The sequence below is a fragment of the Anolis sagrei genome, chromosome X, assembly GCF_037176765.1.
Source record: "Anolis sagrei isolate rAnoSag1 chromosome X, rAnoSag1.mat, whole genome shotgun sequence".
Classification (NCBI taxonomy): Eukaryota; Metazoa; Chordata; class Lepidosauria; order Squamata; family Dactyloidae; genus Anolis; species Anolis sagrei.
In genome coordinates, this window is record NC_090034.1 from 72594208 (window position 1) to 72655155 (window position 60948).

At 42.4% G+C, this 60948-nt stretch overlaps 1 protein-coding gene across 6 annotated transcripts; it reads left to right on the top strand.

The window, feature by feature from the left end:
* The first annotated feature begins 6163 nt into the window (after window positions 1–6163).
* Window positions 6164–58949, top strand: KDF1 (keratinocyte differentiation factor 1). 6 transcript variants are annotated; one of them, XM_060784513.2, is made up of 6 exons: window positions 6164–6236; window positions 26283–26346; window positions 26453–26519; window positions 30884–31973; window positions 42704–42784; window positions 55778–58949. In XM_060784513.2, exons 4-6 carry the CDS (start codon window positions 30905–30907, stop codon window positions 55858–55860), a joined length of 1233 nt encoding a protein of 410 aa, XP_060640496.2. In that variant the 5' UTR covers window positions 6164–6236; window positions 26283–26346; window positions 26453–26519; window positions 30884–30904; the 3' UTR covers window positions 55861–58949. The 6 variants fall into 6 exon arrangements, with proteins under 6 accessions (XP_060640496.2, XP_060640497.2, XP_060640495.2 ...); XM_060784514.2 differs by having other exon boundaries at window positions 6170–6277; window positions 26448–26519; XM_060784512.2 differs by having other exon boundaries at window positions 6170–6277.
* Window positions 58950–60948: the final 1999 nt, after the last annotated feature.

The following is a 60948-nucleotide window of genomic DNA, read 5'->3' on the forward strand; positions in this document are numbered from 1 at the left end:
TCCCTAACAATGCAATGTATGTTCTCCACTCAAAAAAACAACGAAAACCAAAAGCAGAAAGGACTTCTAAACTGCATGTCCACAAAGGGGAAACTGCATGTCTACAGAGACCCATGGCCATGCCCCCCCTCCTCGCGGGGAAACAGCCGGCCGTTAAAGCCAGGCGCACGTGCACGGCCACACACACACAAGCGAGTGGAGGTGGAGGTGCGCCGCATGCAGCCCCTTCTCTTTCCCTCCTATGTCAGGAGAGCAGTCTCCTCCTCCTCCTTTCCCTGTTGGGAAAGCAGCAGCAACGGAGCATCCACGCAAGGAAGAAGGGGAGGAGGAGGGGGGAGGAGGAGGGGGAAGTGGAGGAGGCAAGGAAGGTCCACCCTGCTTGAATGAAGGACCTTCCTTCTCTCCCTCCCTTCCCTTCTTTCCTCCCTTCCTTTCTTTCCTTTCTTTCCTTCTCCTTCTTTTCCTTCTTTCCCTCCTTCCCTTCCTTCCTGTCCCTCCTTCCTTCTTCCTTTCCTTCTTTTCCTTCCTCCCTCCCTCCCTTTCCTTCTTTCCCTTTCTTCATTTCCTTCCCTCCCTCCTTTCTTCATCCCCCTCCTTTCTTTCCCTCCTTCCTTCCTTCTCCTTCCTCCCTCCCTCCCTTCCTGTCCCTCCTTCTTTTTCCTTCCTTCCCTTCTTTCCCTCCCTCCCTTCCTTTTTCCTTCATTCCTGTCCCTCCCTCCTTCCTTTCCTTCTTTTCCTCCCTCCCTCCCTTTCCTCCTTCTTTCCCTTTCTTCATTTCCTTCCCATTCATTTCCTTCCCTCCTCCTTTCTTCATCCTTCCTCCTTCCTTCCGTCTCCTTCCTCCCTCCCTTCCTGTCCCTCCTTCTTTTTTTTCCTACCTTCCCTTCTTTCCCTCCCTCCCTTCCTTTTTCCTTCTTTCCTGTCCCTCCTTCCTTCTTCCTTTCCTTCTTTTCCTTTCTCCCTCCCTCCCTTTCCTCCTTTCCCTTTCTTCATTTCCTTCCCCTTCATTTCCTTCCCTCCCGCCTTTCTTCATCCCCCTCCTTTCTTTCCCCCCTTCCTTCCTCCTTCCTTCCTGTCCCTCATTCCTTCCTTTCCTTCCTTCCTGTCCCTCCTTCCTTCCTTCTTCCTTTCCTTCTTTCTAAAATATAAATACAATATTAAATGGAAGGGACAGCCAAGAAGTAACAAGAGAAGGAGGGGAAAAGGGAAGGAAGGAAGGAGAGAAGCAGGGTGGGAGAAAGAACTCTTGTCTGTTGGAGGCAGGGGCGGCTCAACCCATTATGCAAAGTAAGCATTTGCAGTATAGTTGATTTTGCCCAGGTGCGCTCTTGAGGCACTCTTGGGGGGAAACAGACCTTGATATATGCGAGTTGTAGTTACTGGGATGTATAGTTTGCCTACAATCAAAGAGCATTCTGAACTCCACCAATGATGGAACTGAACCAAATATGGAAAGAAGTAAAGAAAGAAAGATAGAGAAGCAAGGGAAAGATAGAGAAGCAAGGGAAAGAAGGAAAGAAAGAAAGATAGAGAAGCAAGGGAAAGATAGAGAAGCAAGGGAAAGATAGAGAAGCAAGGGAAAGAAGGAAAGAAAGAAAGATAGAGAAGCAAGGAAGGAGAGAAGGAAATAAAAAAGTGAAAGGAAAAAGAGAGGGAAGGAAGGAGAGGAGGAAGAAAAGATAGGGAAGGAAGGAAGGATGTAAGCAAAGAGCAAAGAAAGGGAGGAAAGAAACAGGTAGAGATGGAAGAAAGATGAGAGATAGGGAAAGAAAAAGAGGAAAGGAAGGAAAGAGGGAAGAGTGGAGAGAAAAAGGGAGGGAAGGTTGGCCACAGCACCGCATGGCGGGTACAACTAGTGGTAAGATAAGAAGAGAAGCATCCCAGCATAGGCAAGCTAATTAACCTCTGTGTGAATTCAAAGGCGCATGCAGGTCCAGCCTGCCATCTGGCGGATGCAGATCTTCCACTCCAATTTCTTCTTCCCTGTTCATTTTGGATTTAGATTGTTTCTGGAGCTTTATTCATTCTAAAGATCTGAAAACTATTTATTGCCTGGGTTAATTGATTAGGTCAAACCAAAGATTAAAGGCTCTTTTTGATAGCAGGCGTTTTCTCAATCAGCCCACGTGAAAGTCATTTGCAGAGCCAAGTTTTTCAACTCCTCTGTGTGAGTGGTTTTAAGCACATTCACAGGGGAGCCTTCTACACAGCCGTATAACCCCCAATATCAAGGCAGATAATCCACAATATCAGCATTGAACTGGATGATCTGAGTCCACACTGCCATATATTCCAATTCAATATGGATTTTATACATATCGGAAGGGACCAGGATTGTTGCAAGAACAAAATGGGTGGATTCGGGGACTATTTTTTTCTGCCATAGCATTAAAGTGCATTAATTCCACAGTGTAGATACATCCTGAAAGTACCTGTCTCAAGTAGCAGAAAAGCTACTCTGCACTGATTGTGGTTTCAGCTATTCAAAATTCAGATACAGAACACAGACCTGTGCCATAACTTTAAATATGTTTGATGGGTTTTAACTGAATGATTTAATATCGTTTGTATTTAATTCTGTTTTAATGTTTGTTAAACCGCTGAGCTGCTGAACTAGCTGACCGAAAGGTTGGCAGGTTGAATCCGGGGAGTAGGATGAGCTCCCGCTGTCAGCCCCAGCTTCTGTCAACCTAGCAGTTCAAAAATATGCAAATGTGAGTAGATCAATAGGTTCCACTGTGGCGGAAAGGTAACAGTGCTCCTTGCAGTCATGCCGGCCACATGACCTTGGAGGTGTCTACGGACGTCGGTTCTTCGGCTTAGAAATGGAGATGAGCACCCCCCACCCCCACCCCCCAGAGTTGGACATGATTGGACTTAATTTCAGGGGAATACCTTTACCTTTACCTTTAACCTTTATGTAAAAGTTTCCCTTTAAGTCTAGTTGTGTCCAGCTCTGGGGGGTGGTGCTTATCTCCATTTCTAAGCCGAAGAGCAGGCGTTGCCCATAGGCGCCTCCTAAGTCATGTGGCTGGCATGACTGCAGGGAGCGCTGTTGCCTTCCCAAAGAAGCAGTACCTATTGATCTACTCACATTTGCATGTTTTCAAACTGCTAGGTTGGCAGAAGCTGGGGCTAACAGCAGGAGCTCACCCTGCTCCCTGGATTCAAATAGCCAACCTTTCGGTCAGCAAGTTTAGCAGCTCAACGGTTTAACCTGCTATGCAGGAACTCAAAGCCTCCCACAATAAAAAAAAAACATTACAACTTAAAATATGCAAATATACAATGATAAAACAGTACATCATTATATATTATTATATATTATCAGTAGTAATTATATTTAATATATTCATATTACTAAATTGCAATATTATTATATATTGCTATATTGTATTATTATTAGTATTATATTGTATTATATTATAATATTATTATCAATAAGTATAATAATATTATCAATATTATATGCATATATAATCTATTAGATTATTAGCATCTTCTTGTCCGAGTAGGATGGTCTTCCAAGATCAGTGTACTGGCGGTGGGTCCGTAGGTGACTGTGAAGCCCTATTCTTGATCTGCATCCTCTCCCGCAGTGAGGACATTGGTTTCCAGGTGGAAGGCTGTCCCTGTCGGGGTTGGCTTGGTGTGCCTTCCTCTTGGCATGTTTTTCTCTTTCACCCTCCATTCGTACCTCTTCAAATTCTACAGCACTGCTGGTCACAGCTGACCTCCAGCTGGAGCGCTCAAGGGCCAAGGCTTCCCAGTTCTCAGTGTCTATGCCAGAGTTTTTAAGGTTAACTTTGAGCCCATCTTTAAATCTTTAAATCAACTTTAAAATTAGCATAGCACAATTTTAGCATTATATATATGTTGAATTCGATGAAATATTCATTGAAATAATAGAGCAAAATATGCTGCAGGATTTTTATTTATTTTTTTATTTTTTGTCGTGTCAGAAGTCGGAGCCCCCGGTGGCGCAATGGGTTAAACCCCTGTGCCGGCAGGACTGAAGACCGACAGGTCGCAGGTTCGAATCCGGGGAGAGGCGGATGAGCTCCCTCTATCAGCTCCAACTCCTCATGCGGGGACATGAGAGAAGCCTCCCACAAGGATGATAAAAACATCAAAATCATCCGGGCGTCCCGTGGACAACGTCCTTGCAGACGGCCAATTCTCTCACACCAGAAGCGAAGAAGCGACTTCTGCTGCAGGATGTCCAGCTAAAACAAAAGTTGCTGTGAGTTTTCTGGGCTGTATGGCCATGTTCCAGAAGCATTCTCTCCTGACGTTTGGCCCACATCTATTACAGGCAGTCTCAGAGGTTGCAACGTCTTTTAGAAACTAGGCAAGTGAGGTTTATATTTGTGGAAGGCCCAGGGTGCAGGCCCGTAGCCAGGATTTCGATTCGGTGGGGGGGGGGGGGGGGGGCTGAGTCTGAGTGAAAGAGGGCCTACCCTAGCAAACCTTTCCTTCTTCTTTCCCTTTCCTTCTTCTTTCCCTTTCTTCATTTCCTAGGCATTTGCTAGGGTAGACCCTCTTTCACTCAGACTCAGCCCCCCCCCCCCCCCCGAATCGAAATCCTGCCTACAGGCCTGCACCCCGGGCCTTCCACAAATATATAAACCTCACTTGCCTAGGAAATGAAGAAAGGGAAAGAAGAAGGAAAGGGAAAGAAGAAGGAAATATCCCCAATATCCCCATGCATATGAGATATATTGAGCATGGTGATCAGATCATGATATGAATAAACATAACAGTTTAAATAATGCACCAGTAAGGCCTTATCGCGAACCACCATGAGAATTTCGGGGGGGGGGGGGGCTGAAGCCCCTCAAGCCCCCCCCCCCCCCCCCCCGGCTACATGCCTGCCAGAGTGGGAGAAAGAACTCTAGTCTGTTGAAGGGCAGTGTGAATGCTGAAACTGACCACCTTGATTAGCATTTAATGGCCTTGCAGCTTCAAAGCCTGCCTGGTTACTGCTTGGAAGAAAGACAAGAGTTGTTTGTGTTGTCAAAGGCTTTCATGGTCAGAATAACTGGGTTGCTGTGAGTTTTCCGGGCTGTATGGCCATGTTCCAGAAGCATTCTCTCCTGACATTTGGCCCACATCTATTACAGGCAGTCTCAGAGGTTGCAACGTCTTTTAGAAACTAGGCAAGTGAGGTTTATATTTGTGGAAGGCCCAGGGTGCAGGCCCGTAGCCAGGATTTCGATTCGGCGGGGGGCGGGGGGGGGCTGAGTCTGAGTGAAAGAGGGTCTACCCTAGCAAACCTTTTGTATCATTACCCGAATACCCCATGCATATGAGATATATTGAGTATGGTGATCAGATCATGATATGAATAAACATAACAGTTTAAATAATGCACCAGTGAGGCCTTTTCGTGAACCACCATGAGAATTTCGGGGGGGGGGGGTGAAGTCCCTCAAACCCCCCCCCCCCCCCCCCCCGCCTACATGCCTGCCAGAGTGGGAGAAAGAACTCTAGTCTGTTGGAGGGCAGTGTGAATGCTGAAACGGACCACCTTGATTAGCATTTAATGGCCTTGCAGTTTCAAAGCCTGCCTGGTTGCTGCTTGGGAGAAAGACAAGAGTTGGGTTGTTGTAGGTTTTTCCGGGCTATATGGCCATGTTCTGGAGGCAATTTTTCTCTTGACGTTTCGCCTGCATCTATGGCAAGCATCCTCAGAGGTAATGAGGTCTGTTGGAGAAAGACAAGAGTTGTTTGTGTTGTCAAAGGCTTTCATGGTGAGAATCACTGGATTACTGTGAGTTTTCCAGGCTGTATGGCCATGTTCCAGAAGCATTCTCTCCTGATGTTTGGCCCACATCTATGGCAGGTAGCCTCAGAGGTTGTGAGGTCTGTTGCAAACACAGTAACCCAGTGATTCCGGCCATGAAAGCCTTCCACAACACAAAAACAAAGTTTTTTTGCAGTTTAGTAAACTTTTGCCATGTTTTGATGAGAGAACCAATTAGGACATGGGATTTAGAAGAACCCAGGAACAAAAACGGTGCTACATTGTGTAATCTGCACTCAGAAACTGAATGCAGAAGGGGGCCCTAGGCGCACCTGTAAAAGGACTCCTGAAAATCGAGGCAAGGGGCGTGGCTAATCCTCCAGAGTGGGCGGGGCAACCTTCCCTGCTTTAGGAGGAATCCTTTCGCCTTCCAGAGGAGACTGTCCTTCCAGGCGACCCGTAGTGCTCACGTGGTTCCACCTGAGCTCAGGTGAGGGCGGGGCCTGAGACGCCGTTCACCTGGCTGGGCAGGTAATGCTAAGGCGGGGCAGAGGAGGAGGAGGAGGAAGGGGCAGCGGGGAGCCTTGGGCGGTGGTGAGAAGAGGAGGGTCTCCAGAGCGGCGAGACAGGTAAGCCTTTGGGGCTGGCTTGGAAGGAAGCCCCGGGGCCTGGCTCTTTGGCCCGGGCTGGAAACCCCTCGGAAAGCCACGGGGTGAGTCACACTCTCTCAGCCTCAGGAAGGCCGGCGCAAGCAACACCATCCAAGCAGAGGCGCGGAACAAAGTGTTGTTATTACTATCTGTTCTGTGTATTTTCATATACAGGCAGTCCCCAATACAGGCAAAATGACTCCTCCTCCTCTTCCTCTTCTTTTTCCTCATCTTCCTCCTCCTCCTCCTCTTCTTCTTCCACTTCTTCCTCTTCCATTTATTCTTCCTCCTCCTCCTCTTCGTCCTCCTCCTATTCTTCTTCTTCCTCTTCCGCATCTTTCTCCTCTGCCTCCTCCTTGTCGTCTTCCTCCTCTTTTTCTTCTTCCTCTTCTTCTTCCTCCTCTTTTACTTCCTTTTCCTCTTCTTATTCCTCTTCATCTTCTCCCTCCTTCGCTTCTTCTTCCACTTCTTTCTCTTCCATTTCTTCTTCCTCCTCCTCTTCTTCTTCCTCATCTTTCTCCTCTGCCTCCTCCTCTTTTTCTTCTTCCTCTTCCTTCTCTTCTACTTCCTCTTCTTATTCTTCTTCCTCCTCTTCTTCTTCACTTCTTCCTCTTTCTCCTCTGGCTCCTCTTTTTCTTCCTCCTCTTCTTCCTTTTCATCTTCCTCTTCATCCACTTCTTCCTCTTCTTCCTACTCTTTCTCTTCCTCGTATTCTTCCTCTTCTTTCTCTTTCTTTTCCTCTTCTTCCTCATCTTCCTCTTCTTCTTCCTCATCTTTCTCTCCTCCACTTCCTCCTTTTCTTCTTCTTCCTCTTCTTCCTCCTCCTCCTCTTCTTCTCATCATTCCTCTTCCTCCTTCTCTTCCTCTTTGTCCTCCTACACTTCTTCTTTCTCTTCTTTTTCTTCCTTTTCCTCTTCCTACTCTTCTTCCTCTTCTGCCACCTCATCTTCTTCCTCCTCTTCTTCTTCTTATCCTCCTCTTCTTCTTCCCCATCCTTCTCTTCTTCATCCTCTTCCCTTTCCTCTTCCTACTCTTCCTCATCTTCTTCCTCTTCTGCCACCTCATCTTCTTCCTCTTCTTCTTATCCTCCTCTTCTTCTTCCCCTTCCTTCTCTTCTTCATCCTCTTCCCTTTCCTCTTCCTACTCTTCCTCTTCCTCTTCTCCTTCGTCTTCTGCCACCTCATCTTCTTCTTATTATCCTCCTCTTCTTCTTATTCCCCTTCCTCTTCTTCTCCTCTTCTTCCTCTTCCTTTTCCTCTTCCTACTCTTCCTCTTCTTCTGCCTCTTCTACCTCCACCTCTTCTTCCTCTTCTTATCCTCATCTTTATCATCATCATTATCATCTTTTATATCCCGCCTTTCTCCACATAGGGACTCAAGGTGGCTAAGAACCACACGTTCTAATAACAAAGTTACAGTAAAACAAATACAAAAAATCCTCTCGCAATTAAATGTTAGTGAATAGATATAAAGTTAAAATCTAATTAAAATAAAATAAATATAATTAAAATTACGTTTAAAACTCCCCACCCACCCAAAATCCCAGCCTCAACCCCCCTCCCCCCAAATGGCCAATGGCAGAGAACTGTCTTGCGGTAAAGTTTTTAAAGAAGTGTGGAGTTGTGTTAAATCTATAATGTAGATGCAGCCTTCCACAATCAAAGGTTTTTGGAATAACACCACCCAGGTATAAAAAGGGAACCCAATTCACCCAAAGAGCAACGTCACTCAGGAACACAACGGACACTGGTTTGTGTTGTTGTGTGCGTTTGTGTGGTTTCAAACATAAAGAAACCCTATAGAACCTGTGTCCATTGTGTTCCTGGGTGACGTTGCTCTTTGAGTGAATTGGGTTCAAACTGCTGCCTTTTTATATGGGGGGCTATTCCAAAAACCTGAGATTGTGGAGTTAATGCAGGTTCACACTACTTTAACAACTTTACTGCAAGACATTTCTCCACCATTGGGCATTTAGGAGAGGGTGGGTAGGATTTTGGGTGGGTGGGGAATTTTAAACATAATTTTAATTGTTTTTATTTTGTTTTAATTGGATTTTAACTTTATATCTATGCCCTAATACAGTGTTTCTCAAACTTCCGAATGCCGTGACCCCTTAACACAGTTCCTCATGGTGTGGTGACCCCCAACCATAAAGTTATTTCTATTGCTACTTCACGACTGCAATTTTGCTACTGTTGTGTATCGTAATGTAAATATCTGATATGCAGGATGTACTTTCATTCACTGGACCAAATTTGACACAAATATCCAATACGCCCAAATTTTAATACTGGTGGGGTTGGGGAGGGGGGGAGGAATTGATTTTGTCATTTGGGAGTTGTAGCTGCTGGGATTTATAGTTCACCTACAATCAAAGGGCATTCTGAACTCTACCATCGATGGAATTGAACTAAACATGGCACACAGAACTCCTGTGACCAACAGAAAATACTGGAAGGGTTTGGTGGGCATTGACCTTGAGTTTTGGAGTTGTAGTTCATCTATATCCGGAGAGCACTGTGGACTCAAACAATGATGGATCTGGACCAAACTTGGCACAAATCCTCAATATGCCCAAATGTGAACACTGGCAGAGTTTGGGGAAAATAGACCTTGACATTTGGGAGTTGTAGTTGATTTATAGTTCACCCACAACCAGAGAACATTCTGAACCCCACAATGATAAAATTGGACCAAACTTCCCACACAGAACCCCCATGACCAATAGAAAATACTGTTTTCTGATAGTCTTTGGCGACCCCTCTTACACACCCCCACGACCCCCTCAGGGGTCCCAACCCCAGGTTGAGAAACACTGCCTTAATATTTAATTGTGAAGTTTTTTGTATTTGTTTTGCTGCAACTTATTATTAGGCCCCCTGGTGGCGCAGTGGGTTAAACCACTGAGCTGCTGAACTTGCTGACCGAAAGGTTGACAGTTTGAATGCAGGGAGCAGGGTGAGCTCCCACTGTTAGGCCCAGCTTCTGCCAACCTAGCAGTTCGAAAACATGCAAGTGAGAGTAGATCAATAGGTACCACTTCTGCGGGAAGGTAACGGCACTCCATGCAATCATGCTGGCCACATGACCTTGGAGGCATCTACAGACAACGCCGGCTCTTCGGCTGAGAAATGGAGATGAGCACCACCCCCCAGAGTCGGACACAACTGGACTTAATGTCAAGGGGGAAATCTTTTTATCTTTACTAACTTGTTATTAGGTTGTGTGGTTCTTAGCTGCCTTGAGAGTCCCTATGTGGAGAAAGGCGGAATATAAATAAAGATGATGATAGTAATAATAATAATAGTTTTCATTTTGCAAGGTAGACTTCTCTGACAAAGAGCGCAGATGGCTCATTAAACTACAACTCACAGGATTTCATAGCATTGAACCATGGAAATGAAAGTGGTGTCGAGCTGCATTAATTCGACAGCTTAGATGCACCCCTTAGATATGTCTCAATGGTAGAACTTGTCTGTATCACTACCTCTTTTTTCAAGCAGAATGGCTAGAAGTACTGTTGATTTCCCCTCTAATGTATATTTATATGTATTTTTAGGTATTTATTTGTATTTTGTTATCTGTTTATATTGTGTCGGCATCGAATTGTTGCCTGTTGGTAGCCATGTTCAATCCCTCCTTGGAGGTCGAGAATGGATGGGGTATAAATGTTCTAAATAAATAAATAAGCATTCAATACCATCTGATCTTGGAAGCTGAGCAGGGTCAATCCTGATTACTCCTTGGGACTGCCAATGAAGACTAAGTGCCTTAGATCAGGGTTTCGACTCCAAATGGAATCCCCTTCACTCAATGTTGGGGTCCCCAAAATTTTCCTGTTAACTGTGATAGACATTTACATGAATCTGTTATGTAGTTTTTTACATTGGACACTGCAGAAGATGCTTTGGCTGCACTTCATACAAAGGAACATCAGACTATTTGACGCGCTTTGCAAATAACTGTTTCGTTACCAGTAAATGATAGGAGCCCCCGGTGGCGCAGTGGGTTAAACCCCTGTGCCGGCAGGACTGAAGACCGACAGGTCGCAGGTTCTAATCCGGGGAGAGGCGGATGAGCTCCCTCTATCAGCTCCAGCTCTTCATGTGGGGACATGAGAGAAGCCTCCCACATCAAATCATCCAGGCGTCCCCTGGGCAATGTCCTTGCAGACGGCCAATTCTTTCACACCAGAAGCGACTTGCTCCTGACATGAACAAAAAAAAACCAAACCAGTAAATGATTAGTTTTGTACCTATTTTATTTACCGGTTTTATTTTATTGTAATTTGTTGTTTGGGCTTGGCCTCATGTAAATCGCTCCGAGTCCCCATTGGGGAGATGGTGGCAGGGTATAAATAAAGTTTATTATGATTATAATATTATTATTACCTGAGATAATATAAAAATTACTAGGGTGGAAAGGAATCGCGAGTGAAAAAGGTTTAAGAAGCCCTGGTCTAATGCATTACTGGTTCTGTATCTGTAGTGCTACAATCCAGTAAACATCGTTCTAAGTAAGCACTCTGTTCTTTCGGTGACCAACCACGTTTTATTTATTTATTTATTTCAGATATTTGTACCCCGCCCTTCTCAAACCCCCCCCCCTCAGGGCGGCTTCCAGCCTGCAACGTGCACATAAAAAAATACATAATAAAGTCCAATAATTACATACAGTTAAAAACATTAAATCAATTCAATTAAAAATCTGTTTAAAATATAACAGCCTGGTGGCCTTATCTAAGCCAAATTCTGTGGTTAGAGACTCCATCAAAAGTTTATCCATAGTCCATTTCCATAGCGATTGTCATCATTGTCAGCATGTTACCCGAAGGCCTGGTCCCACATCCATGTTTTCAACTTCTTTCTGAAGGAAAAGAGGGACTTAAGATAACTTAATTTTGCTGGGGAGCAAATTCCACAGGCGGAGGGCCACCACCAAGAAGGCCCTGTCCCTCGTCCCCGTCAAGCGCGTTTGCAACAGAGGCGGGGTCGAGAGCAGGGCCTCCCCAGAAGATCTTAAACTCTGAGGTGGGACGTAGATGGAGATACGTTCAGACAGGTACGCTGGACCGGAACCGTATAGGTTTTCCCACATGCCTTTGGGAACCCCCCAAATGAGACCTCTTTCCACCACAAGTTGCCCAGCATACTGCCTCCTACACTGAAGGTGACAGAGAGTTGCTGCAACTGATAACCATATCCTCATTTGTCATAAGTTCCTTTTAAGACTTTCAAAAACAATTTCATGCAGAGTATCTTCTCATTAAGGTATATATGCCTTCATGTCTCCTGTTGACGTACAGCAAGCCCTTGAATTCAGTATGGTTTTCTTAGAAATCATCAAAGATGGTTTTGCCATTTCCATCACCTGAAAAATAGCCCGGTATTTGTTGGTGATCTCCCATCCAAATACTAACCAGAGCTGACCCTCCATAGCTTTCAAGATCAGAGTGTATCTAGTGCCTTTAATATATTTAGGAGAACTCCTGCTACTTCGGACTATCCAATGTATATTACCAGTACCCTTTTAACATATGTACTAGGTTCCCCTTCGCATGCAACTTACTGTATGTGAAAATACAAGCAAACCCCTGAAATGTACAGATTGCTGTTCTCTTTGAAAGGCAAAGCACTCTTTAATTTGCATTTAATATACTTGTGAAGCTTCTAGTTCAGTGGTTTTCAACCTTCCTACTGCCATGACCCCTTAATACAATTCCTCATGTTGTGGTGATCCCCAACCATAAAATTATTTTCATTGCTACATCATAACTGTCATTTTGCTACTGTTATGAATTGTAATGTAAATGTCTGATATGCAGGATGTATTTTCATTCACTGGACCAAATTTGACACAAATACCCAATATGCACAAATTTGAATACTTGCTTGATTTGATTTTGTCATTTGGGAGTTGTAGTTGCTGGGATTTATAGTTCACCCACTATCAAAGAGCATTCTGAACTCCACCAATGATGGAACTGAACTGAATTTGGCACACAGAACTCCCATGACCAACAGAAAATCCTGAAAGGGATTGGTAGGCATTGACCTCGAGTTTTGGAGTTGTAGTTCAGCTACATTCAGAGAGCACTGTGGACTCAAACAATACTGGATCTGGACTAAACTTGGCACGAACATCAATATGCCCAAATGTGAACACTGGTGGATTTTGGGGGAAATAGACCTTGACAGGTAACTCATCTTCATTACCTGCAGGGGCGGCTCAACCCATTACGCAAAGTAAGCATTTGCATATAGTTGATTTTGCCCAGGGGCGCTCTTGAGGCGCTCTTGGGGAAAAATAGACCTTGACATATGCGAGTTGTAGTTACTGGGATGTATAGTTCACCTACAATCAAAGAGCATTCTGAACTCCACCAATGATGGAATTGAACCAAATATGGCACAGAAAATATATATCAGTGTATTGTCGAAGGCTTTCATGGCCAGAATCACTGGGTTGTCGGGCTATAAGGCCATGGTCTAGAGGCATTCTCTCGTGACGTTTCGCCTGCATCTATGGCAAGCATCCTCAGAAGTAGTGAGGTCTGTTGGAACTAGGCAAAAGGGTTTATATATTTAATTAATTAATTACTTTGCTTGTATACCGCAGTTTCTCAGCCCGTAGGCGACTCAACGCAGTTCACAACAAGAGCAAAAAGACAATCATAACACATACAATTTAAAAACCATTAACAGCATAGTATACAAACTGATGACACATCAATAACAACACATTAACGTCTCGCAACTAGAATCGTGATCCAATTCGTCGTCCATAATTCCGTTCCTATATTCATCGTATTCATTGCACTGCTTATCCGAATGCCTGTTCAAACAGCCAGGTTTTTAGTTTTCTTCGAAACACCATTAACGTAGGAGCTGATCTAATGTCCATGGGAAGGGCGTTCCCCAGCCGAGGGGCCACCACAGAGAAGGCCCTGTCCCTCGTCCCCGCCAGCCGTGCTTGTGATGCAGGCGGGATCGCGAGCAGGGCCTCCCCAGAAGATCTTAGATTCCTGGTGGGTTCATAGGCAGAGATACGTTCAGATAGGTAACTTGGGCCCGAACCGTTTAGGGCTTTATAGGCCAACGCCAGCACTTTGAATTGAGCCCGGTAGCAGATCGGCAGCCAGTGGAATATATCTGTGGAATGACCAGGGTGAGACACAGGACTCTTGTCTGCTGGAGTTAGGTGTGAATGTTTCAACTCTCACAGTCAGGAAGTTCTTCCTCATGTTCAGATGGAATCTCCTTTCTTGTAGTTTGAAGCCATTATTCCGCAGCCTAATCTCCAGGGAAGCAGAAAACAAGCTTGCTCTCTCCTCCCTGTGGCTTCCTGTCTTCCTGTCACATATTTATACATGGCTATCATATCTCCTCTCAGCCTTCTCTTCTTCAGGCTAAACATGCCCAGCTCCTTAAGCCAGCCTTGATTAGCATACAATGGCCTGACTGTGCCTGGGGCAAACTTTTGTTGAGAAGTAATTAGATGTCCGAAAAAACCTACAACAACCTAATATATATCAGTGATTAGTTGGGGGGGGGGCAAAATATTGTTTGCTTACCATTGAAAATTACCTAGGGCCGCCTCTGATTACCTGTCATTACTTCATCTCCATTAAGACAATGCAGAATGTGACCTGTGTAAATATATGTCTTAAACTCTACAAGGGATCCCTAGGACAGTCAGTATGCCCCCCAATAGCTTAATGCTGATTGTTTTATTTACAAAAGCTATCATGTTGGTGTCTTTTCTAAAGCATTTGAAGTGTCAGGTTATTGACTTTGGTGGTTGAGTGGTGGATTACCTTTAAAACTTGAGTGCATGCATTCTGGGTCGCCTGCGATAGGGATTTATGTATGTATGCTGATGCTGGGGTAATTCCCTCAAGGAATTTGTCTCTAAATAACAAAGAGCAGGGAAGGGTTGATCTGATAATTCCAGAACCATTTGCAAATGGGATCAAACAGTGAGGTCTTCTGTTTGTTCAATACATACTTGTCGGTCTCACCTCCACTTGTCCTGCATTTCTCAGTGGCCACATCCCTTCACTGTTATGGCTTTCAAGGACACCTTGACATGAGTTTAAATTAAGCCTCACCTAGTTCCCCTAGAAAAGCCCTTAATGTTTACAATGCAGTCATTTTTTTAGCATGAGTGCATCTGCAACTTAACTATAACTATCTTCTATCTATACATATGTATCTATACACATGTACAGGGGCGGCTCAACCCATTCCGCAAAGTAAGCATTTGCAGTATAGTTGGTTTTGCCCAGGGGCGCTCTTGGGGGAAAATAGATCTTGACATATGTGAGTTGTAGTTACTGGGATGTATAGTTTGCCTAAAATCAAAGAGCATTCTTAACTCCACCAATGATGGAATTGAACCAAATATGGCTCACAGAATTCCCATGATGAACAGAAAATATATATCAATGATGGGTTTGGGGGGGGGGGGGCAAAATACTGTTTGCTTACTGTTGAAAATTACCTAGGGCCACCTCTGCACATGTATGTGGCTGGAGTGTCATAGAATCATAGAATCAAAGAGTTGGAAGAGACCTCATGGGCCATCCAGTCCAACCCCCTGCCAAGAAGCAGGAATATTGCACTCAAATCATCCCTGACAAATGGCCATCCAGCCTCTGCTTAAAAGCTTCCAAAGAAGGAGCCTCCACCACACTCCGGGGCAGAGAGTTCCACTGCTGAACGGCTCTCACAGTCAGGAAGTTCTTCCTAATGTTCAGATGGAATCTCCTCTCTTGTAGTTTGAAGCCATTGTTCCGCGTCCTAGTCTCCAAGGAAGCAGAAAACAAGCTTGCTCTCTCCTCCCTGTGGCTTCCTCTCACATATTTATACATAGCTATCATATCTCCTCTCAGCCTTCTCTTCTTCAGGCTAAACATGCCCAGTTCCCTAAGCCGCTCCTCATAGGGCTTGTTCTCCAAACCCTTGATCATTTTAGTTGCCCTCCTCTGTCCACTTACACAGACAAGCTCCTGCCTCCACAAATAGCTATAGCTCCCACTACTTAGGAGTCACCAAAAGAACCCCCTCCAATGGCACTGCAGGTTATAGTGAGTGCCATAAACATATGCAAGAGTTCTGCCAATGTCCTTCACAAACGCCATACCAAATGAATGCTTTTATACGGGGACAATGTCACCCTACATTTTATGTGTTTCCTTCACCACAGACATCCCAGTGTTTCTTACTCTCTCCATTGGTGTGGAATTTGCATGACCCCGCCCACTACCTCTCCCATAACCCTTTTCTATACTTTTCTATGGCACTCAGCAAACAGGGGAATTTAGCAGCAACTGAACATACTAGAGAAATTTGGGGAGAATTCACCATGATTTATAGGATTTATAGGCTATATAGTTCACCTGCAATCTAAGAGCCCTCTGAACACCAAAGATGGAATTGGACTAAACTTGGCATAACCCTATGGCCCACAAAAATATTGGAGGTCTTTCGGGGAAAATTCACTTTGATTTGGGGGAATTGTAGTTCACCTACATCCAGAGAGCACTGTGGACCCAAGCTCTGATATGCCGAAATTTGATTACTGAAGGCGTTTGGAGGGAACTGACCTTCCTTTCTGGAAGTTATAGTTCACCCACAACTAGGGAAATTGTGACCTCCACCGATGATGGACCTGGACCAAACTTGGCACACAGAACCCCCATGACCAACTGAACCTACTGGAGGGGTTTGAGGGGACTGACTCACCATAGTGGGAGTTGTAGTTTACCCTACAGCCAAAGAGCACATTGAACCCTATCAATGATGCAGCTAGAGCAAACTTGCCCAACATAACAAACTTGGTTGTAGGAGTTCTGTGTGCCAAGTCTGGTTCAAAATAGCACTGGGTTTCCCCCTCTCTGCAGATGACCCTTGACTTGTCCATAGGTCATATTAAAATCCATTATTTTGGCCCCAAAAAGTCCCCTTGAGGTCTACTTATGCACAAGTGTATTCAGTATATATATGGATTCCAAGTAACAGTGTAGTATGTATGCCACCCAGGATAGTTACTTATACAACACCCCAAAAAAGCAGGGAAACCATTGCTACAAAGCAGCCCTTGGTTTGCATGAAATTTGTATAAGCACTTCTGTATGCAGATGAAGTTGGAATGCAGTCCTGTTTCCCATGGTAGGAAAGACTCTGATCAGTTCTTCATTGTTGCTGTGCAGCTTCCAGCCTTTATTTTGCCTTATCAGATTCTTTATTCTCCAATTTCACCTGGATTTGGATTGGATGTCCTTCAATTTAATAGGGGGACATCTTCTTCCAATGCAAGACTGTCACCTGTAAAGTAAGACACACAGCCAACTGTAGTACTGCAACTGCATCTGTTGAAAGTGCAGCAGTTTCTGTACTGAGCACCTTGACTCTTATGTTTTTAGCCCTGAAGGCTGTAAAAATAAGATTGAAGGTGTGTCAGTAATGCTGAAGAAACAGGAGAGCCTAATGAAGTGTCAGCTCTTCTTAAAAACTTTGGAAGGTCAAAAAGATCACAACTTCGGGTGATCCTTTCTCACAGCTACTCGACCTCTTTTCTTAACCTCCAATGCTATAGGAATATTGCCCAGAAGAAAGGGTCTATTTCGACATGTTTGTATTTAACTATTTGTAGTACTGAATATATGTTCATTTCATATAGAAGACAGGAGCAGAATTCAAAATGATCTTAACCAGGGGTCCTCAAACTTTTTAAACCGGGGGCCAGTTCACTGTCCCTCAGACCGTTGGAGGGCCGGACTATATTTTTTTTATTAAAAAATCAATTTTAAAATTCCTATGCACATATCTTATTTTGCTGTGTGGAAGGGCCCTTCGAGGGGGTTCTTTCTAGCCCTCTTTAGGCAGTAATTCCAGGAGCAGAGAATGGGAAATCTTCCTATTTCTAGTCTGAACAAAATCTGGCTACCAGTATTTAAAAAACTCTAAAATTATAACTGTAAATAAAGAACAACACTCAAACACAGGGGAACTCCAGACAAGAAACAATCAGGGCCAGCTAATCACCTCTCAACAAAGGATTCTCCCTAAAAACTGTCAGGCTATGAAATGGTAATCAATTGAAACATTCATACGTACCTCCAACAGACAAGAGTTCTTTCTCCCACCCTGGATCTTCCACAATTTTCCTAGTTAAAGGTTTTTCTCTGACATGAAGTCCAGTCGTGTCTGACTCTGGGGTGTGGTGCTCATCTGCATTTCTAAGTCGAAAAGCCGGCGTTGTCCGTAGACACCTCCAAGGTCATGTGGCCGGCATGACTGCATGGAGCGCCAGGGCAGCCTCCCTTGGCTGGCTCGCACTGCCCATCAGGGCTGATGGGCAGCGTGAACCTGCCAAGGGAGGAGCAGCCCCGCGCGGCCTACTCACGCGTAATGCACCTCGCGAGGTGCTTTACGCGTAAGTAGGCCACGCGGAGCAGTTGCCCTTGGCTGGCTCACGCTGCCCATCGGGCCTGACGGATAGCGTGAGCCAGCCAAGGGAAGGGCACTGTGGGGGGGGCACTCCTCCGCGGGCCGGATAAGTACCCTTGGTGGGCCGGAAGTGGCCCGCAGGCCGTAGTTTGAGGACCCCTGATCTTAACAGATAAAGAGCAAGGAACTCAAACTTTTTTAACAGAGGGCCAGATCACAGTCCTCCAAACTGTTGGAGGGCTGGATTATAATTTGAAAAAAACTTGAATGAATTCCTATACACTAGGGGTCCTCAAACTAAGGTCCGGGGGCCAGATACGGCCCTCCAAGGTCATTTACCCGGCCCTCACTTTCAAGTCTGAAATGACTTGAAAGCACACAACAACAACAATAATCCTATCTCATCAGCCAAAAGCAGGCCCACACTTCCCTTTGATATACTAATAAGTTTATATTTGTTAAAATTGTTCTTCATCTTAATTATTGTATTGTTTTTAAGTGTTTTTTGCACTACAAATAAGATATGTGCAGTGTGCATAGGAATTCATTCATGTTTTTTTTTTTCAAATTACTGTATATACTCAAGTATAAGCCTAGTTTTTCAACCCTTGTTTTAGGTTGAAAAAGTCCCCCTCGGCTTATACTCGAGTCAAGGTTATTTATTATTTTACTCTGTTGTTATTATTATTATTATTATTATTGCATTTATTATTTTACTCTATTATTATTATTATAGTTACTTTACTTTATTATTACATTTACTATTTTATTTTATCAGTGTTATCATTAAATTTATTATTTTACTCTATGATTGTTATTCCATTTATTATTTCACTCTATTATTCCATTACTTCTTGGGAGGAGAGCAATGTCCAATCTCGATAAAACAGTAAAGAGTAGAGACATCACACTGGCAACAAAGATCCGCCTAGTCGAAGCCATGGTATTCCCTGTAGTAACCTACGGATGTGAGAGCTGGACCTTAGGGAAGGCTGAGCGAAGGAAGATAGATGCTTTTGAGCTGTGGTGCTGGAGGAAAGTGCTGAGAGTGCCTTGGACTGCGAGAAGATCCAACCAGTCCATCCTCCAGGAAATAAAGCCCGAGTATTGGAGGGAAGGATACTAGAGACAGAGTTGAAGTACTTTGGCCACATCATGAGGAGACAGCAAAGCCTAGAGAAGACAATGATGCTGGGGAAAGTGGAAGGCAAAAGGAAGAGGGGCCGACTAAGGGCAAGATGGATGGATGGCATCCTTGAAGTGACTGGACTGACCTTGAAGGAGCTGGGGGTGGTGACGGCTGACAGGGAGCTCTGGCGTGGACTGGTCCATGGGGTCACGAAGAGTCGGAGACGACTGAACGAATGAACAACAAATTATTCCATTTATTAGTTTACTGTCTTTATTATTATTGGAAGGATACATAAGCACATTTACATTGAAGAAGGTTAGGTCAGTCTTATCTTAAATTACAATTTTATATAAATATTCATAAACATTTAACCTGCTGATGCCTCAATTAGATGCCTCAATTAATGTAATTTTATTGGTACCAGTAGCTTCTGAATTTCTCACCCTCGGCTTATACGCTAGTCAGTCCATTTTCCCAGCTTATACTCAAGTATATACGGTATAATCCAGCCCTCCAACCATTTGAGGGACTGTGACTTGGCCCTCTGTTTAAAAAGATTGAGGACCCCTGCTATACACAGTGCACATATCTTATTTGTAGTGCAAAAAAACACTTAAAAACAATACAATAATTAAAATGAAAAACAATTTGAACAAATCTAAACTTATTAGTATTTCAATTGGAAGTGTGGGCCTGCTTTTGGCTGATGAGATAGGATTGTTGATGTTGTGTGCTTTCAAGTCGTTTCAGACTTAGCTTGATGCTGAGCGAGGGCCGGGTAAATGACCTTGGAGGGCCATATCTGGCTCCCAGGCCTTAGTCTGTGGACCCCTGGATTAGAGAGATGATTGGCCAAAACTAACCAAATGATGTTCAACAGGGACAAATGCAAGATACTTCACTTAGGCAGAAAAAAATGAAATGCAAAGATACAGAATGGGGGACGATGCCTGGCCCGACAGCAGTACTTGCGGAAAAAAATATTGGAGTCCTTGTGGACAGGAAGGTGAACATGAGCCAGTGATGTCATGCAGCAGCTTAAAAAGGCAATGGTATTTGGGCCTGCATCAATAGGAGTCTAGTGTCTAGATCCAAGAAAGTCATGCTACCCTTCTATTCTGCCTTGGTCAGACGACACCTGGAATATTGTGTCCAATTCTAAGCACTGCAATTGAAGGGAGATGTTGACAAACTGCAATGTGTCCAGAGGAGGGGGACTCAAAGGATCAAGGGTCTGGAGGACAAGCCCTATGAGGAGCGGCTTAAAGAGCTGGGCATGTTTAACCTACAGAAGAGAATTATTATTATTTACATTATTTAAAAGTTTTATATCCCGATCTTCTCTACCTCCTTAAAGGGACTCAGACCGAATCAGAGAACGCTGAGAAGAGACATGGTGGGGGCCATGGATCAAGATGTGAGGGGAAGTCCTAGGGAGGAGGGTGCAGGCTTGTTTTCTGCTACTCTGGAGACTAGGATGCAATGGAGCAATGGCTTCAAACTACAGGAAAGGAGATTCCACCTGAACATGAGGAAGAACTTCCTGACTGTGAGAGCTGTTCAGCAGTGGAACTCTCTGCCCCGGAGTGTGGTGGAGGCTCCATCTTTGGAGGTTGGACTTTTAAGATTTTGCCAGAACTTTCATAGAACCATAGAATTCGAAGAGACTTCATGGGCCATCCAGTCCAACCCCCTGCCAAGAAGCAGGAAAATCACATTCAAAGCACTCCCAACAGAAAATCGCATTCAAAGCACTAGACAGTTTGATTGTTCAGTGTTAAAGCCTTCTGTTATTGGAGACAAAGACCTTCAGCTCCTTGAACAGAAGTTTGCATTCCATTTGAGTCTTGATGTGTCCTTTTTTGCTGTCAAAAGTGAGTGACAATACAGTTTGTGGTTTTCTTGGCATTAAAATACCTCACTCACTTCTCCCAAGAACTTCTTACTGTTCTGGCCTTCAAGTGGAAATGATACCCGGTGGCGCAATGTGTTAAACCCTTGTGCCGGCAGGTCTGCTGACCGAAAGGGTCATGGTTCGAATTCGGGGAGCGGGGTGAGCTCCTGTCTGTCAGCTCAAGCTTCTCATGCGCGGACTTGAGAGAAGCCTCCCACAAGGATCCGGGCATCCCCTGGGCAACGTCCTTGCATATGGCCAATTCTCTCACACCAGAAACAACTTGTAGTTTCTCAAGTCACTCTTGACATGGAAAAAAAAAGCCAAAATATTGGTATTGTTTGGAGTGGGCAAGCTGAGCGTGCCAGGACATTACTTCCACTGTTTGTATGATTTGCATCAGGAGTGCAAAGCTGCTGGAAGATTACCTTTGTTGTTTTTGTTAATGTGCTTTTTAGCAGTGGGTCTTTTGCTTTCCATTGTCTAGGTGGCTCGAGATGTCCAAATGATATAAACATCTTCACATTCCCCTTTTGTGCTGGCCGTCTGTGCCTCTAAATCAGGTTCTGCCACCCTTTTGCATAGTCCTGGAAGCATGATTTATGGGGAAAAGAAACTTTGCAACATTTGGTGACCTTTGGAGGAACAGAAGTATCTGTGGTCTGAGATGGTTAAAAAAAGAAGCAAATCAGGTCTGCTCTCAGTTCACGAGGAAGGTCTTCTGCGTGTGCCTGTTCTCTCTTCTACCCATTTCAGTGAAATCTGTGCCTAATCCCATAGAATATAATTTTTATTAATAAACTAGCTCTCCCTTGCCACGCGTTACTGTGGCCCAGTCTAGTGATCTGGAAAATAAAGTAATGCTTGTGGGTAAACAGTATTTCTTGCTGTTTCTTTGTCAGTGTTGACATGGAGAGTGTCTGGTTTGCCTACTCTGGAATATGCAACATTTCATAGTCCTTCTTTAGGAGTCCTTTTCAAATCTATGGTACTATATCTGTGTGTGAGAGAATCTATCTATCTATCTATCTATCTATCTATCTATCTATCTATATTTATGACTGGATGGCTCTTTGTCAGGAGGGCTCTGATCACATTTTCTTGCCCTGGTGAAGAGAGTTGGACTGAGTGGCCTTAAGTATTTTCTATTGGTCATGGGGGTTCTGTGTGGGAAGTTTGCCCCAATTCTGTCGTCCATGGGGTTCAGAATGCTTTGATTGTAGGTGAACTGTGAATCCCAGTCACTACAACTCCCAAATGTCAAGGTCTATTTTCCCCAAACTCCCTCTGTGTTCATATTTGGGCATATTGAGTGCTTGTACCAAGTTTGGTCCAGATCCATCATTGTTTGAGTCCACAGTGCTCTCTGGATGTAGGCGAACTACAACTCCCAAACTCAAGGTCAATGCTCACCAAACCCTTCTAGTGTTTTCTCTTGGTCATGGGAGTCCTGTATGCCACTTTTGGTTCACTTCCATTATTGGTGGAGTTCAGAATGCTCTTTGATTGTAGGTGAACTATAAATCCAAGCAACTGCAACACCCAAATGACAAAATCATTTTTTTAATTTTAATTTTATTTTATTTAAGTAAACATACATTTGCAAGTATTTGTTGCATATAGTGCAATACTTTCTATCTATTAATGTTCTATAATCATTTATCTCATAATATATTTCTATTAAGGGGTCACAGTCGACTATCTAAATAATACATAGAAAGATATCATAGATTCTTACTTTACATCCACTTCTTGTCTAGAGTCTTATAGGATCCTCTATATACATTTTTAATTTAACTTTACATTAAGGTATTGAATCATTGGTTGCCATTTATTAACGAAGTTGTCTACTATTTCTTCTCTTAATAATACAGTTATTTTGTCCATTATCAACATATCTATAATATATTTTTCCCATTCCTCTAAAGGAGGTGTATCTGGGGTTTTCCAATATCTAGCATATACTATTCTAGCTGCCACTGTTGTGTAAAACAATTTTTTCCAAATTTTCTTTCTAATTCTTCCTTGGGCATATTCAGAAGGTACATTTGAGGTGTCATTTTGAAATGTATATTAACATTTTTTCAAGATATACATGGATCTGTTTCCAGTAATTTTTTACTTTGCTACAAGTCCACCATGTGTGGTAGAATGTACCTTTTCTTTCCCACATTTCCAACATTTGTTGGAACAATTATACATCTTAGCTAGTCTCTCTGGAGAGAGATACCATCGCAGATGCAAAATCATTTTTTAAGTGATGGTCACTCCTTGGGTTAGTAGGTGTCTTGTGGCCAAATTTGGCGGCAATTTATCCAGTGGTTTTTGAGTTATTTTAATCCCACAAACGAACATTACATTTTTATTTATATAGATGGATTATATGTTATCTATGTAGCTAAAAATTGTCTTCAGTAATATGTAAGCCTCATGACTTTGCCATTGCCTTGCTGAGTGATTGTATGAAACAAGGGTGAATAGCAGCATGAAACCTTGCACTTGTTGCCCTGAAACTCCCATCGTCCCTCATCCTAGACTAGAACTGACAAGGGCTGCATACAGATGGCTGTGGTTGTCCGATCTGGACTCAGGAAAACAATGTTATTTCTTCCAGTAGGCTTTTTATGTCAGTAAGGGCCTCTGACAGACCACTCTGGAATTCCTCATGAATGCTGGAACAACCGGTTATTTTATGGTATCCTTTCAGCCTTTTTCTTAAACAAGCTTTGACACCTCACTGAATGCTATGCACAAATATTAAGGCCAGCCTCATCATTGGGCAGCGTCCAGCATTTACCTTGAGCAGTTAATTTGGGTTTCATAAAAGAAGAGTAAATTGCTAATTTTGTTATATCTTCACAGCTAGAAAATAATTTTATGGCATTTGCTGACTCGAGTTCCAAAATAAACTAACAAGCCTTTGGTGCTATTCCAAGCTTTAAGATTTAGAACAAGGTCCATTTGCTGTTCTAGTTCCTACAGCAAAATATTGCCTTTCTTTGTGATGCAACCTTTTTTCTCTCCTTTAGATGCTTCCTAAAGAAATTATTATCTCTTTTCACTTATGATTTCTCCTGTCTCCAGTGTGGGCATTGATACATTGCCTCTAGTCCAGTGTTTCTCAACCTGGGGGGGGGGGGGGGTGATCAGGACCTCTGAGTGGGTCGCAAGGGGGGTTTCAGAGAGGTCATAGAACAGTGTTTCTCAACCTGGGGGTCGGGATCTCTGAGGTGTCGGAGGGGTCGCCAAAGACCATCAGGATACACAGTATTTTATGCTGGTCATGGGAGTTCTGTGTGGGAAGTCTGGCCCAATTCTGTAGTCGGTGGGGTTCAGAATGCTCTCTGATTATAGGTGAACTATAAATCCCAGCAACTACAACTTCCAAATGTCAAGGTCTATTTTCCCCAAACTCCATCAGTGTTCACATTTGGGCATATTGAGTATTCGTGCCAAGTTTAGTCCAGATCTATCATTGTTTGAGTTCACTGTGCTTCCTGGAGATAGGTGAACTACAACTCCCAAGCTCAAGGCCAATGCTCACCTAACCCTTTCATTATTTTGTGCTGGTCATGGGCATTCTGTGTGCCAAGTTTGGGTCAATTCCATTGTTGGTGGAGTTCAGAATGCTCTTTGATTGTAGGTGAAGGATAAATCCCTGCAATTACAACTCCCAAATGACAAAATCAACACCCAACCCTCCAGTGTTCAAATTTGGGAGTATCGGGTGTTTGTGCCAAATTTGGTCCAGTGAATGAAAATGCATCCTGAATATCAGATATTTACATTATGATTCATAACAGTAGCAAAATTCCAGTTATGAAGTAGCAATGAACATAATTTTAGGGTTGGGGGTCACCACAACATGAGGAACTGTATTAAAGGGTCGCGGCGTTAAGAAGGTTGTGGAACCACTGTCATAGAATCATAGAGACCTCATGGGCCATCCAGTCCTGCCAAGAAGCAGGGAAATTGCATTCAAAGCACCCCCGAAAGATGACAATCCAGCCTCTGTTTAAAAGCTTCCAAAAAAAGAGCCTCCGCCGCACTCCGGGGCAGAGAGTTCCACTGCTGAACAGCTCTCACAGTCAGGAAGTTCTTCCTCATGTTCAGATGGAATCTCCTTTCTTGTATTTTGAAGGCATTGTTCTGCAACCTAGTCTTGAGGGCAGCAGAAAACAAACTTGTTCCCTCCTCCCTGTGGCTTCCTCTCACATATTTATACATGGCTATCATGTCTCCTCTCAGCCTTCTCTTCTTCAGGCTAAACATGCCAAAGACCATCAGAAAACACATATTTCTGATGGTTATAGCAACCCCTTTGGCACAGATGGCTGAAGATCTCTGTCTGTCCTCTTCTTTTTGGTGTTGGTGAACAACTCCCAGAATTCAAAAACACCCCCCCCCCCAAACCCAACCAGTATTCAATGTTGGCCATGTAGGTAGTGTGCCAAGTTTGGTGCAGATCCATTGTGGACTGGGTTCAAAGTGCTCTTTGATTGTAGCTTAACTATAAATCCCAACAGTTATAACTTCCAAATGTCAAGGTCTAGTTCCCCCAAACTCCACCAGTGTTCACATCTGGCCATATTGAATATTCGTGCCAAGTTTGGTCCAGATCCATCATTGTTTGAGTCCACAATGCTCTCTGGATGTAGGTGAACTGCAACTCCAAAACTCAAGGTCAATGCCCACCAAACCCTTCAAGTGTTTTCTGTTGGTCATGGGGGTTCTGTCTGCCAAGATTGGTTCAATTCCATTGTCGGTGGAGTTCAGAATGCTCTTTGAGTGTACATGAACTATAAATCCCAGCAACTACAACTCTCAAATGACTAAATCAACCCCCCCCCCCCCGCCCCAACCCCACCAGTATTCATATGTCAATATTATATCGGTTATTTGTGCCAAATTTGGTGCAGTGAATGAAAATACATCCTGCATATCAGATTCATAACGATTCATAACAGTAGCAAAATTACAGTTACGAAGTAGCAACAAAAGTAATTTTGTGGTTGGAGGTCACCACAACATGAGGAACTGTATGAAGGGGTCACGGCATTAGGAAGGTTGAGAAACACTGAAAGAAATTAGAGGTTGTCCTGTCTTTCATTCTCACCTGTAACTGCATCTGTCCAACACTAACTTTTGCCTGGTATTGTGAGATTTTTTCTTAAAATATAGGAAAAAATGAGTGCATTGTGGTGATCATGGTTTGGAATTAGACTTGGGAGAGCCAGTTCTAAGATCTCCAATTGTCCATGAACCTCATGGCTACCTCTGTGAGAAAGTGAGCTTCCTGGAGGAAAGAAAAGACAATAGCTCGATATCAAACGGATATGAAGGATGGTATCTTACTTTTCTAATTAAATACCTTTGTTTCATATCTCTCTTGTTTTCCCTGTTTTAGATTTTAAGCTCCTAGAAAACTGAGACCTGCTTCTTTGGACCCATGTAACTCTGTTAAGTGCCAGGTAAGCTGGTGACTCCCTCTAAATAGCATTCCTGCTTGCTTCAATTTCTGCCTCCGAATCAATTTACTGTTAAACCATCACTCTTTTTCTAAACCTCTAAGTACAGGATCTTCTGAAATGGATGAAGCAGCTGTTTAGGGTCTCACGTAACCCCAAAGAAGGCAAAACAAAAGGTAAATAATTCAAAATACAGGACTTTTGTGGAGGAGGGTTTTTTTGTAATTCGTATCAGAGCGACTTGAGAAACTGCAAGTCGCTTCTGGTGTGAGAAAATTGGCCGTCTGCAAGGACGTTGCCCAGAGGATGCCCAGATGTTTTGTTTTACCATCCTTGTGGGAGGCTTCTCTCATGTACTCGCATGAGGAGCTGGAGCTGACAGAGGAAGGTCATCCGCACTCTCTCCGGATTCGAACCTCCAACCTGTCGGTCTTCAGTCCTGCCCGACAAGGGCACAGAACTTTTATGGAGGAGATGAAATAAGATAAGAGGGTGGAGTGGAGCGGAGCTCAGTGAAGTTGTATGTCAGCAATGGGGTTTTGAGACCTTACTCAGGAATTGGAGTGGGTTATCATCCTGGGACCACATGCCAGCATGAAGCAGCCCCTATCTACCATGTAACACTGGCACATTTCCACTGGCATTTTCGCCAAGGCCAATTTGATTCTCAGGCTGAAAAAATTATTAATTAATTACTTATTCCATGTATTTATACCCCGCCCTTCTCCCCCCAAGGGGGGACTCAAGGTGGCCTTACAATAAGCACCATACAATGCTATTACACTCATAAACTATCAGCAATACATTAAAACAATTAATTAACACAGTAGAATTAAAACATGCCAGTTAAAAATCAAATTCAAGTCTGGGTTAAATCATTGTCGTGGGTTTCCAAAGTCTTCTTTCCACATTGCCATTGTTCACTAGTTGAACGCCTGGTCCCAAAGCCAAGTCTTCAATTGTCTTCTAAAAGACAAGAGGGAGGTGGCCAATCTGAGTCCCTGGGGAGAGAGTTCCACAGACGGGGTCCACTACCAAGAAGGCCTTGTCTCTCGTCCCCACCAACCACGTTTGCGATGATGGTGGGATCAAGAGCAGGGCTTCTGCTGATGATCTTAAACTTCGTGATGGTTCGTAACAGGAGATACGTTCGGACAGATAGTCTGGGCCAGAACTGTTTAGGGCTGTAAAGGTTAAAACCAGCACTTTGAATTGTGCTCGGAAGCTGATCGGCAGCCAGTGAAGCTGGCACAACAGAGGAGTTGTATGCTCCCTGTACACGGCTCCGGTGAGCAACCTGGCTGCCTACCGTTGGACTAATTGAAGCTTCCGGGCAGTCTTCAGAGGCAACCCCATGTAGAGTGCATTGCAGTACTCTATTCGGGATGTAACAAGAGCGTGGACCACTGTGGAAAAAGTTACTTCTCCTACTGCAGAAGTGGCAATTTTGAGCTTTCCAAACACTTTGTTTATGAGGTGATATTGGGGGAGCACTTCTGAGTAGTTTTGGCCCATTTCAATCTCTTTCTAGGTTAGAAAACCAAATTGGCAAGATATTATTTGTGGGGGATCACTGCAGTTGTTTCTGAGGCTGCAAAACCGAAGGTCAAGGAGTTAACTTTCTCATCCCTTCTCTCATGTGTATAATGAAGGCTAAAGATTCATTGGTTAGAGCTAAAAATTCAGAAGCAGAAATATTTCTCTTCTGAATTTTTAGCTCTAACCAATGAGCCCAAAGGAGCTATTTACTTTTTCAGTTTCTATAATTCTTCTGTAGTTGTTTTTCATAATTATATTCTAATTTTCTCACTGATTGGAGAGGGACAAGAAATAGAACTTGACAGAGCAACTGCAGTAGAGTCTCGCTTATCCGACATTCCACCTTATCCGATGCCCCCTTTCCCTTCAGCATTTCCCCTTCAATTAAAGGAGCACTACCCAACTCTCTCTCCATTCCCAATAAGTGAAGAGGAGGAAGGAAAGGGGGAAAAGAGGCAGGACCAGAAGCGGAAGCGTCCTCCCTCCTTCCCTCTGTGCTTTCTATGTTTCTCTTCCTCATCCGGGCATTTCCTGCTGGGCATCTCTAGCCCCAAGGTGTAATAATAATAATAATAATAACAACAACAACACTTTATTTATATTCCGCCCTTCTCACCCCGAAGAGGACTCAGGGTGGATCACAGTACACATACGGCAAACATTCATTGCTGCTTTGTATAGACAATACACAGACAGACAGAACAGAAAGAGGTGCCATGGAAGGTTGGGCTTGAGTCCAGGAGGTGCTGTTGCTCCATCCTCTATGACGAAGAGCCGTCAGAATTTCCTCCTTCCTTTTGGTCACTGAGCATTTTCTGATCTTTTTTTATGATGTCATAAAATACCTCCCCCGCTTTTTTAGTAGTACCTAATTTCTCTAATCACAACTAAAGCTGTTTTCGAATTGCTTAGGTAAACAATGAGCTGAGACTGACAGTTGGCAGCTCATGCCAACCGGGGCTTTGAACTTGCAACCTTTTGGTTGATTGATCTTACAATTGCTGATGATTTACCAGCTGTGCTAAACCTCTGGCCTTAAACCTTTAAGTCTCTGTTGTTAGTATTCTAGGTGTCTAGGGCTGCATCAGATGGCTAACAGTAGGAGACTCCATATTATCTGACATTTTTGTTTATCCGATGTTCTGCCACCCTGTATATGTTGGATAAGTGAGACTCTACTGTATAAACTACAATTTCCAGAATCCCATCTCACAAAACCAGTGGCCATGCTGTCCAAGGCAGCTGCTTTTTCAAATTCTTGGAAAGATCTCTCTGAGATATTTAATCTCGATCCATAATCATAGCTGTTCTTCAATCTTCAGAGCTTCCCACTGTCTCTGCACACACAAAAGAGCACTCCTCATGAACCTTCCAACTGTTTTGGGTTGTAATTTCTTAACATTCCTCACCTTTGACCATTCAGACTGGGTTTGGTGGGAGTTTTAAAAAATGCCAAACAGCTAGAGGGCATTAGGTTGGGTGAGACTTCACTATGACACTTTCTGCACAATTCCAGGAAGCTGTTTGTAAAAGTTAGGAACGGAAATTCAATATGATACAAAGGGTTGCAGTTGGAAAGTTCAGTCTGTCAACATTCCTCATCTCCTTCCCACAAAGCAGAAACATTTGAATGCTGGGATGTGGATGTCTGCATCTCATCTCAACCGTATTTTTGAAGTCACAAAGGCTAGAAACTTGGTCTTTTTTTAAAAAAAAATGAAGCTGTAGTTCCCCAAGACATTGACTCTGCACCTGATGGATGTACAGAGTTGCAGAACTTCACAGTCCTCTCTTTATGCTCTCATTTTTAAACATTTCTTCCATCAAATCCAGACTCTAGTCCATGATAATTTGCTTCTTAATATTTATTTGTTTGTTTGTTTGTTTGTTTATTTATTTAGTGCATTTGTACCCTGTTCTTCTCACCCCCGGGGAGGGGGAACAAGTCTCAGGGTGGCTTCACAGCAAGCACTCATACACACATACACACACACACGTTGCATATTTATACCAAAAGGGTTCAGGGCAGTATAAAAGGTAAAGGTTTTCCCCTGACATTAAGTCTAGTCGTGTCAGACTCTGGTGTGGTGCTCATCTCTATTTCTAAGCTGAAGAACCGGCATTCTCCATAGACATCTCCTAGCTCATGTGGCCAGCATGACTGCATGGATCGCCATTACCTTCCTGCAGAAGTGGTACCTATTGAACTACTCACATTTGCATATTTTCGAACTGCTAGTTTGGCAGAAGCTGGGCCTAACAGCAGAAGCTCACCCCGCTGCCCGGATTCAAACTGCCGACCTAATCAGCCTGTTCATTAGCCCTGAGAGTCCATATCTTTCCAAATGTCACAAAAAAGGAAGAGAGGATATTGTGTGTCAAAGAGATGCCAACATTTTGTAATATAGTAGCGGGTATTTGTCAGACCCCCTGGTGGCGTGGCAGATTTAAATCACTGAGCTGCTGAACTTGCTGACCGAAAGGTTGACAGTTCAAATCCAGGGAACTGGGTGAGCTCCAGCTGTTAGACCCAGCTTCTGACAAACTAGCAGTTCGAAAACATGCAAATGCGAGTAGATCAATAGGTACCGCTTCTGCAGGAAGGTAATGGTGCTCCATACAGTCATGCTGGCCACATGATCTAGGAAGTGTCTATGGACAATGCCAGCTCTTCAGCTTAGAAATGGAAATGAGCACTAACCCCCAGATTTGGACTTAATGTCAGGGGAAACCTTTACCTTTTATTTGTCAATATTTCCCAAGCCTTGGTGGGAGTTAAATTATTGATCCCTCCACATCCTGGTCTACATGGGGTTCTATTTTGCATGAATTTGTGTTCTATTGCTAAAGTACAGCACAAATAATGAAGAACAAAGAGATCTTTGATTGTAAATGAAAACCTTGGCTCACCAGAGGGGGTCGTGAATATTATTATCTCTTCCCAGCTTATCCGGTTCTAATGTGGAGGGAATGTGTGTCTTCTCTGTGTTTCTGACATTAGGTATTTCAAGGGTGGCAAGTCATGCTTGGAAGGAGACAAGGCCTTCACCAAAATCTAAGTGACCACCACCAGCCTCATGAAGATGTGGCTGTCTCTCCAAGGATCATTACTCCCAGGGCAAACAATATTAATCTGGAGGTGTTCAGTGGCTCCACCCCAGAGCTCAAGCCGACCCGCAAGCCAGCCCGGGATAGGAGACACTGCAAAGCTGATCCCAAAGACACCAACGGGAGGGAGGGAGAAACAGTCACCTTTATCTCTGGCCCTTCAGAGCCTCCCCAGTCTACATGCTGCCCCAGCTTCTCTCAGGCCTGGAGTGCATACAAAGCAATCTTCTGCTGCATCGTGACTTGTGGGGGCTGCTTCAGGGATTGCAAGCCCAAAATCCCATACCCATATATTGAGACATTGACAGAGGATGTCAAGAGCCAAGAGTGCAATGGACGTTCACCAAGCAGCCCGGCCAGTAGCTCCCCCACTGAAAAGAATGGGAGCCAAACCAAAAAGAGCACTGTAGGCAGCAGTTTCAGCTACCCAGATGTGAAACTGAAAGGGATCCCAGTTTTTCCAAACCGGAGTACTAGCTCTCACCCAGACACAGATTCCTGTTACAAAGAGCCTCTGCAAGAAAAAAGCCCCTGGACCTACCCGAAGCAGCATCCTCCCAGTAGCCCGCGGAGTTCTGAAGAACATTATTCCTTCCATGAGTCGGATTTTGAGTTTGGGGAGCTGAATAGTTCCATGTCCAGCAGGGAGATTGACGTCCTGATCTTCAGGAAGCTGACTGAGCTCTTCAGCGTCCACCAGATTGACGAGTTGGCCAAGTGTACCTCAGACACGGTCTTCCTGGAGAAGACCAACAAGATCTCAGACCTCATCAACAGCATCACCCAGGACTATCACTTGGATGAGCAGGATGCCGAATGTAGACTGGTCCGGGGGATTATTCGCATCAGCACACGGAAAAGCCGGGTTCGGCCCCGCGTCTGTGTCCCCACCCTCCCAAGCCAGGAAGAGACCAGCAACCGGGGCAACCCGCCGGACAGTGGCAACGAAACCATGTTGGCTTCTGTGCTCACTAGCGAAGAAGGTATGTATGCATGTCCACTCCATGTGGGACAAAGACACTGGTATAGGAGACAGTTCGGCCAGTATGCTGAAGGGTCACACCTCTGGGGAAACTCAATACCTTTGGGGGGGTTTTCAGTTAAGTACAGGAACATAAGTCAAAAGGACAAGGAAAAGAGAAGACAGCTAAAGACTTTCTAAAATCCTGAATGGCACATAGAGGAATGCTTTCTTTTGTGTGTGAGAGAGAGACAGAGAAAGAGAGACAGAGAGTGGCCTGGCCAAATGGCTTGGCAGAACGTCTAGACCAGGCATGGACAAACCGGCCCTCCAGGTGTTTTGGACTTCAGCTCCTACCATTCCTAACAGCCTCAGCCCTTTCCTTTTCCCCCTTAGTCACTTAAGCAGAAAAGGAAAATGAAGGAATAGTGGGAGTTGAAGTCCAAAACACCTGGAGGGCCCAAGTTGGCTCATGCTTGGTCTAGACTGAGGCATCAAGGGAAGTACTACTCTCCAAAACTAGCTGCTGGAATTCACTGCATTAGATGTAACTATGGTCACTAGTTCAGCACTCTTGCAGACGAACTTACCCATATATACTTATTAGGGCTGGGCAACCACGGAAAAATTTGTTTCTAAAATCGATTCGTTTTTTGGGGGTTTTTGCGTTTCGATTTTTAAAAGAATTCCGAAATTTTTCTTTTAAAAAGTTCGATATTTACGAAATTTCGTAAATTACAAAACAATACGAAACAATTACAAAACAATTACGAATCGATTTGTTAATGGCGGACGCGACCGCGCAATATGCTAAAAAACCTCCAAATGGGACAGGGGGAACTTCTGAAGCTTCCCTCTCCCTCTGTTGTTGACTGTTGGTGTGATATTTATAATTTTTTTTCACTGATTAAACAAACAACAACTATAAAACTTGCCCCAGACATGCGGAAATAATAACGAAACGATTTCAAAACGACAACGAAACGAATACAAAACGAATTCGAAACAATTACGAAACGAATTTAAACATTCGTTTCGTTTTTTAGTTGCTCCTGAATGGTTCGTTATCGCTTCGTTATAAAAAAAAATAACGAATTTTTAACGAATTACGAAATTACGAAACGAAACCGCCCAGCCCTAATACTTATGTATAAGTCAACCCCATGTATAAGATGAGGGCATTGTTTTGAAGCCAAGATTATGGATTTTGATGTGATAAGCTGAGGGTCATTCTGCTGAGAGGGGAACCTGTCAGCCGCCCCTTGTCACCTTTGCAATCAAAAAAGGCCAGAAGGAATTCCAAGAAAGTAAAAGGGGTTGCTGTTTCTTGTAAGTTCTGGGATGTGTGGTGGAATGCATATCACACGTAGTTCATGTCTTTACCAATCCACACGCTGTCTTGCTAGAGAAAAGATATGCCACGCAGATGATCAGTAAAGAATGAGGTGTTTACTCTTTGTTATGCAGAGCAACATATATACAGTCACGTGAACGGTGCATTGACTCATACAATGTCCTTTGAGAGAGATTCAAATGGTCCTTAAGTGTCCATGCGAAAGAAGCAAAAATACAAACTGTTTTGATAAGCTGCTGCACAGAAAACCTAAAAATATAACTGTTGCCAAAACTCCCAGGCTCAGCTAGCATCTCGGTCATAGCCCAACCAATCAGCTTCGTCCTTTGCATTTTCCAGTTAACACACTCTCCAACTGATTTTTACAGGCTCCAGCAGGATGGACTAAGTTCTTGCCTTTCACCAATCTACTGAGAGGTGATAAAAAAATTAAGCTGCAGTACATACATAGACCCGTGGATAAGTCGATCCAGATTTTTAGACTTGATTTTAAATATTTCTTTTAGATTTGTACAAGTATATAGAGTGCATAATAGAGGTCTTACAAGTTGCTGGATAAAGTCCATTTCACATCTGTTTTTCTCAATGTGCAACCTATTGTTCAAAAGCACATAATGTGTTACACAATTTGTTGTACCTTGTCAATATATGACATATTTAAACGCTCCAGCATCAGCCTGGCATGTTATTTTGCATCTCTTTTGTTTGTTTAAAGAGGAATCCCTAGGCTCCTCTTAGAACAAAATGTTTGTCAACAACAACAACAATAACTTTATTCTTATATCCCGCCACCATCTCCCCGGAGGGACTTGGGGCAGTTTACAGATGGCACAAAGTGCCTAAAAGCAAACATAAAAGTGAACACAATATAAAATGCAATAAAATAAAACACATGCAAATAGATTTTTTCCAGACCCTTCTGAAAGAGAAAAGTTGACAATAACAAAGTAAGATGTATGCACAGTCAGTTTTCTTATTTATTAATTTTGTTTGTATGTAGAGAGGCAAGCAATAGCCAGAAAAGGATATACTCCCCCCTACAAGTGCAGTTGTTTTAAACCTTAACACCAAAGTTAGTAGGCAAATTATGTTTATAGAATAAGCCTGCATACCTCCCCTGTTGAAGTAAGCTTTGTAAATACAAAAACAATAGCTATTGTTGCCCAGGGATCAGGCTAGAGATCTGTCATCTGTGGTTCTTTATTTAAAAATGAATAGCTATAGTATGAAGGAATGGGATTCAGATAATACCTGCAAATAGCAGTTCTGGAATAGGTATTTGTCAGCAGGAATACTGCATGTGTGAATTGCATAATCTCCTCGATTTTGTTGGAATTCAACCCCACACTGATCAAGTCTCAAGTCCTCAATGAGGAGCAGTTAGTTCGTTTAGTATAGACCAGTGATTCCCAACCTGTGGTCCATGAACCACAGTGGTCCACAAGAATGAAAATATAGTCCACAGCCTAACCATTACTACACCGTTGCCTCGAAATCACATGGCAACAAGACTGACTGGTCTCTCGAAACCCTCTTATAGTGCCAAGGCAACAGGGATGTCAGGAGGAGAGAGGCTGACTACCCACAAAAAATTACTACTGCCACATCAGGTCTAGATTATTAAATATGGTTTTCTGTGGATGAGTAGATGGTGACTACTGGGTGGCATATGTTCTGGATCAGAAACTAGAGCTGATGAGGTCTATCCAATGTAGTTTTCTGAATCGGCACCCCAAATAACCAAACCAAATCTAAAGTTGACCAAAAATTGTAACCCTTTTGGTACTAATGTTGGAGAGTGGTTCCTGGTCAAGTGGTCCCTGGTCAAAAAAAAGGTTGGGAAGCACTGGTATAGACTAAGGCAGTGGTACTCAACCTGGGGTCCCCAGATGTTTTTGGCCTTCAACTCCCAGAAATCCTAACAGCTGGTAAACTGGTTGGGATTTCTGGGAGTTGTAGGCCAAAACATCTGGGGGTCAGGACCCCTGGAGAAGATACGAGGGGGTTTCAGAGGGGTCACCAAAGACTATCAGAAAACACATATTTTTGATGGTCTTAGGAACCCCTTTGACAGAGGAAGCTGAAGATTTCTCTGCCTGTCCTTGTCTTCCATTTTGGAAGCAGATGGCGAATCCTCCCACCAAAAGCCCTTCTCCTGCTGTGATTGTAGGTGAACTATAAATCCCAGCAACTACAACTCCCAAATGTCAAGGTCTATTTTCCCCAAACTACACCAGTGTTCACACTTGGACATATTGAGGATTCGTGCCAAGTTTGGTCCAGAACCATCATTGTTTGAGTCCACAGTGCTCTCTGGATATAGGTGAACTACAGCTCCAAAACTGAAGGTCAATGCCCACCAAACTTTTCCAGTATTTCTGTTGGTCATGGGAGTTCTGTGTGCCAAGTTTGGTTTGATTCTATCATTGGTGGAGTTCAGAATGCTCTTTGAATTGTAAGTGAACTATCAAATCAAATCATTTATTTCGGTCATAAACCAGCACAGGAAATAAAAGTCACAGCTTAGTACAGGGATCCTCAAACTTTTTAAACAGAGGGCCAGGTCACAGTCCCTCAAACTGTTGGAGGGCCAGATTATAATTTGAAAAAAAATGAATGAATTCCTCTACACACTGCACATATTGTATTTGTAGTGCAAAAAAACACTTCAAAACAATACAATAACTAAAATGAAGAACAATTTTAACAAATATAAACTTATTAATATTTCAATGGGAAGTGTGGGCCTGCTTTTGGCTGATGAGATAGGATTGTTGTTGTTGTTGTGTGCTTTCAAGTCATTTCAGACTTAAGTTGACCCTGAGTGAGGGCCGGGTAAATGACCTTGGAGGACCGTATCCGGCCCCCGGGCCATAGTTTGAGGACCACTGGTTTAGTACATTTGAAACGTAAATATAAATACTGAAGCACAATTGAGGGGAGGGGGAAGGGAAAACGGTAAAAACATACAATGCACAGGTCTATCAGCAAATTATAGAATCAAGGATGATCATTACTGGATACACAGTTAACTTTTGGGACCAGTTATCCCTGATGGATTTTGTATGCTGCTGCACAAAACTTTGCAACACTGTAGGTTGTAGCTGAATTAGTATCTACAAGTAGCAGGAAGGTATAAAATTGGCCTGAGCGGTCTGGGTGCTTGTATATCAGAAGTAAGATAAGCGTGGCATGGATATCCCTGTAGAACGGGCACTTGGAGGAACACATGTTCTGTTGTTTCTATATGACCCGAGTCACAGGGGCAGAGTCTCTCTGGGAAAGGAATCTTCTGATAGCAGCCTTCGAGTACAGCTGATGGGAGAGCGTGGCATCGAGCCAGGGTGAAAGCCCTTCGATGAATGGGAACCTCTAAGTTTGTTAAATATGCCTTGTCAAATCAAGTAATTCCAGAATCTTGGAACCAGGCCGAAATAGTGATGATACATAAAGAAGGGTTATCATCGGAAGATATCAAAAATTATAGGCCTATTTCTTTGCTGAATGTGGATTACAAAATATTTGCGAATATCTTGGCTACAAGGTTAAAAGAATTTTTGACTGATTGGATAGGGGAGGACCAAGCAGGATTCCTCCCAGGAAGATATATGAAAGATAATATTCGAACTGTAGTAGATTTGATAGAATATTTTGAAGTGAATCATCAAAAGGAAGCGGCCATTCTGTCAATTGATGCAGAGAAAGCATTCGACAATTTAAATTGGGACTTTTTTAAGATGTTGATTCAGGAAATGGACATGGGGATGCAATTTATAAACGCAGTTAATGCAATTTATGATGTCCAAAGAGCGAAAATACGAATAAATGGTCAACAAACTGATGAGTTTGTAATTACGAAAGGTACAAGACAAGGCTGCCCGCTATCTCCCTTGATTTTTATTATGGCCTTGGAGCCGCTGATGAGGAAAATAAGAGAAGATACAAATGTTAAGGGAGTCAAAATTGGGAAATATGAATACAAGATTAAAGCCTTTGCGGACGACCTGTTAGGAATTGTGGAAGATCCTATAAATAATCTTCAGAATTGGATAAATAAATTGCAAGAATACGGAAAGGTGGCAGGCTTCAAGGTGAATAAAGGGAAAACAAAGATCTTAACAAAAAATGTAAAGAAAGAAAATCAGGAGAAAATTGCATTAACTACAGGAATGGAAATTGTTAAAAAAATTAAATATTTAGGAATTTGGATATCAGCAAAGAATGGTCAATTGTTGAAAAATAATTACGAATCGACCTGGAATAAAATAAAGAAAGACTTTAAAAATTGGAAATCATTGAAGCTATCCTTATTAGGAAGGATTGCATTAATCAAAATGACGGTATTACCGAAGCTATTATTCTTATTTCAAAATATTCCCGTAATCAGAAGTCAAATAGCTTTTAAAAATTGGAATAAAGAACTCCTGAAATTCGTATGGGATGGAAAAAGACCTAGAATTAGGTATGTGAATTTAATTGATAAAAAAACAAGAGGAGGACTAGGTTTCCCAGACCTTAAAGCATATCATGACTCAAGTGCTCTCTTATGGATAAGAGACTGGATGTTATTAGAAAATGAAAAATGTTTGAACTTAGAAGGCCATGATTTACGGGTGGGCTGGCATGCCTACACGTGGTACGAAAGAGAGAAAAAGGAAAAGAACTTTGGGAATCACTTCGTCAGAGCATCTCTGTTGAGAGTGTGGCTAAAATATAAAAATCTTTTTTATAACAAAACGCCACTTTGGGTCTCACCAATGGAGGCACATCAAAGAAGACTATTAGGCTGGAGAGCGTGGCCAACGTACAAGGATATTTTAAAAGAGAATACAGGGGAGATTAAGTCTTATGAACATTTGAAGGAGAAAAATAAGAATATGACATGGTTACATTACTTACAAATGAAAGACTATATTAAACAAGATAATAAAATAGGCTTTGCCTGGGAAGGCTCGATGTGGGATAAAATTTTAAAGGTCAGGAAAAAAGTAATCTCGGTCATTTATAATACGCTTCTGACGTGGTTAACGGAGACTGAGCAAGTTAAACCATGTATGATAAAGTGGGCACAAAACATAAGAAGATCTATTCAATTTAAAGAGTGGGAACAGATGTGGAACAAGAAATTAAAATATGTATATGCAACTGATTTAAAGGAAAACTGGATAAAAATGTTCCACAGATGGTACACCACCCCTAAGAAATTATCTTTGATAAATAAAGATTCTTCGGATAAATGTTGGAAAGGTTGCCAGCAGATAGGTACCTTTTATCACATGTGGTGGACTTGTAAAGAAATAGTGAAATATTGGTCTATGATTCATGAAGAGTTACAAAAAATTTTAAAAAGAATTTTTAAGAAGAAACCGGAGTATTACTTATTGGGCTTTACTGACTCTGAATTACAACTACAAGAGAATGAGGATAAACTTTTTACTTATATGACAACGGCAGCGAGAATTGAATTAGCAAAAGTTTGGAAACAGGACAATATCCCTACCAAGGAGGATTGGTTAGGGAAAATCAGAGAAATAAGGGAGATGGACGAGTTGACTTTTTATCTGAAAAAAAATACCGGAAGCCCGATAAAGAGGACAGATTGGACACTTTTTGATAAGTACGAGGAAGAAGAGAAAAAGTAAAAAAGAGACAGAGTTTAGAAAAACAACAGAAACATTATTGTAAATACAACACCTGACGAAGAGATGGAAGTCAAACTTTTTTTTAGAATCTGTTTTTTCTTTTTTTATATAGATTTTTGTATTTTTTGTATTTTTTTTCTCTTTTCTCTTATTTTTTATATTGCACTTTTTTATTTTCTTATGTATCCTTCTTTTTTCCTACTGTTCTATCTTCTTTTAATGTTCTCACTCTTTCGTTGTATTAGTTAAATACTTTAATAAAAATTATCTAAAAAAAAAAATATGCCATAGGGGAGGCAAAATATCTGCTGTCTTCATTGATAAGGAAGGTTGGAATGGAGGCCAGATCTAGTTGGCGCTCTATGTCTGTGATACGTTGTTTAATAAGTGCTTTGGCTTGATTGTAATCCATAGTGAGTAGTAGACCTGGAGAAAATCCCAGTGAGGAGATTTTGGATGCTACTGTTTGATTCCATGAGGATTGAAAGATCCTCCATGGTTAGTGGGGCAAGGCCAAGGGGAACACAGGATATTCTGAGCCAGAGGTTGAGTATAAAGTCCATCTCCAGTTGCAGGGTGGCATTAGAGACACATTTAGGTACCTGCAAGGCCGATCTCAGAAACTTTGACTGAACCAGCTGTAATGGGGCAAAACTGGGGAAGGGGTCCAGCTGAGCCCCATGTAAGAGTTGAGTAGGTGAACTATAAATCCCAGCAACTACAACTTCCAAATGACAAAATCAGCAACCACCCCCTCTCAACCACACCATTATTCAAATTTGGGTGTATCGAGTATTTGTGCCAAATTTGGTCCAGTGAATGAAAATCCATCCTGCACATCAGAAATTTACATTACAATTCATAACAGTAGCAAAATTACAGTTGGAGAGGGGTTGATTTTGTCATTTGGGAGTTTTAATTGCTGGTGTTTATAGTTCAACTACAATCAAAGAGCATTCTGAGCTCCACCAATGATGGAATTGAACCAAATTTGGCACACAGAACTCCTATGAGCAACAGAAAATACTGGGTTTGGTGGGCATTGACTTTGAGTTTTGGAGTTGTAGTTTACCTACATCCAGAGAGCACTGTGAACTCAAACATTGATGGATCTGGACCAAACTTGGCACGAATACTCAATATGCCCAAATGTGAGCACTCATGGAGTTTGAGGAAAATAAACCTTGACATTTGGGAATTGTAGTTGACCTAAGAATGCATTGCTTCTAATAAAATGACTCCTTTATTAGCAAATTCATACATTAAGAGTAATAACAACAACAATAACTTTATTTTTGTATCCTGCCACCATCTCACCAAAGGGACTCAGGGCAACTTACATGGGGACCAAGCCCAGTAATGGAGCTTGGGTTGAAAGGGTCAAAGCACTGAAATTCTTTGATTATTTCTTTATTATTTCTTTATTATTTACGACATTTATATGCCACTCTTCTCACCCCGGAGGGGACTAAGAGCAGCTTTACAAGTTATATATACCTACAATATATTATATAATCAGTATAGCATGATATTAGTATTATATCTTACTATATTGTAATATTAGTAATATTACATGAAATATTAAATATACTGTAGCACAGCTGTCTGAGTGTCAGCTGCATTAAGATCACTTCTGACCAAAAGGTTATGAGTTCGAAGCCAGCCCAGGTCAGAGTGAGCTTCCAACCAATTGTGTAGCTTGTTGTCGACCTTTGCAACCTTTGCAACCCAAAAGACAGTTGCATCTATCAAGTAGGAAAATTAGGTACCACCTATGTGTGGGGAGGCTAATTTAACTAATTTACGAGGCCATAAAAAAGACTCCAGCAAAAGTGTGCGGGGAATGCGGAAGTACTTCATCAGTGTTGTAGATGGACGATGAAAGCGACAGCTCCCCTGGCAGCTAGAAAAGTTAAATAGCCTCTGACTGTCTGTCTATATCTGTTGTGTGTCTTTGGCATCGAATGTTTGCCATATATGTGTACATTGTAATCCACCCTGAGTCCCCTGTGGGGTGAGAAGGGCGGAATATAAATACTGCAAATAAATAAATAATTAAATATTGTATTATGAGTATTACATTACATTGTAATGTTATCAATATTATATGTATATACAATATATTATGTTATTTAGCATAGCACAAGATTAGCATTATCTATTACTATATTGTACTATACCACTATACTGTAAAATTAATAGTAATATTACATCTATATAAATAAAAATGTAATGTTCGTTTGTGGGATTAACAGACCTCAAAAACCACTGGACAAATTGACACCAAATTTGGACACAAGACACCTAACAACCCAATGTATGTCCTTCACTAAAAAAAAAAAATGATTTTGTCATTTGGGAGTTGTAGTTCACCTACAATCAAAGAGCATTCTGAACCCCACCAACGATGGAATTGAACCAAACTTGGCACACAGTTCTCCCTTGACCAACAGAAAATACTGGAAGAGTTTGGTGGGCAGTGTCCTTTGGTTTTGGAGTTGTAGTTCACCTACATCCAGAGATCACTGTAGAGTCCAACAATGATGGATCTGGACCAAACTCTATACGAATACTCAATATGCCCAAATATGAACACTGGTGCAGTTTGGGGAAAATAGAATCTTTGCATTTGCGAGTTGTAGTTGCTGGGATTTATAGTTCACCTACAATCACAGAGCATTCTGAATCCCACCAACGATAGAATTGGGCCAAACCTCCCACACAGAACCCCCATGTGGGCCACAGCAACGTGTGGCAAGGGACGGCTAGTTTCAACATATAAATAGATACCAATAACATTACATTAATTGAGGTATCCATAGGTTAAATGTTCTTGGATCTATATAAATAAAAATGTAATGTTCGTTTGTGGGATTAACATAACTCAAAAACCGCTGGACGAATTGACACCAAATTTGGACAGCATACACCTAACAACCCACTGTATGTCCTTCACTCAAAAAAAATTGACTTTGTCATTTGGGAGTTGCAGTTGCTGGGATGTGTAGTTCACCTACCATCAAAGAGCATTTGGCAGGGGACAACTAGTGTAATATAAAATATATAATTATTATATTGTACTATTAGTATTATACTGTATTACATTATAATATTGTTATCAATGTTATATGTGTAAACATTATATTATAATATTAGTACAGCTCAATATTGGTATTATATATTACTATTTTGTTGCTGGGGGGAGGGGCTCCCAACTAATGACGCAGGAGACATGGTGGAACTCTGATTATCAAGGACTGATGGTTTGATCGGCTTCATTTCAGGACTTCCTGTTCTCCCTGAACTTAGCAGTAGTCTTCTCATAGGAGTATAGAGAATAGCTCTTCTCCCCAGCAACAGCAGCAGTATTTTCATGGGCATTACCACTCTTGTAATGCAAAGTGTGTTGGAATGCTTTGATCTTGAAGGAACAATTACGTCCGATTAGATTTACAAATGGTCTCCTTCTAGCAGAGATGAAAAGTGCTAGAACTGGTTTGATATGGATCAATGCAGCTGCTTGCAATTTAGGATTCCCCTTGGGGGCATGACTGTCATGAATGCCTGCACCTCAAAATTGAGCATTACACTCCTCACTAAAGGAAAGAGAGCTTGTTTCACTGCCAGGTAGGATTGCCAGGGTGCGGTGATTGGGCTAAAATTCCCATTTAAGGGCATGTATAGTATATTAGTAAAGAAACTGCAGTAGGATACAAGTGTTTTTAAATGCCAACATTTTTGTTGCTCGTTTTTTAGACTTGTCTGTGAAGATATCCGTAGAAACCACAGCAGATGTGAAAGCCAGGTACATGAGGCATGGGCCGTATAGCGTTACAGGTGAGCTTCCTTTACATTACAGCAAGAACTTTGGTGGTGGTGATGTTTTGATCTGCAGTGCTCAGACCATAGCTTCCCAACATATAGCTCTTCCCATAGTGTTCCCATCCACTGGACAAACCAACGGTTCATATGGATCTCAATACTATAAACTCCAGAGGTTTTGGTTTGCAGGATTTGATTTCCCGTTTAACCCTCTGCCCTTCCATTTTTCCAACTGCTTTTAACATGTCCCAGTTTCTCTCTTCTACTCCCACTTTTTCCCTTTGTCCTCTTGCTCTCTGAGATCTCTCCTTCCTCCTTATGCACGACTAACTCTTTAAAATGGTCCTTAGTATTTTATTTATTGTGTCAGAAGCAAACTGAGGGTACAGTTAAAATGTATTTAAAACATAAACAAAGTTTAAAACTTGGCATTATGCCAAATATATTTTGACCGGAAGCTGGCCACTTGGAGGGCCTCTGGTGTCGCTGTAAGAAGGTCCTCCATTGTGCATGTGGCAGGGCTCAGGTTGCATTGTAGTAGGTGGTCTATGGTTTGCTCTTCTCTATACTCTCATGTCGTGGACTCCACTTTATAGCCCCATTTCTTAAGGTTGGCTCTGCATCTCATGGTGCCAGAGCGCAGTCTGTTCAGCGCCTTCCAAGTCATCCAGTCTTCTGTGTGCCCAGGAGGGAGTTTTTCATCCGGTCTCAGCCACTGATTGAGGTTCCGGGTTTTACCCTGCCACTTTTGGACTCTTGATTGCTGAGGTGTTCCTGCAAGTATCTCTGTTGATCTTGGGAAGCTTTTTTAATTGAAGGCATTGGCATGCTGGCTGATATCTGAACAGAGGATGGGCCTCTGCCTTAGCCCTTTCATTATTGGCTGCTACTTCCCGACGAATGTCAGGTGGTTCAATACCAGCTAAACCAGTGGTTCTCAACCTGTGGGTCTCCAGGTGTTTTGGCCTACAACTCCCAAAAATCCCAGCCAGTTTACCAGCTATTAGGATTTCTGGGAGTTGAAGGCCAAAACGTCTGGGGACCCACAGGTTGAGAACCACTGAACTAAACAGTGTAATTTCTCCAGTGGTGTGGGACGTAGACAACCTGTGATAATGCAGCATGTCTCATTAAGAGCCGCATCCACTTTTTAACGTGGTGAGATGTATTCCACACTGGGCTTGCATATTCAGGAGCAGAGCAGCAAAGCACAAGAGCTGATGTCTTCACTGTGTCTGGTTGTGATCCCCAGGTTGTGCCAAACAGCTTTCGTATATTATTTCTAGCACCCACTTTTTGTTTGCTAGTCAAGCAGTGCTTCTTGTAAGTCAGAGCATAGTCCAGAGTGACTCCCAGGTATTTGTTTAAGGAGCTCCACTGGCTGTCATTTATTTTCCGGTCCCAATTCAAGGTACAGGTCATCACCTATAAAGCCCTAAACAGTTTGGGACCCACCTACCTTCATGACTGCATCTCTCTCCATGTACTAACCCGGGCCCTTCGATCTTCGGGGGAGGTCCTCCTGTCACCTTTACCAATCTCACAAGCCCGTCTTGTGGGTACAAGGGAGAGAGCCTTCTCCTCGGTGGCTCCCCGACTTTGGAACTCTTTACCTGGAGAGATCAGGAAAGCCCCTTCACTAGAAACATTTAAAAAGAACCTTAAAACCTGGCTCTTCCACTACGCCTTTGGTGAGTAGGTGCACACCATGACATTTTGCACTCCTCAACGCATTTCTGTTACTGGAGTTCGCGCCCCCCATAAATCCCCGTAAATGTCTTGCTCCTATTTTATCTCATCAGTTTTTAAAATTGTTTTATCCTGTACATGTGGCCCGCCCATTGTTATCGTTATCATTATCGTGATTGTGTTTATTAGAATGATATTTTAAGACAGTTATTATTATTATTATTATTATTGTTGTACTTTGATGATATTGTTGTTGTTTGTTGTTTATGTTTTGATTTTATTGCTGTAATATGTTGTCCAGGCTTGGCCCCATGTAAGCCGCTCCGAATCCCGATCGGGGAGATGGTGGTGGGGTATAAATAAAGTTATTATTATTATTATTATTATTATTATTATTATTATTTGGGTGTGCTGCAATGCTCCAGTGGGATTCCTTCCCAGAAAATCCACAGAGCTCGAGATTCTTGTCTGTTCTTAAGGTGAAAAGCACACGTCTGTGTTTTAGATAGATTAGGAATCAGCTGGTTTTCCCTGTAATAGGCAGTAAGGGCACCTAAAGCTTCTGAGAGCTTCTGTTCCACCATTTCAAAGTTCCCTGCTTGAGCGGTGATGGCACAATCATCCTTAGTATGAAAGATCACATCAAATAGAGGGAAGACAAGTATCTGTCCCTCACAGTTCTAGTTAGATTGGACGAACCCTCTCAAGTTATCTTAATTCAGAGCCTCAACAATTCTGAATATAGCTGGATCCCTCTGGAAGAGTACACTGCATTTCCCCTTCAGCAGCATCCTTGAATCCATATATTAATTGAATTTATGTATGAAATTCATCATGTATCATTATATGCACGATTTTATCTGTATTACAGGAAATCCTAGAAGACAAAATGTTACAGTTTTTTTTCTCCCTTCTTCATATATTGTTTGCCTATCCTGGGCATGTCATCAGAACAAGGCTTCTGTTTGCATGTCCAGGGTATTTTTGAGATGATCTTGCCGGTAGAGACATAAGAGCAGGAAAAGAGCAAGCAATGTTTTCGTTTGTTTGTTTGTCCTGCAGTCAACAGGACTGTCAGAACAATTTATTTATTTACTACATTTATATACCACCTTTCTCCCCCTAAGGGAACTCAAAGCCGTTTCCAACATTATAAAGTCAAAATTCAATGCCGTACATGCATGAGAAAACCAAAAGATAATAACAAGACAATAACATATAACTATAAATTAATTTAATCAAATTAAAACATGAATATAAAAGAACATTTAAACAAAAAAATTAAACATCGATAATACAATAACATTTATATTAAAACCCACCAATAAACAACACAATTTAAAACAGTTATTAAAATCACGCCATCCAAAATCAAGTCTATTGGTCTGTTAACTATTCCTTATTATCTATTTGCACTACGAGCTTTGCTGTCCGAAAGCTTGGTCACATAATCACATTTTTGCTTTTTTCCTGAATTTATTTATTTATTTATTTGCAGTATTTATATTTTGCTCTCCTCACCCCGCAGGGGACTCAGGGCGGATTACAATGTACATATACATGGCAAACATTCAATGCCATAGACACACAACATATCTAGACAGACACAGAGGCAATTTAACATTCCAGCTTTTCTTGAGGGTATTTTGGCCACCAGGGGAGCTGTTCCTTCACCGACCATTTGTGACACTGATGAAGTACTTCCTCATTCTTTGCATGCTTGCTGGAGATTTTTATGGCCTCACAAATTAGTTATATTTGCCTCCCCGCATAAGCAGTACTTAAATTTTCTACTTGACAGATGCATCTGTCTTTCGGGCTGCAAATGTCGACAACAAGCTACACAAATGTCATGTTGTCAAACTTGTGGCCCTCCAGATGTTTGGGCTTCCAATTCCCAGACACTCTAGACAGCTTGTCCAATGGCCAGGAATTCTGGGAGTTGTTCAAAGCACATGAAGGACCACAAGTTTGGCACCACTGTTCTCAGGCAATATCAACAGGCATTCATATGATGAATTTATTTCCAAGTATTATGGAATCTTCTTTTCCAGATAATTTGATTGCATTGCTTTGCTCATCAAAATAATTATTGTTTGTTGCTGTGTGGCTTTGAGTCATTTCTGATTTGAGGTCGCAATATCAGGGGGGTATTCTTGTTCAGAGGGAGTTTGCCTTTGCCTCCCTCTGAGGTTGAAAGAGCATGACTTCCAATATGTTTTTTTTCATGTCAGTAGCAACTTGAGAAACTGCAAGTCACTCCTGATGTGAGACAATTGGCCGTTTGCAAGGACATTGCTGAAAGGATGCCTGGATGTTTGATGTTCTACCACCCTTGTGGGAGGCTTCTCTCATGTCCCCGCATGGGGAGCTGGAGCTGACAAAGGGAGCTCAACCCACTCTTCGCAGATCTGTCCATCAGCAGTCCTGTCGGCACAAGGATTTAAGTCATTCCATCCAAGGGGGCTCATACTTCCCATAGGTCATCCCATGTTTGAACAATAATTCGAACCCGGGTCACCAGAGTTGTTCTCCAAAACAATACGCAGGCACAGTAAATATGTAAGAACCTCAGAAGGTAACTGTTACCACAAACTACTTGGACAAAATCATTTATAATCTTAGTGAAAGGTCACTGAGACCAACTAAATACACATATTACCAAAGGAGCAAGGCACGTCAATTGGAAGGGTTCTTCATAGTTGTAGGGCAACCACTTTTTGCTTTCCAGCCTAATTGTTCTTAACAGTTGTCTCTCACCAGCAGCATGTCTGAAAGAGATCTTAATGTATCTTTTAAAGAATGTTCCTAAACCATTTATGTCATCCTAGATTAACACCCGCATTTTAACTTTAGTCTGGAAATGTACTGATGACTGTGTTTCGCCCTCCTATTTGTTAACTTATTATTTCAGTGCTATTTATGATGGATAGAGAAGGCTTGGTTGAGGGAAGGGGATTTACAGAGTTTTACACAGTTTTCATGTTTGACTCGCTTTGAATTCTTGGGTGTTCATGTCACTAACACAAAGTAAAATGCCCAGTGGATAAATGAAATACCTTATGTTGGCAAAGGCTGTCATGCCCAGATTCACTGGGTTGCTGTGAGTTTTCTGGCCTGCGTGGCCATGTTCCAGAAGCATTCTTTCCTGACATTTCACCCCCCTCTATGGTAGGCATCCTCAGAGGCTACCAGTATTTTTAAAAACCCTCTAAATCCCATCCTGACATTCCACAGATATATTAACCTCACTTACTTAGTTTCCAACAGACCCCTCAAACTCTTAGGACAATGTTTCTCAACCTGGGGGTCAAGACCCCCGGGGGGGGTCACGAGGGGGTGTCAGCGGGGTTGCCAAAGACCATCAGAAAACACAGCATTTTCTGTTAGTCATGGGAGTTCTGTGTAGGAAGTTTGGCCCAATTCTCTTGTTGGTGAGCTTCAGAATGCTTTCATTGTAGGTGAACTATAGATCCCAGCAACTACAACTCCCAAATGTCAAAGTCTATTTTCCCCAAACTCCACCAGTGTTCACATTTGGACCTATTGAGTATCCGTGTCAAGTTTGGTCCAGATCCATCATTGTTTGAGTCCACAGGGCTCTCTAGATGTAGGTAAACTACAACTCCTAAACGCAAGTTCAGTGCCCACCAAACCCTTCCAGGATTTTCTGTTGGTCATAGGAGTTCTGTGTGTGAAGTTTGGTTCAGTTCCATCATTGGTGGAGTTCGGAATGCTCTTTGCTAGTAGGTTAACTACAACTCCCAAATGACAAAATCAATCCCCCCCCCCAACCCCACCAGTATTCAGATGTGGGTGTATTGGGTATTTGTGCCCAATTTGGTCCAGTGAATGAAAATATATCCTGCAGATCAAATATTTATATTATGATTCATAACAGTAGCAAAGTTATTGTTATGAAGTAGCTACGAAAATAATGTTATAGTTGGGGGTCACCACAACATGATGAACTGTGTTAAGGGGTCGTGACATTAGGAAGGTTGAGAACCACTGCTCTAAAATCAGGACAGTCAATAAAGAGAAACACTCTGAAAACAGGGGAATTCCAGATGTGAAACAATCAGGGCCAGCTAATCACCTCCCAACAAAGGATTCCCCTAGGCATGGAGCAGTGAAGCTTTAAAGCTGCAAGTTGAATGCTAATCAACGTGGCCAATTGCAGCATTCACACTTGCCTCAAACAGACATGAGTTCTTTCTCCCATCCTGGACATTCCACAGATATATTAACCTCACTTACTTAGTTTCCAACAGACCCCTCAACCTCTTAGAATGCCTGCCATAGGCGTGGGCAAAACGTCAGGAGAGAATGCTTCTGGAACATGGCCATACAGCATGAAAAACTCAAAGCAACCCAGAAAAACATGTTGTTTTCAGGGTTTTGGCCCTTGAATAAAATGCAACTTTCCAGATATGTGAAAAAAAAATCCTTTTTTTTTTTTGTATTGTTATTCTTTTTCTGCTAGCCATGGAGAGAGGCAAAGCACTGTACAAGGTATGGAAGCTCTGCTCTGGGACTGCTGGAAGTGGTGCTCCAATGCTTTGCTGGCTTCAGAGGCTTCTTCAGGCATAATTGGTCTATTTTCAAGCCCGTTTGCACAGCCTTAAGGGCTAGGAACTTGCTTGTAACTGGGATTCTGCAGATTCTGAATTTTATCCCATAATACCAGTTCACATAAAAGCGGAATGCCTGGGTGAGGGAAGGGAGGCCCTTGAAGATCTAATTAGTCGTGGTTATGTTCCCTAGTCCAGCCTGTAATCTTAAACAAGAACACTACCAGGTTAAGTGGGATCTCAGGGTTCACTTGATCTTGCTCAAAGGCAGGTTCCAGCCCTCATGGCTGCAGACGATGCAGGAGGCTTGGCTGCATGCGTTGGATTATAGGGCATTGCCATGTACCTGTACCTGTACCCCTTCCCTTTTCAGAAATATTTTTTCTTCCCTTTTCCAAGGTACTTAAAACAGAGGTAGGCAAATATTAATACTGTGGGGTCTCCTTTCCTGGTTTGAAATCCACCAGCTTGAAACAGGTGTAAAGTTCTGGGGGAGTGTCATGCACTTAGAATTATTGGAAATATGTCCTTAAACAGAAATAGGGTAACTTCAGACATCATTGAACAGTTTAATGTTATATGAGTCCAAGATCCACCAAGTAGAGCCAAAAGAGAATGACATACACTGAGATTTAAATATCAAGGTTCCTCTTGTAGCGGCAATGACTCGCCAGTACTCCAGGCAAACTCTGGACGAGTTTAGGAGTCCACTAAGGCCTGGGCAGCAGTGCAAGGAAGAGCCCATAAATTGGATTCTTACTACAAAGCCTTTTATTGCGGGCCAAAGCAATAAGATGACAGTGTAAGCCCCCAGTGGCACAGCGGGTTAAACCGCCGAGCTGCTGAACTTGCTGATCGAAAGGTTGGCAGTTCGAATGTGGGGAGTGAGGTGAGCTCCCACTGTTACCCCCAGCTTCTGCCAACCTAGTAGTTTGAAAACATGCTGCTCCCTAGATTCAAACCGCCAACCTTTTGATCAGCAAGTTCAGCAGCTCAACAGTTTAACCTGCAGTTTAACCTGCGGGGATAGCCTTATGCATTGAAGTCGTCTTATATGTGGGAGTAGTCTTATACGCCGGGAGTCGTCTTATAGAGTGGGTTGCTGCATATGGTGGGGGGAGCTCAAAAATGGTATGTTCTAATAATATGTTATAATATAATATATAATATATTGTATATACATATAATATTTATAATATTGTAATGTAATGCAATATAATACTACTAATAATAATATGATATTATAATTATATATTTATATTACATGTAATATTACTAATAATATTACAGTATAATTGAAATAGTGCAATATAGCAATATTTAAAACTGATATTGTACTATGTTAATAATATATTGTATGTATATATATTTTGTAAACCGCTCTGAGTCCCCTTCGAGGTGAGAAGGGCGGCATATAAATGTCGTAAATAAATAAATAATAGTGGCCAGGTCCCTGCCGTATGGAGCAACTGTATGAAAGCATTATGGGTAACGCTGTACAAGTACGGTAGAAGAAAATCCATTCATCAGAATTTGTGGACTTAATGCTTTCCCGATGGTGAGCTGAAGGGGCGCCTCACCGGGAAGGTATAAGTGAAGGGCGGAGCAAGCTCCACATGCCCAGGGTATGGGAAAAAAAGATAGAGCGGCTCTGGACCCAGAAAAACCCAACTCTTTTACCTGTCTGGCCTGCCCTTGTATCCTATTACCGTACCTCCTCCTCTGCCTCTCAGATCTCGCTCCTGAATACTTCAGTGAAGTGGTGCAGGTGCGCATGTGCGAGATCTGAGAGGCAGAGAAAGAAGTACAGTAATAGGAAAATTACCATATTGAAATCAAATCTGATGCTTTAAAAAAATTATTTGGTGTGCATTGGAAGAGGGGTAGTTTTATACGGCAAGTATATCCCAAACTCTATATTTTAACTGGAAAGATTGGGGGTCGTCTTATATGCCCAGTCGTCTCATATGCCGGAATATACGGTAACTGTGGCAGAGTTTGAAGTCAGCAAAAATAGCTCACAATTAAGCCATATTCTATTAGCTTGATTCAGGAATGGTTAGATGAAGTTCTTTCTTTTTATGTGAGATCTTGGGATAGTTATTAACAAGGTGAATGTTGTATGCACCCACAACGCCAAGTGTGAGCATGGGGAATGTTGATCTTCATTTGCTTATCTTTAAACTGTGGGACTAGTGATTGCATATAGTACAAGATAGACTTAAAACATACAGTGAAATCCTAGCAGGATGGTTTCTGTGGTCTCTCAGGCTTGGTGCTCCTCTCTGTGGCAAGCAGAAACAGGATTTTTAAAGAGATAATGATTTAAAAACATTTACATTAATACAGATTTTCTTTTCTACATCCATCATGATGTTTGAGTGATGTACTTTAAGTATGGGTACTTTTCTGGAAGAAAAAAGGTTGTTGGTGTTCTTGGCTTTTCGACTGACTGGGCTTGCTAATTTGTGCCATTTCAAATACCGGATATACTTGAGTATAAGCCAAGTGTTTAGCACTTTTTAAGGCTGCAAAAGCCCCCTGTGATTTATACTTGAGCTAAGGTTATTTAGTATTTTACTCTGTTGTTAGAATCAGAGGCGGCCCTAGGTAATTTTCAACGGTAAGCAAACAGTATTTTGGCGCCCCCGCCCCCCAAACCAATCATTGATATATATTTTCTGTTCGTCGTGGGAGTTCTGTGTGCCATATTTGGTTCAATTCCATCATTGGTGGAGTTCAGAATGCACTTTGATTGTAGGTGAACTATACATCCCAGTAACTACACTTGCCGCACTTGCTCCCTTGCCTGGCCCGCTTTGGGTCCGGAGGCATGTCTGAAGACCCCGGTGTGTGCACCAAAAGTCACCTCTTCTCCTGACTTTCTCCTCAGCCATTGGGACCGAGAGAGAGAGAGAGAGAGCAAAAACAAAGGAGGGAGCGGAGGGGCTCTCTCTCTCTCTCTCTCTCTCTCTCTCTTGGTCCCAATGGCTGAAGAGAAAGTCAGGAGAAGAGGCAACTTTTGGTGCACACGCTGGGGTCTTCAGGCACGCCTCCCGACCCAAAGCAGGCCGGGCGCGGCGGCTCCGCCCCTTGGCCCACCCACAGATTGGGGAGAGGAGAGGAGGCGGGTGGAGCGCCGGGGGATCGGGAAAGGGAGCCGGTCATGGGGAAGGGATCGAATGCGGAGAACGATTGAGCGCCGGCTCTGCTCGCGCACCCGGTGGCTAGGTGGAGCCGGAACGAGAGGGGCTAGGTGAGGCTCAAAGGCTCGGCCCCTTTGGGAAGAGGATCGCCCGGCAGCGAGGCAATAAAGCCGAGGCTCCCCCCGGACTACTAGGGCTGTTGTGAGCTGAGGGGGCGCTCCTCAAGTGGCGGTCGAGGGGCATTTACAGAGGCGCCTCTGCGCCCCTGGCAAAAAAAGTGTTCTGCGTCCACTTACTTCACATAATGGACGAGCCGCCCCTGGTTAGAATCATAGAGTTGGAAGAGACCTAATGGGCCATCTAGTCCAACCCACTGCCAAGAAGCAGGAAAATTCCATTCAAAGCACTCCTGTTGTTGTTATATAATTATTATTATTATTATTATTATTATTATTATTATTTTACTCTATTATTACAATTATTATTTTACTCTATTATTATTATATCTATTATTTTACTCTATTGTTATTATTACACTGACATTATTTTACTCTATTTTTATTACATGTATTATTTTACTCTTATTATTCTTACATTTATTATTTTACTCTCTTTATTATTATTGGAAGGATATGTAAGCACATCTATATAAATAAAAACATAATGTTTGTTTGTGGGATTAACAGAACTCAAAAACCACTGGACGAATTGACACCAAATTTGGACACAAGACACCTAACAACCCAATGTAGGTCCTTCACGCAAAAAAAAATTTTTTTTTCATTTGGGAGTTGTAGTTGCTGGCATTTATAGTTCACCTACAATCAAAGAAATTCTGAACCCCACCAACAATGGAATTGAACCAAACTTGATATACAGTTCTCCCATGACCAACAGAAAATACTGGAAGGGTTTGGTGGGCAGTGTCCTTTGGTTTTGGAGTTGTAGTTCACCTACATCCAGAGAGTACTGTAGACTCAAACAATGATGGATCTGGACCAAACTCTACACAAAGACTCAATATGCCCAAATGTGAACACTGGTGGAGTTTGGGGAAAATAGAATCTTGACATTTGGGAGTTGTAGTTGCTGGGATTTATAGTTCACCTACAATCACAGAGCATTCTGAACCCCACCAACGATAGAATTGGGCCAAACCTCCCACATAGAACCCCCATGTGGGCCACAGCAACGCGTGGCAGGGGACGGCTAGTTTACACTGAAGAAGGTTAGAATAATGGTACAATCAGAGTTGGACAGTCTTATCTTAAATTACAGTTTTAGGTAAATATTCAAAAACATTTAACCTACAAATAATAATAATAATAATAATAATAATAATAATAATAATAATAAACTTTATTTATACCCCGCCACCATCTCCCCCAACGGGGACTCGGGGCAGCTTACATGAGGCCAAGCTTGAACACAGATTACAATAAAATAAGATACAAATTGCAATAAAATTAAGAATATAGCATTAAAGTATAAAACATATAAGCATATAAACAATATACACAAAACATAAAGAAAAAAAGCACTAAACCAAACATAATGACAGTGAGGGGGCCGCATGTACATAAAATGATTTAAAAACTCGGGGTGAGATACAGAAGCAGAATTATTTGTAAAGGAGAACTCATAGAGAGACAGGGAAATAAACAAAACTTCGTACAAGGGGGGTGAACTCCTAGGACAAGAACGCTGAGGGAGCAATAGCAAAAGATTATGTGACTACTCTCCGAAAGCGCAATGGCAGAGCCAGGTCTTGAGATTCTTTTTAAAGGTTTCTAAAGTAGGGGCTTTCCTAATCTTTCCGGGCAATGAGTTCCAGAGTCGGGGGACCACAGAGGAGAAGGCCTCAATTAATGTAATTTTATTGGTATCTATTCTTGTTTTGAAATTTACCAGTAGCTGCTGCATTTCCCACCCTCAGCTTATACTCGAGTCAATACGTTTTCACAGTTTTTTGTGGTAAAAACTAGGTGCCTCGGCTTATACTCGGGTCAGCTTATACTCAAGTATATATGGTACATTTTAATGGGGTGATCCAACATTTATATTTATTGTATTGTCGAAGGCTTTCATGACCGGAATCACTGGGTTGTTGTAGGTTTTTTCGGGCTATATGGCCATGTTCTAAAGGCATTTTCTCCTGATGTTTCGCTTGCATCTATGGCAAGCATCCTCAGAGGTAGTGAGGCCTGTTGGAACTAGGAAAAAGGGTTTATATATCTGTGGAATGACCAGGGTGGGACAAAGGACTCTTGTCTTCTGCAGCTAGGTGTGAATGTTTCAACTTGCAGTGCCTTTCATGTTCCTTGATTCGTGTTTGGGCGCTGCGTTTGGTGGTCCCTATGTAGAACATGAAAGGTACTGCAGACTACTTCAACCAGAGAAGTCAGCCATAGCAGAGCACCTGATGAACCAACCTGGACACAGCATATTATTTGAGAACACAGAAGTGCTGGACCACTCTCACAACCACCATGTCAGACTACACAGAGAAGCCATTGAAATCCACAAGCATGTGGACAATTTCAACAGAAAGGAGGAAACCATGAAAATGAACAAAATCTGGCTGCCAGCATTAAAAAACTCTAAAATTAGAACGGCACAACAACAGAGAGGAAACAACAAGGACATTTAATTACCTCTCAACAAAAGATTGCTCCATGCACTGCCAAGCAATCAAATGCTAATCAAGGTGATCAGTTGAAACATCCACACCTAGCTCCAGCAGACAAGAGTCCTTTGTCCCACCCTGGTCATTCCACAGATATCTAAACCCTTTTTCCTAGTTCCAACAGACCTCACTACCTCTGAGGATGCTTGCCATAGATGCAGGCGAAACGTCAGGAGAAAATGCTTTTAGAACATGGCCATATAGCCCGAAAAACCTACAACAACCCATTTATTTTTATTTTTATTTATTCCCAGCATTCATTCATTCATTCATGCAGTTGGGGCCGCCGGTGGCACAGTGGGTTAAACCCCTGTGCCAGCAGAACTGAAGACTGACAGGTCACAGGTTCGAATCTGGGGAGAGGCGGATGAGCTCCCTCTTTCAGCTCCAGCTCCTCATGCGGGGACATGAGAGAAGCCTCCCACAAGGATGATAAAAACATCAAAAATCATCCAGGCATCCCCTGGGCAACGTCCTTGCAGACGGCCAATTCTCTCACACCAGGAGTCACTCCTGACATGACAAAAAAAAAATCATGCAGTTTATTTATTCATTGCAAGAAGGTTTAAAGGCTCATCAAATATGCATTTTAAAATGGACTTTCCTGAACTGGTAACCTCCAGATGTGTCGGACTACAAGTCCCACCATCCCCATTGGAGGGTGTCTTGTTGAGACGACTTACCATATAAATGACAGGCCTCACCTTGCAGTGTCTTAAAAGAATGCAAACCAAAGCAAATGTCCAGAATTGTCCCATTTTGTTTTCTTGCACGGAATCTGATTGAAAACATGTTATATAACACAGCCCAGATTACAGTCTAATATACATTTATTCCCGGGTTTTGCTCTGTTCCTGGTATATAGTTTGTTATGATTTTTATCCTCTTTTTGTCTCCCACTCTGCACCCACAGGATCCCCACTGAGCAGAGGCTCTTCTTACCAAGACACAGAGACAGACTCTTCCGGAGCCCCTCTACTTAAAGCGTATTGCTGAAAAAGTGGACCTCAGGAGCACGCAGTGGGCAGTATATCCGCCGGGGCAAGTTCCTGTTTTGTAAATGACAAGCACAACGCCACTTGTTGATCTGCTCTTAAAATTCATTTAGCCTCATTTTAATTTGAGTTTTAAAAGACCCTGACAAGCGGGTAGCGCAGGTATAGTATAGAAGCCAAAGAGCAGGAAAGGAACTAACATGTTAATAGGATTGCTGCATTTCTTCAACCCTGCAAACGTGCCTTCTGATGACCGCTTGGTGCCTTTTATATAAAAACCCTTTTGTGAGCAGCCTCAACTAATCATCACCGAATGCAAAAGCCAAATATACATTTTTGTGCTCTTGCTGTGCAAGATCTCACATGTTGACATGAAGTCATCCATTTTGTGATGCTTTTGAAGATTTGGAGGACTTGTGTCCATAGCTACAAATTTGGTGGATGCCATGCTTCAACCGAAAAGTGCCTGCTCAGTCCTTTGGCTGGACTACAAGAGACTTCAAGCAACGTAATCTGGGACTACATGTTGTCAAAGCTACATGACATGAGCTACAAATGAACTGGCCAAGATTTGAGTCTATGTGGATTGCTGACTGATTATGTTGGAACGATGAAGTGCCAGAGTCAGAAATCAAGGTTGGAGTTAAGCAAATTCAGTCATCCCATTGAAAACAATGATGCTGAGACAAGACAGATGGGTTCTGAGTGCCAGTTGAATGTCATGGGATTCTGTTTCAAATGAAGTTGTCAGTTCCGCTTCTCTAATCTTATCCTTCCCAACCTTCCCAGAGTTTAATTCTTGGCCAGTAAGATAAGAAGCTGATTTACAACCGAGCAAATCATAGTTTTCATTGTAATCACAAGGCTCAAGGATGCCATCGAGAAACTCTTCCCGATAGGTTTTGCCTATTACAGAGAGGAACAAAGGACTTTGGGAGAGATGAGTAGGAATTTGTTGCATATCTACAGAGGCAGAATAGTTTCAGTCTAGTTTGTTTTATCTTCTCTTGACAAACAATAGGAGCTGTAGTTTAGGGCAACCCGTTTAGATATCTTCCCCTATTTGTAAGACTGAGATATCTGAGGTTCTGTGGCTGAAAGCAAGTTGAAAACAATCCAAAAGTGGTTTTACATTTGTAGTCCAGATGTGGCAGAGAGTTCACAACAGTGTACAATTTTCATGAAAGCTATGCTTTCAGCTTAATGCTTCAGCTCTATGTTGCTTCTCCTTAAAATTGTGAAAGGGACTATGATGTAAATAGTTTCTGCAACTAGTGTGAATAGTTTCGCCAAATGTTTGGAATTATCTTTCCACCATGGCACAGTTAAACCAGTCTATGGCAGTGGTTCTCAGCCTGTGGGTCCCCAGGTGTTTTGGCTTACAACTCCCAGAAATCCCAGGCAGTATTGTCGGAGGCTTTCATGGCCAGAATCACTGGGTTGTTGTGTGTTTTCCAGGCTGTATGGCCATGTTCCAGAAGCATTCTCTCCCGATGTTTCGCCTGCATCTATGGCAGGCATCCTCAGAGATTGTGAGGTCTGTTGGAAACTAGGAAAATTGGGTTTATATATCTGTGGACTGTTTCCAACAGACCTCACAACCTCTGAGAATACCTGCTATAGATGCAGGTGAAACGTCAGGAGAGAATGCTTCTGGAACATGGTCATACAGCCCGGAAAACAGACAACAACCCAGTTTACCAGCTGTTAGGATTTCTGGGAGGTGAAGGCCAAAACATGTGGGGAACCACAGGTTGAGAACCTATAGAGTTGTATCTGCCAGTAAATATATTCCTCTTTTGCTTTGGTTGAGCAGCAGAATTGCTTATGCTTAAGAGAAGGGTTTAAAAGAACCCCAAATGTACATATTGTAGATATAATCATACAAGATAAACTTTAATACTAGATGATTGTTTCATGGACACACATGCAACAGGCAAATCCAACTCAATTGTAAGCCTCCCAAACACAAGGAAAGGGAGAGATACACGAGGCTGTGCAATATTGTTGTCCTTGGAGCTGCTGCCACAGCATCCAGAACACCACACGCTATCCAACTCACTCAATACGTGATCAACTAGGTGACTTTCAGATCCTGCTTTCACAATCAGGTCCTGTTTGGATACAGCATTGGAGCCTAATTATAAAGTGCAGTGGTTCTCAAATTTTGGGTCCCCAGATGTTTTGGCCTTCAACACCCAAGAATCCCAGTAAACTAGCTATGATTTCTGGGAGTTGTAAGCCAAAACACCTGGGTACCCACAGATTGAAAACCACTGTAAAGTGGATTGAAAATGGTGGCTACAGTCCAGAGCCCAATAAACATGCAGACCACTTGGGATGGGGGTGCAGACATGAGTAAATTCGTGTTTGAAATAGGAAAATCATACCCCACTTCCCAAATTCCCTCTCAAAGGTGAACACAGGCCAGCTGCCTTCCTCTTTCCTACCCTTCAGTCCCAGAAACCTTCCAGGTGAGGACTGACATTTGTGGGTTTTTTTCCCCTGCAAGAGCCAAAAGAAAATCCTCGGTCTGCCATCTTCCCTCATGTGACTGATATCCGTTGGGCCATTGACCATTTCCTCATTCTCAGTTTGAACTCTGATCACAGTTGCTGTGTTTTTTCTCCCCACTTGCACACTTCAAATGTACAGTCTTGTGACTAACACTATCAATAGAATTGTGCTGATTTTTCCCCTTGAATGGGCCGATTTCCCCATCGAAATCATCCTCGTTGCCTCACTTCTGCACTTTTCTGTCTTGTATGAACCTTGGCCTGTCCGAAGGAAGGATTTAGAAATGCAGAGCATGGTGGCTCATACTAAATCTTAGGTAACTTTGATTCCTTGTGCTTTTGCTTTTTTAAGACAAGCAAATTAGACCATTTTTCTTTTGTTTTTAAACCAAACTCTTACATTTTAGAAAGCTCGCTCCCTTCCATGTGTACAAAGAGACTAATCTAAAGGATGGAAGTGGTCGCAGCTGGGAAAGAGTGGATATTGTGCCTTTTGTAAATAAGGATATCGCTTTTACAGAGCAGCGTGATGGCTGCTTCTGGTTCCATTTGGAAATAAAATCTGAAAAATGCATTTGAATGTGTGTTTTCTAAACGGCGAGGGGGAAAGTGCACCCCATAAAGGTGCTTTAGCTTGATAGGGAAACAGCTCTGTCTAGCCTTGAACTGTCTACTTTGACAGAACTATGAGGGTTGTCCAGAAAGTAAGGTTACAAGATTTTTTTAAAATATAAAGAATGAATATATTTTAATAAAACTTACATGGATTGTAGCCTAGGTGTTACATTATTTTTCCACATAATCACCATTCAGTTCAATACATTTTGTCATCCGTTTTTGATGCCTGAATCATAGAAGTTTCCCTCTGCCTTTTTCACCCAGTTCGTCACTTCGATTTTCACCTTGTCGGAAAAGTGTTTTACACCCAGGTGTTCCTTCAATTTAGTGATCAGATGGTAATCACAGGGTGCAAGATCGGGGCTATGAGCGGAGTGGTTTAAAACATCCCAACTAAAGGAAGTCAACAACTCTTGTGTTTTATGAGCGGTGTGCGGACGCACATTGTCATGAAGGAGACAGACTCCTGCTGCCAGATTCCCACCACATTTTATTTATTATTTATTTACAACATTTATATCCTGCCTTTCTCACCCTGAAGGGGAGTCAGAGCAGCTTACAAGTTATATATACATACAATATATTATATTATTAGAATAGCACAATATTAATTTTATATATTACTATACTGAACTATAGCACTATACTGTAATATTGTTAGCAATATTACATGTAATATAAAGTATGTAATTATTTTGTATTAGTATTAAATTGTATTACATCATAATATTAATATATGTGTATACAATATATTATTAGCACAACACAATATTAGTATTATATTAGTTTTGAATGGCTCTGCGAAGTTTCTTCATGGTCTCACAATATATTCCATACCAATTGTGTCACATGCTGTCTTGACATTACAACTTCTCCATAAACTGAAACCATAAACTGGAACCACTGACCGCATAGGGAAGCTGATGAGGAAACACAACATACAAACTACAGACCCACGAAGAAAATCCAACAAATGCTTCGTTGAGCAAAGGACAAGAGGGATCCTCTCACCTCTGGAGGAGTCTACCATATACCATGCAGCTGTGGACAAGTCTACATAGGGACCACCAAACGCAGCATTGCCCAAACACCAATCAAGGAACATGAAAGGCACTGCAGACTACTTCAACCAGAGAAATCAGCCATAGCAGAATACCTGATGAACCACCCTGGACACGGCATATTATTTGAGAACACAGAAATGCTGGACCACACCAACAACCACCATGTCAGACTACACAGAGAAGCCATTGAAATCCACAAGCATGTGGACAATTTCAACAGAAAGGAGGAGACCATGAAAATGAACAAAATCTGGCTACCAGTATTAAAAAACTCTAAAATTACAACAGCAAAACAGCAGAGAAGAAACAACCAGGCACTTCTTAACACCTCTCAACAAAAGATTCCCCCAGGCTCAGCCAAGCCTTTCAATGCTAATGAAGGTGGTCAGTTAAAACATTCACACCTAGCTCCAGCAGAGAAGAGCTCTTTGCCCCACCCCAGTCATTCCACAGATATATAAACCCATTTTCCTAATTCCAACAGACCTCACTACCTCTGAGGATGCTTGCCATAGATGCAGGCGAAACGCCAGGAGAAAATGCCTCTAGAACATGGCCATATATAGCCTGAAAAAACCCACAAGAACCTAGTGAAACCATTTCGCGATGAATCACAGCAGCATTCATGTCCTTAGCGTTTATATAGCGTATGACAGGGAAACGGAATGAGGACGTTCACCTCTAACCTTCACACAACGCCAGTCAATGAGCTACTGACGACTGGCACTGTTCGTTCACTTCCGCTGGCTTCCCGCTATAAGGCAGTGATACCAACTTCCCTCGAGAAAATTCCCTGCAAGAGCTACGTGCTTTGTAATCTTACTTTCTGGATAACCCTCATAACTGGACTTTTTTTTAGCAGGCTTGTGGGAAACTGAATTCTGGACTTTT

Excerpts from the sequence above, each read along its gene's own strand:
- KDF1 (XM_060784513.2), top strand. The coding sequence starts at position 30,905 with ATGCTTGGAAGGAGACAAGGCCTTCACCAAAATCTAAGTGACCACCAC. Across the intron at positions 31,974-42,703 it reads TGTGCTCACTAGCGAAGAAG|ACTTGTCTGTGAAGATATCC; the intron begins GTATGTATGCAT and ends CTCGTTTTTTAG. Across the intron at positions 42,785-55,777 it reads TGGGCCGTATAGCGTTACAG|GATCCCCACTGAGCAGAGGC; the intron begins GTGAGCTTCCTT and ends CTGCACCCACAG.